Source organism: Pleuronectes platessa, chromosome 8 (assembly GCF_947347685.1).
Source record: "Pleuronectes platessa chromosome 8, fPlePla1.1, whole genome shotgun sequence".
Classification (NCBI taxonomy): domain Eukaryota; kingdom Metazoa; phylum Chordata; class Actinopteri; order Pleuronectiformes; family Pleuronectidae; genus Pleuronectes; species Pleuronectes platessa.
In genome coordinates, this window is record NC_070633.1 from 14,214,651 (window position 1) to 14,284,352 (window position 69,702).

The 69,702-nt window shown below is 42.4% G+C and overlaps 6 protein-coding genes and 1 long non-coding RNA gene across 10 annotated transcripts; all 7 read right to left on the reverse strand.

The window, feature by feature from the left end:
- Positions 1-2,564: 2,564 nt before the first annotated feature.
- On the reverse strand, positions 2,565-9,206 carry znf711 (zinc finger protein 711). Its single transcript, XM_053428804.1, has 8 exons — positions 9,032-9,206; positions 7,936-8,017; positions 7,723-7,820; positions 6,420-7,271; positions 6,146-6,292; positions 5,843-6,031; positions 5,514-5,648; positions 2,565-5,420 (listed from the first exon to the last, which is right to left on the reverse strand). Exons 3-8 carry the CDS (start codon positions 7,799-7,801, stop codon positions 4,240-4,242), a joined length of 2,583 nt encoding a protein of 860 aa, XP_053284779.1. The 5' UTR covers positions 7,802-7,820; positions 7,936-8,017; positions 9,032-9,206; the 3' UTR covers positions 2,565-4,239.
- A 410-nt stretch (positions 9,207-9,616) lies between these two features.
- Positions 9,617-20,434, reverse strand: zgc:66447 (SLAIN motif-containing protein-like). 2 transcript variants are annotated; one of them, XM_053428904.1, is made up of 9 exons: positions 20,155-20,434; positions 18,685-19,343; positions 15,939-16,075; positions 14,543-14,668; positions 12,660-12,800; positions 12,120-12,449; positions 11,840-11,983; positions 10,725-11,022; positions 9,617-10,641 (listed from the first exon to the last, which is right to left on the reverse strand). In XM_053428904.1, the coding sequence occupies exons 2-9, from the start codon at positions 19,332-19,334 to the stop codon at positions 10,587-10,589; spliced, it is 1,881 nt and encodes a 626-aa protein (XP_053284879.1). In that variant the 5' UTR covers positions 19,335-19,343; positions 20,155-20,434; the 3' UTR covers positions 9,617-10,586. The 2 variants fall into 2 exon arrangements, with proteins under 2 accessions (XP_053284879.1, XP_053284880.1); XM_053428905.1 differs by lacking the exon at positions 20,155-20,434 and adding an exon at positions 19,637-19,785.
- An 8,068-nt stretch (positions 20,435-28,502) lies between these two features.
- LOC128445976 (uncharacterized) lies at positions 28,503-30,783 on the reverse strand. Its single transcript, XR_008339532.1, has 3 exons — positions 30,623-30,783; positions 29,607-29,724; positions 28,503-28,936 (listed from the first exon to the last, which is right to left on the reverse strand). It is a non-coding gene; the product is annotated as an uncharacterized LOC128445976 (long non-coding RNA).
- A 250-nt stretch (positions 30,784-31,033) lies between these two features.
- LOC128445899 (solute carrier family 25 member 53) lies at positions 31,034-33,814 on the reverse strand. The gene is made up of 2 exons (XM_053428790.1): positions 33,692-33,814; positions 31,034-32,984 (listed from the first exon to the last, which is right to left on the reverse strand). The coding sequence occupies exon 2, from the start codon at positions 32,975-32,977 to the stop codon at positions 32,105-32,107; it is 873 nt and encodes a 290-aa protein (XP_053284765.1). The 5' UTR covers positions 32,978-32,984; positions 33,692-33,814; the 3' UTR covers positions 31,034-32,104.
- Positions 33,815-34,693: 879 nt separating this feature from the next.
- prps1b (phosphoribosyl pyrophosphate synthetase 1B) lies at positions 34,694-39,605 on the reverse strand. Of its 2 annotated transcripts, none has more exons than XM_053429308.1 (7): positions 39,315-39,605; positions 38,801-38,990; positions 37,661-37,759; positions 37,277-37,401; positions 36,900-37,073; positions 36,537-36,686; positions 34,694-35,804 (listed from the first exon to the last, which is right to left on the reverse strand). In XM_053429308.1, exons 1-7 carry the CDS (start codon positions 39,434-39,436, stop codon positions 35,669-35,671), a joined length of 996 nt encoding a protein of 331 aa, XP_053285283.1. In that variant the 5' UTR covers positions 39,437-39,605; the 3' UTR covers positions 34,694-35,668. The 2 variants fall into 2 exon arrangements, with proteins under 2 accessions (XP_053285283.1, XP_053285284.1); XM_053429309.1 differs by having other exon boundaries at positions 38,807-38,990; positions 39,315-39,604.
- A 1,119-nt stretch (positions 39,606-40,724) lies between these two features.
- frmpd3 (FERM and PDZ domain containing 3) lies at positions 40,725-55,653 on the reverse strand. 2 transcript variants are annotated; one of them, XM_053429543.1, is made up of 11 exons: positions 55,502-55,570; positions 52,881-52,988; positions 51,307-51,438; positions 50,853-50,972; positions 50,391-50,527; positions 49,713-49,839; positions 49,152-49,241; positions 48,756-48,935; positions 48,375-48,510; positions 46,835-47,722; positions 40,725-46,123 (listed from the first exon to the last, which is right to left on the reverse strand). In XM_053429543.1, exons 2-11 carry the CDS (start codon positions 52,983-52,985, stop codon positions 43,308-43,310), a joined length of 4,731 nt encoding a protein of 1,576 aa, XP_053285518.1. In that variant the 5' UTR covers positions 52,986-52,988; positions 55,502-55,570; the 3' UTR covers positions 40,725-43,307. The 2 variants fall into 2 exon arrangements, with proteins under 2 accessions (XP_053285518.1, XP_053285517.1); XM_053429542.1 differs by lacking the exon at positions 46,835-47,722 and having other exon boundaries at positions 55,502-55,653.
- Positions 55,654-56,123: 470 nt separating this feature from the next.
- LOC128445572 (FERM and PDZ domain-containing protein 4) lies at positions 56,124-57,247 on the reverse strand. Its single transcript, XM_053428327.1, has 3 exons — positions 57,100-57,247; positions 56,590-56,692; positions 56,124-56,314 (listed from the first exon to the last, which is right to left on the reverse strand). The coding sequence occupies exons 1-3, from the start codon at positions 57,245-57,247 to the stop codon at positions 56,260-56,262; spliced, it is 306 nt and encodes a 101-aa protein (XP_053284302.1). The 3' UTR covers positions 56,124-56,259.
- Between the last annotated feature and the right edge of the window lie 12,455 nt (positions 57,248-69,702).

Genomic DNA, 69,702 nt, shown 5'->3' on the forward strand with positions numbered 1-69,702 from the left:
GGCAGAGGTGTCGGCCAATGAGACGGACTGCTGACACAGTCCCAGCTCCATTTTCTGCTCCTTTGTCGGAAATATGCTGCGTAATAGCAGAATGGTGAGCAGGCCAAAGCTTAATATCCAAAATAATGTGCTCTGATGCAGAACTGTGTAAATATTTGGGGGTTTGTTGCCAGATCTCAACCCAGTGTCACTGATTCAAAATGATTGAATTATTATTTTTTTGTTTTGTTTGACTGACCCTGCCTTTCACTCACCGGTTTTAAAATCCCTGCACATCAGCAAGGTTTGAACAGGCAGCTTCATCATTCTAATCACATCCACACCAGAGACCATTGATCCTCAGAAATGTGGGCAAAACGACTGCATCTAATGAATTAGTTTGACCTTCTGCAATGGCTGGATTATCCGCGTGTGTCTGTCAATGCTCATCCCAGTGATGGCCTTTGGAGGCTGTTTGGTGTGTGTGTGTGTGTGTGTGTGAGAGAGAGAGAGAGAGAGAGAGAGAGAGAGAGAGTGAGAGAGAGAGAGAGAGAGTGAGAGAGTGTGTTTGATGTTTCTCTGATCACAAGCAGAGTCCTGCAACCCTTGGGAGAGATATAGTAGTTCAGCATAACTCTGACAGGAAGCGGGAAAATATACCTGCTGCTCCTACTGCTGCTAAAAGTGAAAGTGTTGAGGGAAAAACCAGCTGAGCCACAACTCACACTAAAGAGTTGGATTATATAGTGGGAGAAAAAAGAGGGGGTTACTTAGTGAGGATCTCATGGATATGTCTGCATATTGATCTCTGTGTCCTCTTCGGTTTGTGCTGACGGCAGCGCCATTAAGTGATTTATGAGATGAACACTGGATGGGCTCAACAGAAATGAGCAGGCTGTTGCTTCTGTTTTCTCAGGTGGCTGTGCTGGGGCCCGTGTGAGCCTGTCTGAACGGCCTCATTTCCCTCAGTATGAGTCATACATCTTTCATGACAGGTGACAAGTGGAAACTCGACCCGTCTGCAGCACGTCTCAGTGGGACTTAACAGGTATATGTTTCTACAGTGTGTTGAAGAGCTGCTTCCCAATCATTATGTGCAAAGAGGGTGAAGATGTGTCTTTTATATTATCTCGGCCCGGGAGGTTATATCTTCACCTGTATCAGTTTTTGAATCCGGGACATGAATGCTACCATCTTCCGCCTTTGGAATCTGCGCAGTAGTGATCAAAGGATGAAGCCACAGAGGGATATTCCCGCCAATACAAGTGCTGGACCAAAAGCTGTCAATCTAGAAGTTTCACGCCATTTCTATAGCATCAGAGAATCAATTAAAAGTTAAACAGAGGAGTAATTTGCACTCGAAAATTCACAAGTGTGATGACAGCGAACTGAAAAGACAGACACCATCAGAAGAAAAATGTATTTTACTTTTATTTTGAGTTTTTAGTTTGATCCATGTCCCACCCACTAACACGGAGGAGTTTAGATTTATGACCTATACTGCAGCCAGCCACCTGTTGCCAATCAGGCGTAGACAATTTGGCGTAGTTTTTAGGCAGCCATCATATCTTCCATTGTTGTAAACAGTCTGTGAGAAGAACTCATTAGATTTGGGTTTTTATTTTCCACATTTTTCATGTATTTTTCAGGGACTCGTTTGCAGATCTTGATTTCCCTGTTTAACAATTCGATCTACAATAAAATAAATCATTTAGGTTATAAGACCACTTCCTTTTTTCTTTTATGTCTCGTATAAAAATGTGGATTTTAAAGCTCTACTGAGTACAGATGAGGAACACATCACCTTCACAGTGATTTCAACTTTTTAATCAAACCAGTTGACTTTACATTCCTCCTGACTCCGTCTGTGTGTTTGCCCTCTCTCTCCAACAGAGGACACTCCCATAACCAATCACATCCTCTCTATAATATATGCTTAATGTGGACCGGTTTCATTAACATGGTTCCTTTTTCATCACTATAGCACTTACTGATATTTTGGACTGAGTGTAAAGTACTGTAAGTATATAAGAGTAACTGAGGGCTGTTGCAAAAATGCCAGACAAGTCATGTTGTCAATTTTCAACTTGGTGAAGGCTTCAGTATGTCAACATTTACACATTTGGGACCTGGACTATGAATCACATTTACTTAGAGACATCAAGATGTGATTGGGATAGACCTATTGTATGTTCAATGACATTTGCTGTTAGCACTGGGGAAAGGCTTCACGTGAACTTGAAACTGACAAAGTAACTGCTACCACAAGAACAAACACACTCATAGACAGACATTAAACCATAAACAGGCCTCTGCTATGACAAGTTGTAGTCTAGGAATGATTTAAGTTCCATTTTTATTTCAGTTAAGACCACAATGCTGCATGATGTCCTATATGAAACAGGTTTGCACCGAAGACGACTTGATATTCTTTCAGATCCCTGAATAAATTGGAATACCTGTGAAATGAAGAAGTACCAACCGAACAAGAAACAGATCTGCTACAACCAACCCTGATCTGATGACAGGCTTTTAGGATGTCATGTCAAGTTGATTGTGTTATGCAGGACAAACGACAAAAAGGGTAAAAAGATAATTGTTTATTTTGGTTCTTCCCCACCAGTAGTTTATCCACAATCAGACTGAAAGAAAATATAGACTAAGGTACACAAAATTCAGGGATTTTTTATATATACCACAATTAATTTCATGGAGACAGCATATGTGCATACTTTACGACTAATGCCAATATGATGACCACTGACTTTGAGGGAGTAAACCGATGCTTGGGACTGGGTTGGGTTATTTAGGGACTGTAGGACTAGGGTATGGAGAACTTGTTAGTGAGCACAAACAAAACACAAAATCCAATCACTTATCCATAGAACAAAACAATAACTGGTTCACCCACTGCTTTCAATGACATATCAGTTTTGATGCAGTAATGGATCGTGCCCACTTTGTTAAAGACAATACTCAAAAAACAATCTTTACCTTTACCCACTCACAAAGCTGTGTACTTTTTATCATGTGGGGTTGATACACAGTGGTGACAAGAACTCTGGGCCCCACTGTGTATGTGTATATACATATATATATGTGTAGATATATATGTATGTATAGTCCCCATACATATAATTAAATTCAGTTATTGTTAAAGTGCTTTCTACTGACTCAAAACACACAATCTCTGAGAGAATGGTATTGGTGCAGCATGTTTGAGAGTTAAAAATCACTTTTTTTTTATTAGCTGTGTTCATCAGTGCTTAAGAGATAAATACCAACAGATGTACGGCATGATTGTGATCAAATGGTTAGCTTAGAGATCACACCTGTGGCATAGGTAACGTCACAACTAACAGTGCCGGTTATACGACTACTTCAGGGTTTTTATATCTGATGCAAAGTCCATCCATCTGTGACGTTCACGTGATAATACGCCTGTTAATTATCAGCACCATAGTGGCAGATATAAGAGCATTTCTGTGTCAGAAATGTGTTGTGTACACTAAAGGGATATTATAATAAAATACCAACTGAACCTTTCTCCTTCTCAGACCAGAACATTTTCTGATTAATCTTTTAACACATTTTTAAGAGAATATAGCCTGTATCATACATTATTCCGTTATTGAAACTCCAAATGTTCAGGCTTGGGAAAAGAATCCAAAATGATTAAAAGTTCAATTGATAGTTAATAAAATTTCTGTATTCAAGGTGCATAATGTTTGTCACTGAATTTATGAATCATGAATAGCTCTGTCCATTTAAGACCATATGGCACTGAACACAAACGTCAGAGTAAAAGCTAGGTGATGAGGAAATAGACACTGTGGAGGCAAATGTCCCCTGTACTCGGTCCACATGGTCTGATGAACTGGCATGACGTTCACGAAGCACCGCTTTCTGATTTACAGGACAAAGTCCTCATCTTGCAGCATTTCAGCCGAGTGGGTATAAAAATATAGACATTTGAAACCCTGAATATATGTTCATAAGTGATTTTCTGCAACGAAACACAATTTACAGTTGTCCCCACTCAGTTTTTTAGACCTCAGCCCCCTCATCTAAAACACGTTCTTTCATCACCTCTGGAGGAAGAGGGTCACACCCATTTCAACACAAAACGGCAATAATAATGTTGTTGTCTTCATCAACAGCCTGCATCAGTCATTTCTTTGATAATACACTAAAATTATCTCTGGGTGTGTGACACAGATTTATTCGGGAAAAAGGAGTGTGTATGTGTGGGTGCTGACGTTACATCATCATGTCTTTGTGATGCCTGGCTATGTGCTGGCTCTTCTCTGAAGGCCTCCTAAAGCCTTTAGTGCAGTAGTCGCAGCGGTGGGGGTAGTCCTTGGTGTGAATGGAGATGACATGACGTTTGAAGCCAGAAGCGTCCGTACTGTTATATTCACAATACTGGCACTGATAAACCTTTCTACCACTGTGTGTCTTCATGTGCTTCTTCAGCTCGGCGGGCTGCCGGTAGGCTCGCCGGCAGCGCTTGCACTTAAAAGGGAGGTCCTTCGTATGCAAGGACAGAATATGGCGGCTTAGGGTGAAGGTATCGGAAGCGTTGAAGTTACAATGCCGGCACTGGTGCACCTTGTTGCCCTTGTGTGTCTCTGCGTGTTTCTTCAGCTCAGAGGGCCGGTGAAAGCCTTTCTCACACACATCGCACTGATGCGGAAAGTCCTTGGTGTGAACGGAGATAATGTGTCGTTTTAGGTCACTGGAGTTGGTGCTCTTGTGCTCACAGTGCGGGCACTGGTGGGTCTTGTGGCCTTGCACCATCTCTATGTGACGCTGGAGTTCCCGAGCGTCGGCATAGGCCTGTGGACAGTGGCTGCACTTGAAGGGCAGATCTGCACCATGCTTGCTCTTAATATGAGTCTTTAGATTGGACTGGTCTGCACAGCGGAAGTCGCAGTGCGGGCAGTGGTACGGCTTCTCTCCTGTGTGGGTCCGCATGTGTTTCTTCAGCTCTGATGGATGGCGGAAGCCTTTTGCGCATTCGACACAAACGTGTGCAAAGTTCTTACTGTGCACGGCAAGCAGGTGACGATTGAGTAGGCCCTGTTCAGCCGTCTCATAATCGCAGTACTTGCACTGATGCAGTTTTGGCTCCCGGTCCTTGACGATGAGCTTGTCAGAGCCCCGGGGGCTGGATTCATGGTAGCGCCTCGTGTACTCAGAGTATTCAGGAGAGCGATCACTGTTGTGACTCAGCAGCTTGTGACTCTCCAAATGGTTGTGGAAACTGACCTTCTTGTTGGTGGTAAAGTCGCAGTCTGTACACTGGTACTTCTTCTTTTGCAGGTGGTCCGGGTGATTCTTCATGTGACATTTTAAGAAGCCGCGTGAGCGAAACTTCTTTCCACATAGGTGACAGGGATAGACTGTCAAAGGCAGGCCGTCTGGTCCAATGATAACAGCTGGAAGAGGTCAAAAAACAGCATGCAGCTTAGAAAATTCTGTCACATTTTGTCATTGTGAATTATTACATCATAGTCATATGCTGTCCATACCAGTCTGACATTGTCGAATGTCTCCTTTCTTCTTTTTCTTAGCTTTGGGCTTAAGGGCACGGTTGACGCCCAGTCCCTCTCGGATTTGCAGAAATGGTGTAGCTGCCCCATTCTTTACCTGATCAATGGTATTATCTGCAGACATGAAAGGGCAACATCATTACACTAAGCAGCACCTGTCAAAATTTGTATTTTCAAATATGTATTTCTTGAAAAGAATGTCATGTTTTAAACATGATATTAATCCAAGCTGCAATCTTTGCTGCACAGGCACACATATGTTGTTGTTGTCACAAATTAACAGAAAGCTTTTTCACAAAGGAACATACTGATGTCATCATCATCATCATCCTCATCACTGTCATCATCATCATCATCATCATCTTCTTCTTTAAGATGGTTCTTGACCGCCATGTAGACCATCTTGTCGCGGCCAACCCCCAATCGGCCTGATGATGCAGCTTCAAGGTCAGGATGGCCATTCTGGTAGTCATCCTCCGTTATTACCTCTGTTCCACCTGGAAACGGGAAAAACATTTTGAATGGGAACAAATCTACAGGTAATCTCTTGTGTCATAAAATGATGTGTTGCCAGCAGACTGGAAAAATTGCTAAATTTAAAAGCGACTTGCCTAAATCGTCATCTGCTTCAGCTTTAAAAATGTAGACTTTTATGACTTCAGATTCATCTTCCTCTTTGCATTCCTTATCTTCCATTACCTCAGTGCTGATCTCAAGGGGAGTGTCTCCTATGTCCAACTTCTCTCCCACCTCATCCACTACAGTGACACAAGAATACAAACATCGCGTTAGCCCAAATAACATAATACCAATAATAATCACAACATTACAGAAGAATAGTGTTAATTAATCTAAATTGTGTTATCATGCAGAAAGTGGTCTTACAGGAGATCATGAGGTAATCCTCAGAGCTGCTTCTTGCATCATCGTCCTCATCTGTCTGCAGGGGAACAGCCTCAGTTGGCATCTGTTGGTGGATTATGGTCTCTGAACCGTCCTCTGTTACCATCAAGCCTTCTGACACAAGCTGGTGGTCCAGGGTGTTGTCCTGGTGGTCCGACAGAAGCTCTGCCACAAACACTTGGTCTGGCATGTCATCGTGGTGGTGGTTTGAGCTCCGGATGAGGCCTGAGGTAAGGACGTGGTGGTGGTGGGGGTCCATATCTTCCTCTATTGCAACCTCGGTCCCCAGGATATTCTCAGGCATGATCACACTGTGTTCTGAGGACACCATGTCTTCACTGTTCATTTCATGGGCCTCGACCCCTTGAGACTGCAAACTTTCCACATCTACCTCCAGACCCTCCACAACCTCGGCTTCTAAACCCTCCACCTCCACCTCTTCCTCGAGGCCCTCAACAACATGAGCTTCTAGGCACTCAACATCTTCGTCTGTTTCCAGGTCCTCCACTACATGTGCTTCCAGACCTTCGACTTCCACCTCTCCCTCAAGGCCGTCAACAACATGAGCCTCCAGCTCAACAACATGTGTCTGTAGGTCTTCAACCTCCAAGCCCTCTACATCTGCGTGTAAGCTCTCCACCACTTCAGTCTCCAGTCCTTCAACAACCTCTGTCTCTAGGTCTTCAACAACCTGAGTCTCCAGGCCTTCCACCTCAAGCTCATGCTCCAGGAGGATGCCCTCATCCGTCATCACATCAGAGAGAAGCATACCCTCAGGCACAGACACCACAATGTGGTCCCCGTCAATGTGAGCCAGACCTCCCATGCCTGCAACTGGAAGCACAAGAAAGAGACAGGTAAATTATAAGCTGATCCCAAGAACAAAATAATTAATAAACCACAGTTCACAGCTTTTTGAACATTCAATCTACAGTTAAAATGTCAAAGCATCTTGTAACATATCGTGTATTCGATATTGTGAATATCATCAGCTTGTTGGTATGCAATGAGTATGTCAGACTGACCATGTAATGTTATTGTAACTTTATTATGCAGCCAGTTAATGACGCTAAATCACATTTGGACTGTAGATTTAATAGGTGTGACCAAATGAAGCCAATTAGTACATGTAGGGAGGGTCTCTAATGTGGGAAATAGTTAAATAGTCCCTCTACGCATGCTTTCAACTTTAGATTTCATGGGGACATTTGTGTTGGACTGCAAGAGGAAAATAAGGGTTTCTGGTAATACAATCATTGTCACCTTATCCTACTTGACCACCTACCAAAGTCTTGCATGATCATAGCGTGGGGCATCTTTAGCTCCTGAGTGTGCAGTTCCAACACCCCTCCTCCTTGATCCATGTCTTTACTCGGAAAGAGACTGAAAATTTACAGTGTACACGTGTTACATGGTTGCTTTCACTTTTGTTAGTGTGTGTGTTACTGATAATGAAAGTTAATTCAACCTCTGACATTGTGCCCTATTGAATACATACCTTCACATTTGATGACAAAACCCTTAAAATAAAACCAATAGGATATCTGCTGTGCCTTCTTCCATCAAGGTAATCAATCCCTCTGACAAACAGACAAAACAAAGAATTAATGACAATAAAAACTAACTTTCTACATGGTTTCAGGAATATGATAGGGGAACTGCTGTCAACACAAATAATGGCCTCTGTCAGAATAAAATACAGGCGACAGAAACCCTATCTGCGGCCCCCGAGGGGGGTGGCAGTTGTGTTATTGACCACTAGCTCCATCCATTGCCTCTCTGCAGTACTGCAGGGGGGTTCAACCTGCAGACATGTAGCTTTACACCTGGAGCTGGTTGAGCCTGATGGCTGGAGACACGCTGAGACAAAGGACTGTCCCGCTCAGTGTGCGGGGGACGAGCTCAAAGGCAGCGGCTCCTGGATGATATGTCCTGCTTGTTTCAGTGGGAGGAAGTGCACTGTCGCCACATTACGGTTCATAATGAGCCAAACATGTCATGTCTGCAGTGGTCTGGTGTCATGTTGTGTCTGCCTGGTTTGCGCAGATGTGTTATTCTCGGATAAAATCTAACACTATGCCGCATTACGTCTCTTCTTAAAGAGTCTTGTTCATTCCGAACGCAAAACTACACATGCTCCGAGTTTATGGCCGCCAATGAAAGTACCGCAGTCGTTATGCAATGCAGACCAGGGCGGCTACCGCCCTCCTTCCACCGGAGCTAACTAGCAAGCAGGCTAGCACTGTTCCCCTGAGCGCCATTTTGTTTTAGCATTATGGCTAATCCATGAAAGGCGATAACCGATGTTATTTGACTGTTTTAGTCATCAAAACACGACACGTTGCCACGCTGGTGAAATCATCACAACAAGTGACCAATGCAAAATGCCTCGTGAGGCTATTTGCGCGTGTCGCTGTAACCTGCGCGACATCTGCGGACCGTCAGGCTAGCTAGCTTGCTAAGCTAGGCGGCGCAGCTTGTGCCGCATTATCTTCCATGTTGTTTTCGAGAGGGCTGAAAGAGGCCCGCTGCGGCCGACAGGGCCCTTGCGACTTATTTCACATGCCCCTCCGATCGATTCAAAATAATTTTACCTGATAACGTCGTCTTCCGACTCTATCGGCGATTGTCCCCCTCCTCAGATTTGTCTGTTATTGTTTTGGTTTATTTTAGACGGTAAGCTAAGTGCGGCCTGCAGTTTTGGATCCCCGGCCACTCTTTGCTAGGCCTCGGCCAATCAGCTTGCTTCCTGACAAGCAGAGGGAGGGCGGGGGGCAGACAATGCGTGGCCTCGTTTACCGCTGATCCTTTACTATTTGCGTCATGCATAGGAGAGCAGAGTTACATTAACGCACCCAGTCACTCAGCCGGGACATATTTATCACCCGCACAAACACAATGCTGGAACGGTGTCACATAAAGAAATAAAAAATAATGTGATGTGATTGCAGACTGCGCGCTCACACTTTGTTTGCGCAGATGAGGCCTGTAGGCCATTTTGTCACAAGGGGTGGGAGACGTCAAATTCCCATTTATGAAGCGTTTGGTCGCAGCCAGGAAATAAACAGCAGATGATGCTGCTGCCTATTCGGTGGATGCTCTGCATAATATTATCAATTAGCACTTTGCAAACAGTCATAGGCTTGGCATGCATGGATTAAAAATAAGCAGAGACGCTCTTAAAGGTTCAGGTTAGACTTTATTATTTCTTTTAATTGCAGCTCCTAATTGTCAGAGGCACTCTGCAAGAGGGTGCATAGCTGTGTAAGGCACACGGCCTTCGTGCATAAACTTCTTTGTTACAGTGGTATCCAAAAGCAGACACACCTCTAGATATGCAGTAGAAATGCCTGGAAAACAGTACGTTAACATTACCTTCAATGACTCTGTATTACTTCTGGAATTAGAAAATTTTGCAGCTGAAATGCACATTGGCACACTTTTCTTTTTTTAAATATATATTCATGAGGACAGTGTTGTTGAGGAGTTGCATTGCCGTGTTAGCAAAGAGCAAAACACTAATACAACACAAACATACGATTACTTCACTTTGAACCACTCAAACATTCAAAAAAAATCCACACAGATCATCATGGGACACGTGGAAGATTTGTCAAATAGCAGTTACATGACGATGGCAAAGGCTGGAGGTATAAGGGAAAAACAAACCAAGCATGCAACACTCAGCACCTTCATCTAGTAGGAATTCACAAAAAAATGAACAAACCAGCAATAACTTCATTTGAATTGTCTTCATAGCAATTACATCTAAAGAACAATAATTAAAACCATTTATATTCCAGCAGTTTCTCACGGTTACCATAGAAAAATAAGTAAAATTGACACAAACAAATCTTCTGGAAGCTCAGAGTTGGTCCGTATAACAAGTGGAGGAAGCATGTGTGCCTTTTTTGTCTGCCTACACGTCCTCTGTGTGTGTGTGTGTGGGTTGACAAAAATTGCATGCGAGAGAAATTGATGAGTTTCAACTATGAATCCAGTGCAGCCCAGTTCTCCAGTCCAGAATGGGGGAAGGTTGTAAGACACTGGTGCGGAATCAGTGGCTGTGTTTTTGTTATATTCTGAGAGGTAATGGGGAGAGGTTAGGTGAAGACTGCAGCAGTGAACATCCTTCATCACCGATCCGACTCAGTAGCAGCCATCTTTCCAAGATTCATCTGATAGTCTCGTCACCCCCAAAGTCCTATATATAAAAAAAGCAGTGTTAGTTTAGGTAAGAGTTATTTGCCATTTGTTTCGCTGTAGTCCTTAATATATGAAGTTCACCTTCTGGTTGGCTGTGACAGTTTACTCCTGGTGGATGCGGTTGGCCCAGCCTGTCCTTGGCCCACAGCAGACCTCCCAGTCCCGGTTGAGGCTCTCCCAGGTACGTAGGCTCTGCCATTGGCTGAGCCCGGGGACTGGACCCTGCGGCCCCCTCCCGCATGCGGTCCTTGGATGACAGGCAGACCTCGTGGAGGCTGACGGCTGGCTCCCATGGGGCCTACTGGACTGACGGCTTTAACTGGAGTCCGCAGGGAGAGTGGAGACTGGCCATTGCCACGCATTCGACTACCACCCGTACCTTAAGTGGAAGGATGGCACAAACTGTTTAATTGGCTCTCAATCCTGATTGCTACTTTAAGACAAGAAAGATAAGTGAATCATATAATTGAAATCTAAATCCGATTTATTTTTCAGTCTGGTGTTACTTGTATATCAAAAGAAAAGTGCTATATGAAAGGTTTATTATTTATTTGGACAGGTTTAGGAATATCATTGCTGGATTATCAAGGATAAATCTTGAGCAGAGACAGGTACATATAGAGGGCAGGCGTTCTGCCTGCTGAGGATGGCATTAACTTTATAGATCTTTCGATGGTCTACCAACAATGGCCCATAAACTCCATGTAATTAAAGGGAAACAATGGCCCTATAAAGTTTACTTTAAGAGGTGGCATTAGAAGAATACATTACCCTGCCAAAGCTGATAGGCCACTTTATCACCATAGTCTATACATGTAGTGAGATCAGATACAGTACACATGGAATGTAACCTTCATGGCAGGAGTACATATAAAATGCCTATATTGCCCCTAATGGCTATCAAAGCAGTATTGTAAAAAAGCAAATGTGTGACAATAATGCATATAAGATCATGTGCATCCTCATCCTTGTGTGTGTTTCAACATAAGGGAACAGGAACCTAAACATAATAATTAAATTGTTTCGTAGCACTACTTTATTCCAAATCCTACCTTTAAGAAGAATCACCTTGTCGTATCAGACAAACTTTACACCTGTGGTCATGCAGAGGTTAAGAGGAGGTAATGTGGAAGGAAAGAAGTGACACTATACAGAGGGCAAGACAAATACAGGTGCCATTAGGAGGGCAGGGTTACCTGTGGAAGGGGATTGAGTCAGGTGGGACATGCGGTTGCCAGAGCTCTGGAGGTTAGCCTCCATGCTGCGGCTGTTTCTGACTGCTTCCAGGGAACGTAGGCTGGTGCGGGGGGCCAGATTAGGCATGCTGTGTCTCAACTCCTCTGGAACCACACATATACAACACATTTAACAACAGAACACACATAGTCACACCTTTGGTACAACAACAATCTCTTGGATCGTCATTCTAATCTTCCCAGCATAGGTTGCTGTGAACTATTCCGGTTTATTCCCTACCTTCACTCTTGGCAAATTTAATCAGCTCTGCACTGGGGCCCTGGAGAGATCGTCTTGGTGTTCTGGAGCGTGGGGCGCCGAGTCGGCTGCTGTATTCCTGACCGTGGTTGGAGGTGGAGGGGGACAGGCACCGGGGGGAACCTAAGGGCGAGGGGGTGAAGTGATGCCGTCTCTGTGGAATGGAGCAGAACTCATCCTCCTCGTCTTCCAGGCTGTAAGTGTCAAATTCTTGATCGCTGTAGGTGCCGGCCCGGCGCAAGGACTGAAGAGATGCTGTGGAGCTGCGGCGTGATGCAGTCGCTGATGTGGAAGCATAATCCTGCCTGAGACCTGACAGAAGAGTTAGAAAGTCAAAAAGGGAAAACCGCATTGACATACAGATTCATGCTCGACCTCTGACCTACCGAGGTGTACGGAAATCTTTGCACTGACACCGCCTGTGCTAGTTTCTTACATCACCGATTTACAACCCTCTGCCCTCTAAAGTTTGGGAACAAGGGTGTCACATGGTCCTGCACACCATGTCACACCTCTACTCACTCTCTTCCTGTAGACGAGCCATGATCTGGACATCAGTGAGATCCTGCAGCTTGTAGCCCATAGAGATGGAGTCATCTGATGTGCTCAGCTCACTGTCTATAGAAGACTGGGAGCTCAGGGCTGACTGCATGCTTGTGACACCTGCAAGCACAGTGGGATGCCTGTTACATCAAGCTGCATCTCACTCATCATTGACAGTAACATTGAACACATGTTCCGCTACTCTGTTGGTAAGAAAGAAAGATGCCTTATATTCATTGCTGGATTTTCTTAAACTGCACATGTTTGTAATCAAGGAAAACAAGCAATAACCATGCCAGTCAGGGACATGGTAAGATAAACTGTTATTTGTGTCATATATATACACACATATATATTTATGACACAAATAACAGTTTATCTTAAGTTTCAAATAATGAAGAATCAACGCATGTCTGAGTAATCTCTGTCAACACCTCAGTCAATGTCTTCAACATCGGGCTCAGATTGGAGTCCGAGGTGCACTCTAACTCACCCTGACAGAGCACACGCAGTGCTGCCTGTATAAAACATTAGGCATTGGACGGACCCTGCTAACATTTAAGAATCTAGGATATAAATTAAGACGACAGCTCTGTTTAACAAACACATTTTTCATGTTAAACAACATCTCTCTGCAAACCAAATACCCTCCAGCCTGTTCCAGCAGCATCAGTCTGGAAAGGACTGTCTGGTGATGACTATGTTGCCCAGAAAAAGCTGTGTGCAAGCGTCCCCCGCCAGACGTGTCTGTCGGACACAGGCCCAACACTTGGAGGCAAACAGGAAGTGACAGCATCATCTGGAGGGCACTTGGTTATATAAAAAGTCTGGGATTAGATTTGGCCTCTGCCCACAAGCCAAGCATGTACACATCCATGCAAAGATTTGTTATTCACAGGGTTTTCTCAACAACATTAAGAGGTGTCAGGTGTTGTGAGGCAACGGGAGGAATAACAAGAGTGCAAAGTGACGGTAACACACAATCCCCACAACAAAGTCAAAAGCACCAACATGATACATTTTACTTCACACAGGTTAGAATCACCACAGACCTGCAGTACAACAGTGCCCCCCCCCCCCCCCCCCAAAAAAGAATAAACCACATATACTTTACATCATAACTGACCATCTTCCAAAGTAGATCAATACTTCAATTCAAGATAAGTTGACATGCTTGAGGTAAACAATCAATAACAGTGAACATTATGTCTGGTTATATTTGTTTACTTCCACCAAGGAGAATATGTTTTTATCTGCGTTGGTTTGTCTGTTTGTTAGCAGGGTTACAGCAAAAAATACTGTACAGATTATGGTCCGGAAAGAACCCATTAAAATGTGTCCAACAATTTAATGGGACTGTTGCAGAAGTAGGCGCTCTACTGAATTTTTTTTGTTGATTTGTGTACAGTAGTAGGAACGCACTACAGAGTTAACAGCAACCTTTATGCAAGAGGGAACTAAATACACATTTGCCTATTCAGAACATCTGTATTTACATATTGTTCTTTGTTGTCTGATCTAACTCCTGAATTCGCTGCTGTTCAGCAGACAGCGAATTAGTTTAATAATGTTCACTGGAATATATTGCTTTATTGGTGATTTTAGCACAATAATAACAAAATAAACAAAAAATGGCTACCTTTGGGAAATGTTTTTTTATAATGTACCGAATATGTGCTACATAATAAAACATGCGAAAATGCTTTAAATACTCCCAGTAAGATAAGCAGAGATCCCAGTGCTGATGCATTAGTGCACACGCACACGGAATCAACTGACCTACATCTTTACAATAACAGACGTCAATCCCTTTGTTGTGTGGAGCAGAAAATAAGGAGCAGTGTGTTAATATCATGCCATACCTGAGCTGCCACAGGTTAGTAGGGATTTGTTAGTTGATTTGTGGTACCCAGGAGAGATCAGGCCTGATCCTGCCGAGCCTGCCTCAGCTGCTGGGCTGCTGTACATGTTCCTCCATCGAGACGTAGCTGGGGACACGAGAGAAATGTCAGACAGTTTGGGAGAATCTACACACTTGATGACATGAGCTGCTCTGACATTTTCTGGAGGGGCTGTATGTGTGAAAGCGTATGTCAGAGGCAGCTGCATCCGACAGTCTCTAACACGACACAAAACTGAGCAAAGAAAATAAACACAAATAACTAAGGAAGACGCATACGAAGATGTCAACTTAGAAAGACAGCATCAAACACTTTTGTTAATCAGGGTGGATGCTAGTGCTAATGTGCTGTTAACAAAAACATGTGACCTCAGAGCTGAACGTATACGTTATGTTCTGCCTCCTGTATGATCTACACACATTTTCTTGTTGTTGTGAACAACTGTGAACCAATTTTCCTGACATCTTCCAGAAATATGTCTGAAACAGCTATAGAGAGACATTAAGAAAAAGAGGTATGGATAAGTGTATATGATATTAGATGAGTACAGAATAATATTATACACTTATACAATATGTAGACAGTTGGATTTTGGGTCTAAATGTCAATTTAACTTGACTCAAGAACTTTGAGAAAAACTGTTGAAACATTTCCCTGGAAACAGTAAGTAAAAAAATAATAAGTTTCAATTGAAACAAAGTATTTTTAACTTTTCATTCACCTTTTGCCAACCTTTTAGTTTCTGCAGTTAGACTGAAACCAGCTGCACGTCAACTGGCAGTTTCATGACCCAGTGCTACCGTTTTAAAAAGGAGAGCTGACCCAGAGGGAGGAGAAGGTAATTCAACCCGGCCTGTGACTTCACGTAGTCATTCAGCCCTGGTGTGAATAACTTTGCTGTTCAGCTTTTGCAGTGTGCAGGAGGTAGGAGCTGCGAGCGGGATTAATAATAAATGGCGCCTGTTGGATCAGACACAAACTTCTGTCCACACGGACACGTACACACTATGCAAACTTTCACAGTGGTGCGCGAGCATTGTCGACTTGCACGCATACGAATGCATGCACATGCACAGTGGAGGTGAACTGTAAATACAAAATCAGCACAGCCACATGAAGAGCGGAAGAATGAGATGCTGAATTAGTAACCTTAAACCGGATTTGGGTCAAAAGTCGCCAAGGAAGCAACTTGTGACTCGGATGACTTCAGTTACGAATGTATGCTAATTTAAAAAGTGGTTATCGCTCATCTAAGGGTTTCCATAGGAAATTATTTAAAACACAGATAAATAATTACTCTGTTTGGGGCATTCCATTTTCATGCAAAAAAATACACATATGTTTGGTAAACTCATACTCTGATCCAAGCGGTTGATCAGGATCCGACACGCCTTCTCTGTCTCTGGGCTGCGATGGTCGAAAGCCTGCCGACACCATTTCAATGAAGACTCTGGACACGCATCTGCTACTTGCTTTTTAGGAGACACATATAACCTGAGGTGAGAGGGCAGAAAAGAAGAAACCTTATTATTACTATTAATACAAAGATGATACAAGAAAACAAGGTGCATTAAAGGCTGAAGCAGAAAGCCTGCTTTATTTCTTTGTGAAACATGCATGTCATAGGTGTCAGTAAGTGCAGAGCTTATAACTTGGTTGAGGACAAGCGAGAGATTAGTGTGAACCACAGGAGGGCGGAGTATGTGCTTAATGGCACTGAACATGCCATGCAAAGTATGATTTGTTTTGCACAATGTGACACACACTTGACTGAGCACAGGCAGAAAGTTACGCCCAAACACTGAATGTTCTTGTGGCTACAGCACAGTAACATCTCCCACCAAACAAACAACCAGGCTGTTCTGTTAAAAGTCAGTGATGTTATGAGTGAGCAAATATTTGAAGTAAGTAATACATCTTTGAACATCCTTATCACAGCCTCCTGTCCGACCTGGTCTTATCCTCAATCTACAGCTACCAATGCTGGCATCTTATTAAAATAATGGTGGACAAGTTCAATGAAAAACTATGTGAAAATCTCAAACCCAAGGAAGTTATTGTATTAAAAAACGACTGAATATTTGAAATGCAAGTTCTTATACGTGCAGCTGTCACTGGGCATTACTTTCCGCTATCAGAGAAAATCTTCAGTCACACCTGAGAAGCGGCCCGCGTGCCATCAAACCCCATCACCATCTGAAAGCGACGCTTTGCCTGCAATCTGTCCAGTGTTTCCCCAGCAGGAGGGAACAGCCATTAAGTTCACCGCAGTGCTTTTGAAGAGTCGGTCACGTGGGCGGATCCTTTTGAGTTCCATACACGGAAAGGACCCCGAGTGACCGGTTCTGCACCATTCAACCACAAATAATATTCCCATCGGCCAAACACAAAGGGGGCCATTTCCCACAGGGAATGAGCACAAATATAGACAGCAATATTCAGGTCACAAAAACACAGCTACTCTGTGTGTGGGGGGAGAGAGCTGCCTCTTTCATACACTAATCCTGTGTTGGATGAGGAATAATGATTCATGTTCTGCACCTGGGTTTGATGCAGTCACACCACAGTTTTGATTCCAGGTTGGGACGCGGCTGATGCCATTCACATAAGTTCACATAGTTTTAACCATAGTTCCAAAAATATCACTGTTACACCTACAAATTATACCAGACCTTGTAGAAACATATGTCCTGTGAGGGGCTGAGATTATACTAGAAACAATATAGTAAACAATATAGTAATACTAACAACCTTAAACTTAACCCTATAGCTACTATAACAAATATTTACGGGAGGAGACACTGCATGTCTGATCTCATACAGTTGAGATCAAGTGTGGGAACACCACCTGATGTTTCTGATCTTAGATCCTCTAATTATACTCTTCTACCCAAATCTACGAATCCAGAAACCTGTAACTAGAAAACCAGCAGTTGCTGCCACTGTTTCGGTGCCTGCCGCGGTCTGGTCACACGGGTCATACGGGGAGGCCCTCAGATCACATGCTGTGCAATCCCACCCAAAGCCGTTTAGCCATGTGGCAGCATCCTGCCCAGAGCAGATCAGATTATGTTGTTGGAAGGGATTATTGGATGTTTGGGCTATGATAACCTCGCAAAGCACACATGGTATGGCTAATGATGTGAAATTGGAAAAAATAAGTCATGAATGGTCTGGCTGTTAAGCTTCCTGGCTGAGCTGCGTAAGTAGCCGACACAGTATGGTGCCTGTTTTAGGCAAAGCAACGCCCACAGCATAAACAAATATGGCCGGTCTGATCATAAACATGAAGATAGAACGGATATTATTAATAATTAACTTTCTGTTTGTGTTCCTTAATGTGATTACAATGGTCACGTTACAGGAACTGAGAAAAGCTCATGTTGTTTCAAAACAACAGTGTTTTTTTTTTCAAGCTTTAACCTGACCTGCATTCAGGAATGAGCTCATTCAGATTCAACTATGTTAATCTTTAGTACATTATGTAACAAGGCTTATGGTTTGCAGATCTATATCACGTCCGCTTGTAATAATTATAAATGTAACTATTATTAAGAAGAAACTTCTTTAGAGCAGATGGGTCAAACCGTCCAGGCAGGACGCAAGAGAGGAGCAGCTGATCCCTCTCGTAGTCACGACAACTCCTTCTGAAACCGCCATTTCTTTTGTCTCCTCCACATCCCCTCTTCTTCTCTCACACTCCTCCTTCACTAGCACTCTATACCACATCCTTGTTTGCCACCGTAAAGCAAAAAACACCTTGTTCCTGTGTAGAGGGAGAAAAAGCTATTTCTGTGTCAGCCCAGAGTTGCGTCTAATTTTTTATCTAAATACCCTAATGCCACAGCACATACTCACTGCGCTCCAGGGGAGTGATGCTCTTAAAAATCAGAGGTTAAAATTAAATGCTCATCCGACTCATCTGGCTAAAGGGGCTCCTGTAAGATCTTAACAGGGAACCTTAAATTAAATGTGGCATCATCAGAAATCTACTTCTATACAACGGTGTAATACATTACATTTGCTCTAACCAGGTGTTCTTTAACTATACGTTAGGTAACAAGAGTATTAAAGGGATGCATAGTGCAGCTGATGAAACGTACCAGCTGTCCTCATCCTCTACTGCTGCGCACTCATCCTCCAAATCCAGGACGTCCACCTCATCCAGTCCAGTTTGGTCCACCCCTGTTTCGCTTTCTGCAAGTGTCTCTGACTCATAGCTTTCCTTAGAGGGGCTCTCTGGTGTCTGACTTTGCCCTTGGGTATCCCCCGCTCCGTTGCTGTAGGTCAAGGTGAGAAACCCCCCACACAGACCCCGGTCCTCGTCTTCATCCTCCTCTTCTTCCAGCCTGTTGGTCACAGGTAGAGGCGACATCTCCTCGCTGCTGCTGTTGCTGTCCTGTGGGGGTGACAGCTCAAAGTCTGCGCTGCCCAATTCACCGATCTGCTCCAAGCTGAGGCACGGGTGGGTCAGCCCCTCGTTGACGTTGGTGGCCGCTGTGACGTTGCCGTTGTCGCTGGCCCCTCTGTGGATGATGGCCTTATTGCTCCCCCTGGTGCGCAGGGTCTCATTCTGGACCTCCAGCCTGCGGACGAGCTCCTGTAGCTTTCGGACCTCCTCCAGCTCCACCCCTGCCAGGTCTTGGCCCCCCTCCACTTCCTCCGTGCACCCGGTCTTGGAGCTCTCCATGAGCCCAGTGGGGCTGCCAGTGTCAGGCTGGGGGACCACACTGCCACTGTCCGGGACCACCATCCTCCTACTCTGTAAGAGGACATGGCAAAATTAATTTTATGCACAATGAGGAGCAGCTGGATCATTTACAACACAGAAAACATGCTAGACTAAGCTTGATGTGACGAAAAGAAGAAGCCTGGGTTTCAAGTTAAACGCCATCATGCTACTGAAGGGACAGCAATAAGACAACTCAACCACACACAGATACGGTAGCACAGCTGATAACAGGAGTCCATTCTCTGGACCTGGAAGTTGGTTAGTTTACAAACATCCGGACAACAGGTTGTGTTTATAAGGAGAATCACACTTCTTCTGTTTACCCTGGTTATTGTGATGACTTGAGAAAATGTCTGTTCAAAATCCAGAAATGTTGTGATGCTGACAGAATAGTATGGTTGCTGGATTTGACTGCCTCCGCTTCTACATCCTGGAAAGAAGTCGGGTGGTTTATTTGTTTAGCATCGTTGTTGATGCTGCAAAACTCTGGTTTTTCTTTTTTAATTATCTTCCTATAAAGCGGTGTCTTGTACGCCTGTGGTTCTAAGCTGGGCACAAAACAACAATAACAAAAATCCACCATGGATGTTCGGGTTCGATCACATGTGTTCGCTTGTTATCACACAGGAAACTCCAGTAGCACAGCTAAAAGGCAGCAGACTAACTCTATTATTTACATGGCGACGTGAGGCTGCTAACTCAGCATCAAGCTAGCTCCACGAAGACGCTGTGCATCGATACTTTAAGCAGCTATACTGGGAGTAACGAAACCACCCGTGTGTGTTTGGAATAGCCTGGTTGGTGTAAACTGTGCTAGCATATGCTACCAGAGGAGTCCTACCGGTGAGTGCGCCGTGTTGTCCCAGCGAGCTTGCCCGCCGTTCCGAGCTCAAACTCCCCGGAGCTCCAGCGGTCGCATGAGTGAAGCCGCTAATTACAAGCGGGCGAAAGGGCTCCAGAGCCGGGCGGTGAATGTCAGGAACACACCGGGGATGTGACCTCCCTGGTCGGCTAATCCATGCTCTCTTGTCGCTGCCGCTGCGCCGCTAATAGCGTTGATGATAGCTTGTTGGTGGACTTGAGTTACACACACACACAAACGCACGCACGTGCTCAACGCACGCTGGGGGAACAGACCTGCAGCAGCATCTCCCCCTTCTCTACAGGGGGGGGGGGGGGGGGTATTTAAATAAAATTAAATAAAACAAAACAAAAACAAAAAAATAAAAAATTACATTAAATTAAATTAATTTTAATATAAAAAAAATTAAATTAAATAAAAAAAATTTAAAAAAAAGTGGGCTTCCTGCGCAGAAGCCCACTGCGCACATTCTGCGCAGAAGCTCACTGCGCACATCCTGCAGAAGCCCATTGCGCACATCCTGTGCAGAAGCCCATTGCGCACATCCTGCCCAGAAGCTCACTGCGCACATCCTGCGCAGAAGTCCAATGCGCACATCCTGCGCGCAGATTGTTTATTTTTTACTATAATTTAAATACATTTTTTTCCTTTTTTTATATGTTATTAATTATATGAATTAATTAGATATTTTGCAATTAATATATGATTGGAGTCCTGCCAATTTTAAGAGTTTAGTACATTGCCGGCAAGAAGATGAGAGAGAGCAGGGTTTGAACTCGGGACCTTCTTATGAAGAACGGCATCTCAACCGACTAGGCCATTCCGCCTGTTGATTCACATGAGGAACTAAACAGTATAAGAAAACGGACAAATTATTGGGTGTGTGTGTCCGTTTCATTCTATATGCTGCTTTTGATACACACTTCAGAGAAAATATTTTCTACTTTTCTATATATATTTGACAGCCTTACTTAAAAGTTACTTTTATATTTTTGGATTTCCCTATTAATTCAATATAAAAACCGGAAAAAATTTAATTAAAACAAAAAAACAAAAAACAAAAAAAGCTGCGCACGCAATTCCTGCGCATTGGGCTTCTGCGCAGGAATTGCGTGCGCAGCTTTTTTTTGTTTTTTGCAGTAGACTTCTGCGCAGGATGTGCGCAGTGGCCTTCTGCGCAGGATGTGCGCAGTAGACTTCTGCGCAGGATGTGCGCAGTGGCCTTCTGCGCAGGATGTGCGCGCTGGGCTTCTGCACAGAATGTGCGAAGTGGCCTTCTGCGCAGAATGTGCGCAGTAGACTTCTGCGCAGAATGTGCACAATGGGCTTCTGCACAGAAGGTGCGAAGTGGCCTTCTGCGCAGGATGTGCGCAGTGGCCTTCTGCGCAGAATGTGCACAATGGGCTTCTGCGCAGGATGTGCGCGCGCAGTTTTTTTGTTTTTTTCCCCCCATTTAATTTAATTAAAAAAATATATATTTAATTTAATAAAAAAAAATGTATATTTCATTTTATATTTAAAATTTGTATATTACATTTCATCATAATTTCTCCGCGCTGGTTCAGGGGTAAATGATGCTGGTCTTCACAGGTGACTGACCTACGCAAGCCTGTAGCCGCCACCCCCCCCCCCCCCCCCCCCCCCCCACAGGAGATTATGTGCTTGTGTGTGTGGCTGCGGCGCTTTCTTCCCGGCACTACGCTGCCGGTGCGAACAGCGAAAGTATTTACCATGGGCGAGGAAAGGAGGCGGAGCCCTTTTCACAGCGCTTTTACCTCCGGAGCGTCCCGGGGTTAGAGGGTGATGGTGTGACGTTAATGTATTGTTTTACATTGCATGTGTCACGTCATGATAAATCAGTCTCCTATGTCGCCTGTACCAGGAGCCGCCCCTGTCACTGGTTATCTTGGCTCGCTGTCTGGCCGGTAACCAGCCGTCCGGACCGCTCCGTGAAGAAGGAGGAGGAGATGTTTCTTTACTTGGAATGCGGCCACTTTATTTCTCGGATATACAGCAGGAGCAACACTCGCATCACCTCTAGGTGCTCCGTCACTTCTCCTTATAAACACACTTTTAGCGTATTTTCCCACAATACCCTGGTGCACTACGTCACACACTACAAACTTTCCTTAAAGGGGCAGGCCATACCTGCAACACAACAGCTCTCGGTCTCATATACAGATGGCAAGAGAAAGCAGAGACGCAGACTCAGCAACTACATCCGAGATCCAATCAGTGTTGTGCATGAACGAACGCAAAATTACGCGTTCATTGAACACGTTCACTTTTGTGAGAACGGTGAACTGAACGCAACTCAATGACAAATAATGAATTTGAACGGTGAACACGTTCATATTTCAGCGTCCTCGCTTATAGACGACAGGAAACTTCTCTCTTTATGTGTAACTTTAATAAAGTCCAGCGAACACGACACACTTCTTGTTGAAACTCCGACACTCCTATCATCCACCACTGTGTTCTTCACTCCCCTTCCTCATTCACCCTTGACATGCCAACTCATCAGCCAATGAGAGCCTGTCATGCCAGGTAACTCTCCAGCCATTGGTCTAGAACTGTCACTTGCCCCACCCCGACTGGTTCACTGACCCTCTGGAAATCCCAATACTTATTGACATGGTGTCTCACACATAGCAGTCAAACAGAACATAAACCTAACTACCAGTCTTTTACAATATTATCTGAGGTCTAGCTAAAACGTTACGGAAAGTTTTCCTTCTCCTGAGGAGAGACGCTGTCTAAATCGAATGCTTGCACCATGTCGTTGCTCAGTGCCCGTGAAATGTCCGCGATGTAGCCTAACCTGAACCAAGTAACTTGACTTCGAACTACGTTACCCATGATTCATCGCACACACACATGCACACCAAACAAGCAACGTATTCAAAGTGTTTTCTTCTTTGGCCAGTGTCTCGGCTCCGAGCCGTAGTCTGGAGCTCGGCTCACGGGTTATCTTGGCTCGCTGTCTGCCCGGTAACCAGCCGTCCGGACCGCTCCGTGAAGAAGGAGGAAGCGATGTTTCTTTACTTGGAATGCGGCCACTTTATTTCTCGGATATACAGCAGGAGCAACACTCGCATCACCTCTAGGTGGTCCGTCACTTCTCGTTATAAACACACTTTTTACGTCTCTTCCCACAATACCCAGGTGCACTACGTCTCACACTACAAACTTTCCTTAAAGGGGCAGGCCATACCTGCAACACAACAGCTCTGGCCTCTTACAAAAATGGCTCACTTTCCACCTTAAACTATGAAATGAACTGAACTATGAACTATTTCAGAATTTAAATGGTGAATTATGAACGTGAACTATTCATATTTACTTGTGTGAACTGAACTTTGAACTAGTTCATGAGAGGTGTGAACTTGCACAACACTGGATCCAATGCACCTTATTATTATCTGAGGGATTTTTACACACTGTCTGATAAACATTCCGACAGTAAAGGCAAGGGGTAGTGATGGATAAGGTTTTCTTTAACAAGTTAAGTCTTTCATTCTCACTTTCCACCTTAAAACTATGAAATGAACTGAAATATGAACTAGTTCAGAATTTAAATGGTGAACTATGAACGTGAACTATTCATGTTTACTTGTATGAACTGAACTTTGAACTTGTTCATGAGAGTAGTGAACTTGCACAACACTGGTAAGCAAAGCATCTGGTTTAAATGTTACTATCAACACATCCCCTTTGATACTCTGTGTGCAACAAGCACACTGTGTCAGGGTGAACATTTAAATTAATTCCACTGCATACAGTACAAGCGACACAAATGTTTTGTACTAACAGGAGAAAACTTCCTTCAGTCATACACAACACAATATGGAAAATGGGTACACAGTTGTAGCGATGGTAGATACTTATGTGTAACAGTGTATTGTATATACGTGCATCATTGTCAGCTGTAAAGCCAGTTACAGTTTTTAAGTGGGTCGCATCAAAAAGTCATTTCGCGTAAAATTGAAAAAAAAAAAAAAAATCTAAGTATTCACACAATGTGCTTCTGTGCCAATATCAGCAAACAGCTCCAGAAGGTTTTGAGGTACGACCAGATACTCTGAAGGGACATAAAATGGAGGGATAGTCCAAAGGAAGTGGAGAAACAACACATCAAGGCATAGCATGAGAGATGGATGGAGTTGATGAGCTAATAGTCCAATAAAATCAAGTATATTTCCTGTCAGCTTCCCTCTTTAGCAATGTGCAATATTGAATTAGCTTGGACCCCTAAAGAATGTTTGTATTAAACTATGAAATGGTCTCAATCTCCTTATTCGCCTTCCCTCAATGTTTCTCCTCCCTCTCCCTCTCTCTCGCTCCCTCTCTCAGCAGCAGAATGACAGGCTGGAGGTGGGATCACATCAGATACCATGCAGTGAATCCAGCCAGAGCAGCAATCCAAGTCGCAAACAGAACCTGTCCCGTTGGGTGTCGGAGTAAGGCCATGGCGAGTTGACCGGCAAATGCCGTTCCACTCGACGCCGCTGGATGCACAAAAAGAGAATAACAAACCTTAACAACTACAACCTCACAACAGTTCCTCATAGCAGCATGATGCATACAAAGAGATGTATAAATACCTCCTCATTTCAGCAACATAGTAGGGACATTTGCTGATGTTACCACCCGTGGCCCCGTGGACAGGCAAGCCAGCATCTAACATCCTCCTGGATGGCTCCCTGTGTGAACAGTCAGGCGGCGGCTGGCACAAAATTTGCGCTTCTGCCTCAGGTGTGTCCCTGACGTACACGCTGCGGTGATAGACTGCAGTTAGAGTCAAAGATGAACCAAAAAAGATTAAATGATCAGGTGCACAATTCAGAAAGCACTGTAAAGTAGAGGAGGAGAAGAAAGAACAATATAGAGGTAAGAATCACCCCGATTGTGGACATCATTAATGTTTATTTTTGTCGACATTACATGATATCAGTACAGCTGATTTCAGACTCTTTTTATATTTTTTATTATATATTTGTATTGTTTTTTATAGCTTACAAATTTGTCTTACTGTGTGTGCATCTGTATACAGCCCAAAAGTTCTTGGGGATGCATGACAGTTTGCGTGTGTATGTTGGGGGGCGCCAATTTGAAATCTCGCCTAGGGCGCCAACATTGCCAAGACCGGCCCTGCTCCGCACATTCTCCGGAAGTTTCTCCTCCCATCCCCCAGTAAAAACTCTGCATAATGTCTGAGACCAGTGAGAGGCGCCAGACACTCTCCAGATGTGCTGCATGTGGTAACGCAGTGTAAGACTCAAGGACTTTCTTGACAGTTTATCCTGCCGGCCCACTAGAAAAACTCCACATAATGTCAGATTGAGAGGCTCCAGACAGAAACGCTTTATGCAGGAAGTAAATGTCTGAGTGAGAGCCTCCGGATCTTCTACATAGTTTCTCCTACCAGCCCTTTTGTAAAAACTCTAAATGAGCCCTGGGAGAACACAGCAGGAGATCCTCCAGAGGAATCACTAATGGCGAATTGGCATGTTGATAATGTTTCTTACATGCAGTGGATGCAAAATTTATATAAACCAAAAAGAATACAAACGTCTCAGAATTAAAAATTGATGAAGATTTCAAAAGAGCTTTGGTGATGGGGACCTATGCCATTGTTGATGTACAAAAACATGTGATCTCTGCAGCTGAATTTATATGTTACGTCCTGCCTCAGCTTGCTGCCCCCTTAAGCTTTGTGCAGCGTGTCGATAAAGTAAAGTAGTTTTTTAAACCAAGTTAAGTTATGTCAACATTTAAAGATATAGAAACTATTTGGCATCCTTTTATCTTCAAGGCCTGGATTACTGCAAAGCATTTTTTTGCTTTTAAAGAGCTAATTTAAGTTTACAGGTTGGAACACATCTGGCCTTGCAGATCTTTCATCCCCTTACAGCCCTGAAATAAGAATTCAAAGGCTCTGACGCATCCTACCTGAGAAAATACAGCAGGCTGAGTCAGTAGTTTTCTTTAAATCAAAACTTAAAACATACTATTATCGTACCGCATACCCTGATTCTAGTTTTTACTATTGTAAAGCGAGGTCATGATTCAATTTCTCCTACACGTTTAGTTTAAAAAAAAAAAATTATAACCTTTTTTATGTTATTTTGATTTGAGAAATGCTCTAAAAACTAAAATATTATTATCGTGGTTGGCTTTGTGTAACCTCCATTGTAGCCATGGAGTGTCGCTGTTAACATGTTGCTACAATCATCGCTGTTTCGAAGCCAGAAAAGAGTGAAACAAAAAATTATTACGCAATGATTAATGACAGTCGAGAATTGCAGTCATTCTACAATAGATAAATAAAAAAGAGAAACTATCGCATAGACTTTTTTTTAATGTAATTTAAAGTGCCCTATGTAAAATGGATATTTCAAACTTGTATAAGGCGATGGTTATTCAACAGCTGGATCCCAGAAACCCCAACCCTGTGGTCATCTTGTCTTCACACAAATACCAGGTCCTGCTTAGACAATTCATTCGATAATGCCAATGTTGGAGTGCTAAAGAAAAGAGAACAATAAGTTATGGTTTCAAGAAATGTGACAAAGAAGTTAAAGGTGTTATAAACTGATAAATAGACATTGAGGTCCTGCAGTTAAGTTTATGGAGTGGTTGTTTTCCTTCATTTGACTTCCTCGTCCTCTTTCAGGAAGCTGGGACAGAACTAAAATTACCTGAATAACCTGTTTTGTAAGCAACAATAATATGTTGTTGCAGGAAAAACATGCATTATGTGAAATGAGATGTGTCTACTTCCCATCATTAAGCTTTGTCCTCATCTGACCTGTCTTCTTGTTCTGCAATCTCTCCTGTCACAGAGCACAGACAAGCCTGATCCTGAACAATTTCTGGAAGAGAAAGCAACACGCCTCCCCTTCACCTCAAGCAGATTCATCAAAGCTATCATGCCTCTTGGAAAGTAATGAAGGTTTATTATCTGACAATCTCCCTTATAACTGAATTACTGTTGTATATCTCTACAACTCATCATAATCCTGTAAGTAAATTCCATCTGAATCCAGCGTGAGGATACAAAGTATGTGTATGATCTCAAGTAGTTGCATGTTGCTGTATGGGCATGTTTCAGCCGGCCTGTGGTGGAAAAACACAGCCTCCTCTACCTTGAGCAATCAACGTACATGGATGGAATAAAAGCTATTGATCTCTGAGATGCGTGGCTCTGTCTTCAGTACGGGCTCTCCAAAGCACTGCTATACTGCAGCTGTATGTGCACATGCTGCTGTTCATCTCCTTCATTCGACCAGTACACAAGGACAAGTCCCTGCATGTGGAAACTGGATTCGGACATCAAAAGTCACTTTGTCAGCATAAACCAAATTTCATGTTGTCAATCCGGAATGTGCCACTCCTGCAGCTCGCCCACTCCGTTTCCCTCAGCATGCTAGAACCTGTTGTAAATCTAGATGCAGGAGGCCTTCGGGGGTTGATTCATTCAACCATTAAAAATTAAAAATCATATATTTATAGCTCACGAGCAGCCACGGAAAACTGACTATGCATGCTCATGAAGAAGAATAACTGGACATTGCTACAACATTTTATTCAAAGGAACTTTCATTTCTATTTTATTTATTTATTTCGTACATTGAAGTGAAAGAGTGTACGTTTTCCCTTGTGTGCTGAGTAGTGGACATGAGGAAAGTGATGATGAATTCTTTCCTAAGGTTCTGTGACTTCCAATATTAAAAATCTGTAAATCATGTGCGTTGGTTAGTGGTTTGTACTTTTGCACCACATTTAGCAGGCTCGAGGTATTTCTGTGTGGAGTTTGCATGTTCTCCCCTCTCTGAGTGGGTTGTCTTCAGGCTTCCTCCCACAGTTCATGCCATGCAGAGACTTTAAATTGTTCGTCAATGTGAACGTGAGCATGAATATATACTCTCGCCTGATATACTCTCCTTTACAAATCATTATGTTAATTAATAACCCGTTTCTCACAATTTATTTTCTTGGCGGCAGTTTAATGTTGCAAACTATATTTTGTCCTTGCAAAAGGCTGACAAAAATACACCTATAAAGATGGAGCGTTGTAAAGATGATTGACAATGCTGAAATGTCAATCTCACACCATCTTACACCAGAAATAGGAAACATTTAGCAATAACTTATTATGGAAAAGTGTTAATTATAGTTATTTTCATTTTTGTTTTCCCATTAGAAACAATCTTGTCCTAATAAATATTTTATATTTTATATGATATTATATTTTCTGATAAACTCCTGAATTTAACATGACGCTGCAAAGGACAGTTTGACACAATTGCAACTCAAGCAAAACATTTTAACATTGATTTTTTTATTTGAATTTAGTTTTTTTTTCATGGCACCATTAAGCAGTATACGTGTGGTATTGATAACACAGCAGCATTTCCATTGATACAGTTGTTCATGTTGGTTGGATTTAAGCTACACCCTGTCATATCTTTATTACTCTCTTTTACGTCATTGCAAGGAAAAAAGCCCGGAAAATACATTTATTGAATTAATTTACTTTGGGATCACAGACCGATTTTCTTCCCGTAGCATCAACCCAAACACCATTTATAATCAAACACGGCATTGTGGAAAACATAGGCAGAGGCGGAGATGATGGGCAGGCTTCCTGACTGGTGTACAGGCACGTAAGATGGCAGGCGTGGAGAAGAGGAATCACGGCAGGCATGTTACTTCTTCACATGTGGTTTTTCATTTTCTCTCTTCTCATCTTCAATGTCTGTGTGATCACAAGGCAGAAACACTAATGAGTTAACAAGTATGAGTTGTCAGGACAAGAAAACAAACTTATATCTTAACACATTGCAATATTGTATTAATCTATTTTAAAACCTCAAATCTAACGCACACACCACAGAACAATCATAATCTGAAGCACCACTGTCGAATAGTGTAGCTCAAAAGCTTTTGATCTCCCAAAAAACTGGTTCCTCCATTTCTCAGAAAGCAACTCAGTGGATGCTTGCCACACCCTTCAGGTTCCACACTCTGTTTGAGCTTTCTCTTATTGTATGTTAAATTCAAAGTTAAATATTTGAGAAGCTTGCATGCACCAGCAGTGTGTTTTAATGCTGCTGCTGTTTTCCCACTGACATACCAGCTGGTTATAAAGCTCCATCTTCTCCAGAGTAGAAATAAATCTTATAACAGGTGGATGAAGTTGGGTTGTGTGATTCTTGTGAACATGCTGGCACTGAGGAAGCACACTCAGGTAGCAAGGTGTGTTGCTCCAGTTAATCAGCAATGCACTGTTTGCAGTTGAGGTTCACGACAGACAGACAGGCGCTGACTATGTAGAACAATGAGCCAAGGAGAAGGCAAAACCTGGATGGAGGCTGGATTACATGGACTTTTGTTAAGAGCACACTTCTTTACCCATAAGCACCTACCTTTCTTGGTTGGAATAAAATTTTTTTCGTTTGTTGTAGTCGGTTTTAGTTTACACTTGTCAAAATGCTCGACCTCAGCATTGACCTTAGGGGATTTTCCTTCCATGTTGAAAGAGTTCTAATGGAGAAAAGAGGGAGAGAGAGAGAGAGAGAGAGAGAGAGAGAGCAAAAATTATATTTCGGATCAAAACATGGATTTTGACTGAGAGGGAATCAGATCATGTTGCAAAGAAAGCATGAGAAAGCATGAGTCCACTATCGTTGCATTGCATGTCCATTCATGTACACCAATCAAGCCACACCTCGGTTAAAAAAGACAGGACTGGACTGAACTCTGGAATTAGGTAACCAGTCGCAAGAAACAACATGCAATTCACCACGTCCCTGCCCACAATGAGCACACAGCTCCAATGTGGTGTCATATTTCATGGCCCTGTTACTTACAGGTATTCAGTTCCTCAAGAAATACCTGGTTATTACTGACACATGTTGTATAATGATTTACATTTACATTTGATCATTGAAAACATTTGCTTAATATCAAACAAACACCTGCAGGGATAAGATAACAGCATTGAAGGAAGAAAATCTAAATTTGTATGTTTTAACGACATAACTTCTTTCCCACAGGAAAAGTCCATGTTTACTGCACAGTTTATTCTGCTCGTGGTTTTGCATAAATCCCAAAAAATCAAGTGATTGCATTTAGATGCAGCGCCAGGTAGCCTATAATATTATAACAATGTCCACACCTTCACATTGTAAATCCCAGCAAAAAGCAACGTGAAATAATAATGAGCAAGTCCTGCACACAGTGAGCGTTTGCATGCAAAGGAATGTAGCGCCTTCAGGTACCCTATACATGCCCCACAGAACAACAGAGAAATAAACACTACAGTAAGAGTATCAGCATGTAATGTTGCATAACCACTTCACATTGTAATAGATAGAAGAAAGACTTATGAGTAATAATGCTTTTTAAATGCATTATTGAAAATGTATCCAGCTCGGTTTACCTGGTGAAGGCTGCGCAGTGACAATGTCCTCTACAGGTAGGATGGGTCTGTGTAATCCGTGCAAAGCCAACGGTTTAAATAGAGACAACACGCCCTTCTGCAAGCTCATGTGGAAACCACTGCTCCATCTCCCATTGGCTAGCCCACAAGGGGAGTTCTATTTGGACACCCGCCCTGTCTGGCTACCTGGAGATATTGTGGGTTGCTCCTTTAGCACCTTTCGTCCGTCCCTGCTCCAGCGCACTGAGCTCCCATTGTTGATGGAGTAGATGATTTCATGTTGTATTTGGTTTTCAACACAGTACCATCTAGTGGACTGATTATAATATAACACAATCTGACAAAAAAAAAAAAAAATCCTCCAGAATAGTATGTGAACGGCAAAGACACAACAGAATCCACTTCAGGGAATGTTAGATAAGATTAGTTTATTAATGCACTTTCCTGGGACAGTTATTCTCTGTCGATTTACATGTATACACTGAGGTTACAGACAGACTATGGACGATTTATCTTTCACTGAGACATATTTTGTGAATAATAGACATATTTATTTCATCCATGCATGGTCCTAGTCTGATTGCAGAGGGTAATGGAGCATGTCCCACACCAGGCAAGAGGCAGGTTACACTCTGTGTGGATTGACAGGGTGCAGCAGTGATATACTGCCCGATTGGGATTCTTGCCCAGGAACTTCATGCTGTGAGGTACCAGTGCTGACCCCTGAGTCATAACGTACCTTGGCACAGCACTTTAATTAAATAAATCCTATTTTAAAAACATAAAAACTTGACGATGTCACTGTAACATTCATTCAACCGCATGATGGCAGACTGGAAGTAAATTAAGCAGCAGAATATGAGATATCCTGACTTTGGTCCCGTTTAAGACACTGGTCCTAAAAATGATGGCTCTCACTTTTATAATGCAACATTTCCTAGACCCTCCATGCATTGCAAATAACCTACCAACAAAATTCACATTTCGTATAAACAGACTTTCTGTTATAAAGTTGTCTTCAAGCTTAAAAATGACATAAATTCTCATCAAAATCTGCAGAGGACATTTTCACATGCTGTGGTGCCATACACTGACATTGAGCTTTAGCTGAATTTCCCCTTTAAGAAAAATGAAAAAAACAAGGCAATTGTGACTCCCTAGCACCATATGCTGTACTGCACAAACATCTTTGTCTAACGATAAATCCTCACCCACCGCCTCAGAGACAGGGGCTCAGGTCCTGGCAGTGGTGCGTTAACTTTGGCTTGTGGATTCAGCAGTGTTTGCTGGTTTGAAACAGATGATGGATCAGACCCGTGTGCTTGCTGGACTCCTGTTGACTGGATGAGGCACTTGCACAAGGACAAAATTAGGTCCTGGGATATTTTCAAGGGAGAATGCTACAGTAATATTATATTTGAAAATCAATTCAAAGAGACTAGTTTAACCTGGCAATTTGATATCTCTCAGAGAGTGTTCCTCTCAGCCCGAGAGTTTCTTCTGTCTGTCATAGAGAGCAGTGGTGATTCCCCATATGATGCACGATCTGAAAATAACAAGGGAGCCTCCTCGGTAAAGCAGAGCCACACTCTGCTCCCGAGACATCCACAGCATCCTCCAGGAAGCCATGACCCCTTTCACCTCTCCTCCTGGCTGTGCCTGCATGTTCGCCACCAGCACAGAGAGCGGGTAGATTGCCAAGCTGCCCACCAGGGAGGTCAGCGCCCCTGATACAAAAGAGGAAGCCATAGGATGGCACCACTCTCCCGCCACAGCAGCACATACGGGCCCCTTCAGACCAAAGTAGATGGAGCTGCCAAGAGCATTGCGGGCCGCGATGGGCAGGAAAGCTCTGTAGTACCCAAGGGTCAGCGTCTGTCCCCTCAGCCTGACAAGAACACTCTTCAGGGTGGGTAGATCACGGTAGTTCCGGCCATCCTGCAACACATTTTGCACGCGCTCAAAGGGGGTAAACACCACAGCTTCCACCAGACCTGCACCAAACCCAGCCAGAGCAGGCAGGGCAGAGGTGGAGATGACACTTTGGGATGATAGCGGGAGTTGGTGGAGGATAGCTTCCTGAAGACCGAACAGCAGGGTGCCCTTCAGTGTCTGCATTAGCAATGGTGGCCCCACGCCCCTGTAGAGCTTCCTAGGTCCCTCTCTGAAGAGCTGTCCTACTGCCTCGGGAAGAGGATGGTTGTTGATTTGCTGACGGAAAACCGTCTTATAGACAGGGAAGGCAACGAGGGTGGGGAGGAAGGTGGACATCCCTCCATTCAGGAAGCAATGTATATTAAACTTTGAGCGACCGAGGCCCTCCTCCTCCTCTTCGGGGTCAGCACTTGGTTTCATGATTAAGCTATAGGTAGGAATGAGGAGCAGAGATCATTTCAGGCATGCACTCATTTATAATGAAAGTGAAAATGGATGATGAACACATGTAGAATTTCACACCAAAATCAAAACCATTAGACTTATAAATATCAAGAATTTAAACATAAAGGGCACAATCTAGGGTAAAGTAAACTACAATTTGTGCAATTTAGATGAAATCGACTGGTGAAATAATCACTAGGATTAATTTATATAGTTTCTGCCAAAAGATCCTTCTTGCCTAGATTTGACACATCAAATCTGCCTATATGGGTATAGGGAGGACAGTCCTATTGAGACAGAGAATGAAAGATGATCGAAATAAAAATACTAAATAAATTATACTTGGTATATAATCATTAACATGTAGGAAAGAGTTGATGATTTATCTTCGACAGAGACTTATCTTGTGAATGATAAACATATTTATTTCACCCATGCATGGTCCTGGTCTGGTGGCAGGGGGTAATGGAGCATGACCTGAACTTTCAACAATTCCCATAATGTAGGATTTGAAAGTAAATAAAGCAGCAGAGGACGAGGTCTCTGGCTAAGCTATATGCAGGGAGGAAAGTAACGATGAAACAGAAAATGAAAGAGGATCACACGTTGAATTTTCAAATAAATGGCACCTAAAAAATCATCTGGTATGTAATGTTATCACAAACATATAAGAAAGAGACATTGACTCACCCCGTTCGCTATCGCAAGGTCAGGAGTACAGTCTAGTATATGTGCAGCGTCGTGTCGACTTTGATTTCCTTCCTTTCTGTTGAGACGTTAAAGCATGGCGGGTGGGGGGGGGGGGGGGGGGTGGGGGGGGGGGGGGGGGGGGGGGGGGGGGGGGGGGGGGGTGCTTACTGATTTCCGTTCATCTTCACACACGTACGATTCCGGTCTCTGTTTCCAGCCATAAAGATATCTGTCAACTCGGATGGAGGATAATTGTCTCGGTGCACTGTCTGCGATTGGCCCGCTTTTTCGACAATAGCTATTGGTCAAGAACGGCGACGTCTTCTGCTCTGGGATTGGTTGTTTCGCCCATCGCTTTAAGCCCCCCCCTGTTAAGAATAAGGGCGAGTCCGGCGAAAACACAGCTGCTCTCATGTGGTCCTCTATGAGACAGGATATAATTTATTATCACATCACTGACTATACTTACATTGTCAGACTGTCACAGTCCTTTACATTATAGAAAAATTACAGTTCTAATTGTCATCTCTCTATAAATATTTTTAAATTATATAACAAATATATGTATCATATATACTATATATTTTGCATTCAATTATTTTATGTACTCTATTTAATTTCATTGATTATATGAATCATATATTGTTTTCTAATAATTTCTCTATTTATAAGAGCTTTTATCAAATTATCACAATCATATCTGAATCGTGATTATCATTTATTACGGCATTGCTAATTCCTTGATCTAAATTCCACCTACCTTAATTGAGCATGTTTCCTGGATGCTACATTTTATCCTGTATTTGTCTTGTTGACCACACTGTTTTAATTTATTTGACTTGCACCATTATACTTGCACATGCATTTATCAAATATGGGCTCAATGCTGTTGGTGGTTTATAGTGGTATGCTCTGAAATGTGTCCTTTTCAATAATCACCTTTTACCAATGCATTTATAAAAATAGGCTATATAGTTTTAGACACAACACAAAAACCAGTGATTAAGATTTTATGCATATTCAATTTTATTAACAACACACCCTCAGATATCTGGCGCATTCATCCTACTGAAAAGTAAACACAAACACTTGGAATATGCACATTAATGACAAAACCTTCCTCCTGACATAAAAAAAACACAGAGAGAGAGAGAGAGAGAAGAAAAAAGCAGGTGAAATTTCTGAAGGAAGCTCCAGCCCGCAGAGACCCCAAGCTAAAAACCTGACAGCTTCTCTATAGAAAGGATAAATCCTGGACACTGGGCAAACCCCACTCAATGAGGGCACCTCAACAGCTGAAAGAAACATCCCCAAATGTCTCCAGCCTGTTTGGAAACGTGCACGCTCTTCATCCAGTGACAAAATAAAGATAAATCTGTGGTTGAGGGAGGGTGAAAGACAGGTGGACAACGTAATTTCATTTCAGGCTTTTGAGGCACTCTTGGTTGAGTGGAGCTTCAGTGGCACTGTAAACTAGTTCAGTACACATTCACTTCATTATATTGTAATCAGCAGAAGATATAAGAGCAACATGAAAAACTACACTCTTTCATAGGAACAAAAAAACACTGTAACAGCTTTATTTGCCAGATGCTTCTCCTGACCACTGGGACCTGTCGGTATAATGATACAAGCTCTTTGACAACAGACTGAAGGGACTCCCTGAGAGGAAGAAATGGTCAGGAGAAACTCTGACTTAGGTTATGAAGCAGACAAAGTTTGTCTTGGATAAACGTATTCATCCATGTACAATAAATAAGCTGGTGCCCCGCACACAAAGGAACACTCCTCATAGGCCAAAGGAACTCAAGGGAGAGGGGTCAGCATTAGTAACAGGCTTAACCGAACAAAATAATTCCTTTTCATTATTTTTTCTTTTTTATGGTTAGGTAGCTGAACATCTTTGATAATGGTTGTTATGGTTGGGGCAACTCCCTCTTATTTGGTGTAACAGCACAAACGTTTATATACCACTTGTTACAAGGGGACATGGCTGAACAGGTACGACACCGACTCGCCGTTGTGAGTTCTACGGATGGCCTCTGCAAGGATCATGGAGATGTCAATGACCTGGAGGCAGAGAAGATGGGAAGTTGTGAGGAAAACTGGACAACTGACAGACCATTGATGTTATATGCAGGTCTTCTATTAAAATAAAACCAGAACAAAACGTGACATGTTCCTTAATTGCTTGGAATGTGGAAAATGCAGCTATTAGCAATAGTATCGGTGTATCAAGCTCCTTGACGTTGGTTACCACCTGCCAATAAACTGAATGAAAAAGAAGATCAGTCACACATTGTCCATTTGTGCCAGATGCTCAAACGTGTTAAAGTGCTTTTAGGTCCATTGTCGAATATACGGTGCCAGCATGTGGGTCAGAGATAAACTCTGCTTTGGTTTCCCTCCCAATGACACACCCTTCTCAAACTGCATCTCAGAATAAAGTTAAGGTCACAAAGGAGAGCAGTGAAAAACCCAACCTTGAGAAGGCCTACATTAGCAGCAGCTTGTCTGACCAGCCTGGTTGAAACAAAAGACCTAACACCCCGATTATGATCACTCATAAGTCAACGTGACGTAGAAGAAGAGTGTATTGCGCTTCCTTTGGCTCCGTAACTGACTCTGCTGTTGCTTTTCAGCCATAGTTATAGAAACTGAATTAAAAAAAAAATCATATATATATCCGAGACCCTCCCCCATTCAGATGGATCCGCCTAAAAATGTTATGTAATTGGTACAGTAGTTTGTGCGATATTGCTAACAGACAGACAAATAAACAAACGTCAATGAAAGCAGAATATCGTTGATGCAAGTAATTATTAGTTGTACACTTGAATAAGACAGAAGTAAATTCATCTTCTCCTCCTGAGGGATCGTATTGGTGACAACCACTGCTTCAAAGCAGGCATTGTTGATACGTGAGATAGCTGGGCCAGAGAAGATGCCATGGGTAAGGATAGCATACACCTTGGTGGCACCGGCAGAAATTAGTCTAAGTGGATAAAAACAGAAAAGAATTACAAACCTTCTCATCCATGGATATGTCGGGGAACAGTGGTCCCTATATGAAATTCAGTTATTGATGTCTTTGTATGTTAGTTTGACACCGAGTCCACAGTATCCACAGTCCTCCACCTGAAGGTAGTCAAGTTCTCTATTATGCTGTAAAGTTCCAAATTTATTTTTTAACAGTAAAAAGGCTTACTTGTCAGCAGCATGGCAAACTGTGCCACATGTGTCTGCCATGTCATCAACTAGAATGGCTACCCGATCCGTCACATCTCCGACGAGAACCATGCGGTCTACCTCGTTGGCTTTTTTCCTCTCCTTGTGAATAAGAGCAAAGTCCACGTTCAGCCGGTCAGCTATAGAGGTGACCCTGCAAGAAGAAAGAGGTGTGTCCATGAGTTACAGCTGGTGTGGATAACAAAGGGTATAAAACAATAAATGTACAAGTCATATTTGATCCCCATCAGAGATAAGTTCAGTCAACAAAAGTTTAACCTTGAGTGAACTAGATGTGTTGAGATTAAGCTATGCACGAGGTGGGTAAACCTTTAGTCAATGGCCCAGTATGCATACCTTTTGGCTCCTCCTGCATCAGGTGAGACAATGACACAATTTTTCCATTCAAGGATGTTCTCCCTGATCCATTTCAGCACCGCTGGCTCTGCATACAAGTTATCAACTGGGATATCAAAGAAACCCTGGAACAAAGATGAATACAGATAAATAGACTGGGGTAGGAGGAGCTAAACGTCCACTAGGTGCTGGCAGGAATAGAAGGCTCTTCGCTCCCTTTGCTGAAATATAAAAGTTAGGCAAGGAGAGTCTAGTTTCAAATATTATCTCCAAAATCAGGCACAAGCAGGTTTAGAACACATACAACAAATATATAACACTAAGGACTGATTAATGGCAAGATGGTGATGCATTTCTGTTAAGGTCACATTCTTGGTCGCTCACCTGTATCTGCGAGGCGTGCAGGTCCATGGTGATGATATGGTCGGCGCCTGAGACTGACAACATGTTGGCCACCAACTTGGCAGAGATAGGAGCACGGCTCTACGATGAAAATAGATCTCTTCAGTCACATGGAATAAGTGAACTGGCAAGCATGGCTCGCTTCTAAAAATAGCACTAAACTGAGAGCGTAACAAATCAGTCAATTATATTGCAATACAGACCTCAATGTATTAATGTGACACTATTTTCTTTACATCCATTAATACCGTCACTCTATATTTAACACAGTAAAAACCTCCACTGCGTAAATGCTAAACAGATTCAGGCTTTCACTTTATATTTTCCAGCATCATGCTAAGTATATTCAAAGAGCAGAGCAAAAATATAGCAATTATTCTTAACAACATTCCTCATAATATCAAAAAATCCCTTCTACTTATAAAGCTACAGATTAAGATATGATTTTTTAAACATGCAAAGCATTTCAGTCATGCAGAATGATTCAAATGATGTGGGATCATCCAGGAGAAGCATGAGATGGGAAGTGCAGTTGATTCCTCAGAGCACACAGAACGAAGGGAACGGAAAGCAAACGATACCAATAGATCCTGCTGCAGATCTGCTTGACAATTGTTCGAAGTCATACTTATTGACATCCTGTTACTACCACCTGTTCTCTGCATGCAATGTCATTTCCAAATTCTCTGAAAGAGTTCATACAATATACTTTATCGCTCTTAAAACACGAGTTAACTTTGTACATAGACATAAGACCACAGTGACGACAAGATCATTGACAGTAAATAAGAGCAGAGCAAAAATATAGCAATTATTGTTCATAACATTCGTCATAATACCAAAAGATCACTTCTATTTATAAAGATACAGATCTTAAACGTGTAGGGCATTCCAGTCATGCAGGATGATTCAAATGAGGTGAGAGCATCCAGGAGAAGCATTAGATGAGAAGTGCAGTTGATTCCTCAGAGCACACAGAACGAAGGGAGCGGCAAACAAACAACACCAATAATATAGCAAATAAGCGTCGTTCAGACTTTGTTGATGGACATGGTTGCAAGCTTCTTGTCATGATGCTGGATGGCAAATGGCATGACAGAAGAAAGTAGACATATCCCTCACCCCCACCTTGTCCTTCTTGTCTTGCCGAGCGTAGGGGAAGCAGGGGATGACAGCGGTGACCCTGGAGGCCGAGGCGATCTTGCAGGCGTTTATCATGATCAGCAGCTCCATCAAGTTGTCGTTGATCTCGCCACAGCCGCTCTGCACGATGTAGACATCCTCCCCACGCACGCTCTCCCCGATCTCCACGCTGCCAGGGCGACAAGCAACAAACACAAATCAGCGCCATGGAGCGAACGCACCGTGGCGGGCGAGAGACGGATGAGGCGGAGTAAACAACGGCTGGTGTGCGAGTGCGGTCTGGTCTGCAAGGTGGAGGGAACTAATGGACGCTGGCTCATCACGTCGTCCCATAAGCTTCGTGCTCGGAATTAGCAGAGCGGTTGTCAGTTAGCATGACATCTCAGGCGTGCGTGGACTGCAAGTGCCCATGGCCACCGCGCCTGGCTAAATACGTGCCGCTGGTCTAACTGCGTTCACCGCCGAATAACACAACACCAGCGTAACAACTCACCACGTCTCCTGGTTGCTGAATTTCTTCGTGACAACCTTCCCCAGCTCGAGACCCAGGCGGTCTGCTATTTTCTGCGACAGGTCCGGATGTGAGCTCCCGCTGAATATTTTGATGTTCGGCATTTTGTCGCGGTCCCGGGGCGTCGTTCAGTCCGAGGTGGCGGGCGCGTCCGGCGGAGGTCGAAGAGTCGGCGACGGCGACTGGGAATTGTTCAACTGTCTCAGAGCTGGAGCGTGTTGCTCTACCTATCCACCATTATGGCCCACATGTCACGCGTGCGACAGGCTGTCCATCCTCCCCGAGCGGCGCGCACGCTTTCACTTTACGTCCATGCCGCGGTGACGTCACTCCGCGCCGAGCATAGATCAGCGGGAGCACGTGAGCGGGCTGAGTGACTTTAGCTAATGAGCACAAGTAAGCTAAAAATATATAAAATAAGTAGACAGATAAAAACCCGTTTTAGCTTACTCTTATCCTCCGGTTTTACATTTAAATGCCTCTGATAAATGGTATATTTTAATACCATGTTTATTAGCTCTTCTATATGATTAGTGTTTGTCAACTTTTGTGTTTCCTGCATGGGGGGGGCTTCCCCCTTGTTAGCTAACTCTAACTTTCTCTGTTTAGCAGAGCCGTGTGCCTGGTTCTACCTTCAGGACCCCAGAGTCTACATGGTGAGCTTATGGACTAGCTAAAATAAAGTGCAGTGTCTTCCAGAGGTAAGCATGAAACATGCAGGGACAGCATAACTGCATCGCATCTTTTCTGTGAAGACATTTCACATGTGGACATAGTAGGAAACAGGTGTTTACTAAAGACATCAACAATCGCTGAGTTTTATTCACCGGTCACAGTGAGCGAACATGCGTGATACCAGGACTCTGAATCCAAAGCAGCTAAATGATTCTGAATTCCCCTTTAATTCACATTTGACATTGTCCTACCGCGACACATGGAAATCTCTACCGTGTATAAACTAATTACAGTTACCGTGGCATATTACTGCATGCTGAGGTGGGTTCAATTGTGTGTTTTACTTTAGAGCTACATCCACAGACAGTTATATTTTCACTGGATTATCTTCTGTTTGGTTTAGGCAAAGAGGTACCCTGGCTGGTACTGGGCTTAGAGACAATCCTATTTTCAAATAGCACTCACAAAAACCACTCAGAAAATCCCATTTTAAGAAATCTTCTCTTTACTGTAAATACCCCCCAAAAAACTAAGTTGTTTCATTTTTGAGTCAACATCAGTTTTTGTCACAGGTAACGGTAAGATCCTGCTTCAGATCCGCGTAACATTTGTTTGAAGTAATTCCAATTGACAACCTGTTACTACCACCGGTTCTCTGCATGCAATGTCATTTCCAAATTCTCTGAAAGAGTTTATATAATATACTTTATTGCTCTTAAAACATGAGTTAACTTTGTACACAGACATAAGACCACAGTGATGACAAGATCATTGACAGTAAATAAAAACAGGAATGACAGGGGCACATAAAGAAACAATGGATTAAGCCATGGCGGACTCATCATGTGAATGAAACACAGACAAATCCACACAGTTTTGCAAAAACAACTGAACAATGACAACCACAGATAATTTTTACTGTAATGTTCAAATGTTCAAGTGTTGATGAGAGAACACTGACATTTTGGTTTATAAAAATAAACATGTCCCATGCTTTATACTCATAATATACTCTTTAAAATATATGATTTGCTATTAGTGTCTATGTTACATTACTACTATAAATAATTACCTTACAGACATGTTTAATCTTGTCCTTTTTACAAAATACAGATGTTGGATAAATCTGAATGTTACAAGTAATTCTTTAAAAGTATGTCTTAGTCTCTCAAATATTTTGTGTCTTATTATTTACATAACAGTATAGAATAATACATTTTCCATATTGAATATCATTTGCAAAACATTGACATGTTGCCACCAAAGCCTTTCATTCTTGTCTGGTTTTCCACTTTAAAATAGGAACATTTTCTGGACAAACCTTTGATGGTCAAAGTATATAGCCCAGAAAGTAGCGGGAAAGACATGCAGTACAGTGGAGGAGAAAACACTGCGTATGGCTATGGAAAGTGCCAAATCAATTGCAAAGGAAAAACTGTTAAAAGAAAGTGCTTTTCAACACCGAGGATGGGCACTGAAACCAAGGAGAGTGCAACAAAGCTGATATCCTAATTACCTTTTCATTTTGAAGATTAAATTGTCAGTATAAAATGAAAACTATTATAAGTGGGCTTTATTTGTTGTGACTGTTCAACTGTGAGTGGAAAAAAGAATTACAGATAAGATTTAAGAGATATTTATCATAAATTACAAACCGTGTAACTGGCGGAAAAATTGCAATAGTACTAAAAATAGAATAAAAAAAAATCAGGTACAATTAAATTAATACCATTATTGTTTTATGATGATGATTCAGGGTGGATTTTTACAAAACAATATTACAAAAAAGTTTGAACTTACATCCCAAAGGACTGACCAATAAATACATTTCATTTTCAAGATAAATATATAGTTAGTATTCTGTAGCCCTGTTGCCACTTTTCAGTTGGTTTCACAGCACTTTTTCTTAACAGTTTGTCCATTATACATGTTAGGCCAGCACAACTATAAAGCCTCTGTGATTAATATCCAGGAATAACAAGAGGATGAGACACAAAGGAGATTTCAGACAAGAAACAGATGTGTTAGTTTTATTAAAATACATAGAAAACTACTTTTGTGTGTTTCTTATATAGTTGCTAGATTGCACAATGTATTACAGCACATAGAAAGCAAATTTGTTTATATTGTATCTGAAAACCTGAATAAAAACAAGGGTCTTTTGAAACGTATAAGCTTTAACCTTGAGGAGATGAATTATGTAAAACTGGTGTTGCGCACTCAAGTGAGTTTTTCAGCAGCAGAGTGAATAAAACAATGCTGAATCCAACATTAAAATACATAAATTTCAACTTCAGAGCTAATTTCAGAGGTTGTGCAAAATCCTATAGCGATACGCTTACTCACTTGCAAGTGAATGTTTAAAACTATGATTCACAACATGTGGGATGCATGTGAGCTAGTGGTCACTGAAGGTGTAAAATACACTCTGTGCATTATCAGTGTACAGTGTGGGTATTCCTTCTCTACAGCTGAGTGAGATAACAAGACTCATTACTGTACAGTGGATAAGACTGTGACTTGGGTCTCTGCTACATTGTCTGCCCTAAATAGGTGTGTTTCATACCTGCACTGTTAAAGTGAGAGAATGGGCTTCTGTCAGTCAGTATAGTTTAATACTGTATGACTGACTTGTCTTTCATCGGTTATTTTCCAAGACTGTCACTTTCATTTGTACTCTTGTATCGGTATGCCAGACACTGTTAACATAGCCAACAGAGATCTCCATTTTGTATTACAACAGTTAGATATTTCAACAAACAAACACATCACCATCTAACCAACCAACGCTTCAGACTAAGCATTTTACAGAAGTCGCTACTTGACGAGATCTCTGATATATTTTTGTCCAGTGCATACATTTATTTCTGATGATTTGTAATAGTTCTCTTAAATCAGTACATTTCAAATATATTCTTAACCTTTTTTTCTTCACAAAACTTTATTATTTGCTAAGTAGACACAACTCAAATATACATTACATAGAAAATATTATACTTTGATGACGTATGTGTATTGTGAATATTAGTATGAGGTGATTAGCCCTGTGTCACCCAGTCAGTCATAGGGTTCTTATTCCATTGTGCATTAGTTAGTTGATCCTTATATTTCAAAACAAGATCCACGAGGCTACCTCAGGGCCTGTAAACATGGGATGGAACAGCTGCATTGGAATTTTTACTGAGGATGATTCATTGCACGTCTTGTAAAAAATGTAAACAATGAATAAATAATGAATTTGGATAGAGTAGCCAGCCACCAAACCGGACTGTTGTGTTTACATCCCAGCAAGATTTATTTTTACTGGGCAGGTAGAGTTTTAATGGGTCGAGTAAGGGAGCTCATGTTATTGGTGTTCGAGGAAACTTGAGGGGTCACTGTCTTTGTTGGCAAGCTGCTTGAATGTCCCATTGATTCTTCTGCTGCACGCAGAAGCAAAGTGTAGTTGATAGCTACTTCCTCAACTTTTCTCAAAAGCTGCAGCCTTTGGGCTTCTGAACGAACCCCCCTGACCAATTTAATGAAGGTTTGAGTTAGTTCACACAATACTTGAAAGCTAGCTGAGACAACTGCAAGCATTCGTGTTGGACTTTTTTCAACACTTGCCACACGTCGACAAGATGCTCTGAATTCTTTGAAGCGCACAGCCAGCTCTTGTTTGTACTCTGCAATTCGTGAGGGCTGAAGACGGGCCTCGCCCTCAGCTTGTGGGCCGTTAGCACACTGACGCAGGATAGCTAGTAGCTCATTAGCATCCAACTGTGCATTTAGAAAACCATCGGGTAAGCTGAACGTTTTTCCCTGTAGAGCCTGTACACGTGCCAGGCTCCCCTCTAGTGTACCACAGGCTCTTAGGTCAATCTCCTGGGTTTGTGGCTCCTCCTCTTCCTCCTCCTCCTCCTCTTCCCCACTGCAGTCCTCTGCATTAAGAACCTGTAGTGTTTTACTTACTACAGGGAAGGTACGTGAGTCTAGCTCCATGCCTGGAAGGACCTGAAGGGGTATTGAGTATGATACCTCATCCTTCTCACTACTTTCATCTGCTGCCTCACACTTCCTGTAGCAAAAACAAAATGAGCAGCATTTATCCTTGTCATCGCTGTCTTCACTGGGCATGGTCAGCAGCACCTCACTGGTCCCCTCTTTACTTTCACAGAGTAGCTCTTCTCCCTGAATAAAATAAACTCCTTTTTTCCCCTTCCCCTCTGCCTGGTGAGACTGAGTGTGGACTGGCTCTACTGGAGTGGGGAGCCTCAGCCCTGTGGCCCTCACTCTCTCCATCTCCTTCTCTAGACTCTTAGCTTTGGGCTTCACCTCAGCATACACAGGTGCAGTGGTGCTATTTTCCAGTTCTCCAATGCTGTAGCGCCTCTGGAGCTTCTTATATTGTGGAGCTCCAATGCATTCTGTCTGAGAAGTACAGGTGGGCAAGCAGGATCCCTGCTCTCCTCTTGGCTCTCTTGACTCAAGGCTGGTAGAGCGTATTCTTGTCGTCTTAATCTCCAAGGTCTGAGGTCTCCTAGTAGCACCTTGGGTGTGAGGAGCTTGGGAAACTGTCGGGGGGGTTTTCGATATAATTCTCTCTCTGCCTCTGTTTTGTGTCTCTGTTGTTGAGCCCACTGGTGTGTCAGGTAGTCGCATGCCCCTACACATTCGCTTACAGTCACAGCTGCGTCTCTGCTCCCTGGAGATACCCGGTGCCTTTAGGACAGGGCTGGTGCGAAGCTGGCAGGCACAAGGAGTGCCTGAGGGCACAGGTGAGGATCCCTGGGGCAAAAACTCTCCTTGGGATGACTTGGGTTTCAACAGCTCCTCTAAAAACTCTAACTCATACTGGCGGACTTTCTGCAATTGAGCCCTTCGCTCATCTGTTTCTTTTCGCATCCTTGCTGGGAATGTAGCTGAAAGAAGGTTTCTAAAACTTAAGAAAGGGGCACTGCGTTGAGACTTACCCTTACCATTGCCTTGCTTCTTTGAGTCTCTGGCTGGGAGAGTGGATGCCATTTCTACAGATGGGCTAGGTGTTGTTGGATCATCTAAAATAGGAAACGATATGATAGGACATTTCTGTAACTCCTGGTGGGATTTTCCCTGGGAACACTCAGTCTGGCTTTCAGCTGCTTTTTCTCTCACTGCTTTAACAGGCAGACGAGGGGAGTACTTGGTTTGTATTTGAGGGCTGGCTTTTGCCAAACTGGGATCAGCTCCTACTCTAACTGCATTTTCTTTAGTGCTAGCCAGCTGGAGGCCTTTTGCCCGAAGACGTTCATCATCTGTTTGGGAGGAAGATTGAAACACCAATACCTTCTGAACCTGTGGGTCTTTCAGTCTTAGTTGTGGCCCTGGATCCTGTTGCACTGGGCATGTGCAGAAAAGGTCATCAACTGGTAGAAGTTCTGTAGAGCTTGAAGGCTTTATGGTCTCACTAGAGGCAGTTTCGGCATCTTGGCACATATTTGATGGGGAAATCTTGTCAGAGGCAGTTCTGTCCACAGGTAAGAGGATTGGTAAGGCTTTGTTGCTAGCTTCTGTATTAAGAGGTGTTGTTTTCTTCCCCTTTTTACCCTCAGAAAGATTTTGGCAGAGTGTCGCCCCAGATAAATTTGAAAGCATCTGGTTCTTACTAACTTGAGCTGTAAGTGAAGCATCCGACACTTTCAATTCATCGAGTGACTTAGAAGGGTGATCAGGGGTGTTTGCTTTGGTGGACTCAGAGTGTGCCTTCATTTCTGCTTTCTGTTCAGTCTGAGTAATATCTTGAATCCCCCCTTGCTCTGTCACAACACTGAGTATTGCTGAGTCTTGGCTGGGACTGACTTTAAAGGGAACAGTCTTGCTGAGGATTACTTGCTTGGTTGAACAGCCGGCACGAATCTGACCCACAGAGAATGCCCCAGTACCAATAGTTTTTGCAGTGCATCCAGGGATAGCCAGAGGAAAATCACGACGGCAGAGAATACGTTCCTTGTTGATATGGTGAGCCAGCAGGTAGGCCTGGTTCTGGTTCTGCTTCATAGCTGATACCATCTCAGAAACATCTGTCAATTCTGAGGAGTTTGTCTCATGGCCTGAGTCCAATGATGATTCAGGTGTAATGGCAGCTAAAACAATCAACCCTAAGGAAGAAGACAACACACACATTGTTAGGATAATCAAGAAATAATGAATACAGATAACACAGAATTATAACGTTTTTATAAGTGTGTTAGTGTAGTTTTTAACAAGACATTTGCAGTTGAGTGGAATCATCTTAAATTCAAACAACAAAAATAATTTTTGGAACAGTCATCCAGGATTGGATTTAAATCCTGTATTGAGATTGAGCTATATGTGGGCTTGCCTCTCCCAATTGGAATTAACTTTATTTTTTTCATGCAGATGGGTGTGCTTAACAGACCATCAATCATCCTAACCCTATGTTTATGGATCAAAACATTTGCTGGTCAGTCTCAGAATATTTATTTTAACTTTTTAGAGACAACGTTGTGTCATATTTTTGTGATTCATGTTTTTTTTCATTTGATACGAGGAATAATAATTTAAGAATGACTTTCATTTTCTATTTTAGGCCATTGAGATTGTTTTCAGTAAGGCAATCTTAAAGCCTCTACCTCATAATATTACTATGTATTGCTCTAAAATTAAAAGATTACATGATTATTTAGCCATTTGAAAAATATATTCGCTACAGTAAACACAGAGATTATATACTGTAAATGTACTTTGTAATATTAATTTGTTAAAAAAGCAGATTTTTAAAAATATATTAGTGCTACATGAACTTCTTTGACTGAGATGTGGGCAGTTGCATGACTGAGGTTGTTGACCTGCAGTCTGTGTTGGCTGCTGAGGGTGATGGGGGAAGTCCTCAGAAGCTGCCAAAGCCTCTAGCGCTTGTAAGGTGGACACCAGAGCATCATCAAGCTCCTGGGCATGATCTCTGACTGTTCTCGTGGCCACATTATCGATAAGGGTCACAGGCACATCTTCCTTGGCTTGGGCTAGCTTCCCAGAGGTGACTGCTGGGCTGGCACTGATACGAGCCTTCCTCGCTCTCTTTGGGTCATCCTCATCTGAACTGTTGTCCCTGAATCCAGGTGGTGGGGCAGCAATAGCAGATGGTGGTGGTTGCAACTTCTCTCCTCCAGCATCTACCTCCTCCTCCTCGTCCTCTTCTTCATTACCTGGGGGCGGAAGGGCCATGAGATCAACAGCACCTCCATCTCGGGAGGCACAAGCACTGGAGCAGTGTTTTCCAGAGCTCCTACTACTGTTCACTGCTCCTGACAGACCCTCTGCCTTAAGCCTGGCTTTGCAGGAGTCACAGAAGTATCGTGATGTTTTCTGGGATTGACCCATTGTTTGGGCTCGGATTCTAAATCCTGCATTCTCCACTGCTGGGCTCTCTAAAACCCCAGTTATTTCCTCTGTACTCTGCTGGGTGGGGTCTGACTTGGTTCGAGGCCGACCTGGGGGCTCCTGAGAAATAAAGTTCTCATTGATGTCAAGTTCAGTGTGTGGTTGGATCTCCTGAAATTGTTGTTGCTCTCGAAGGTGGACATGACACAGCCCTAGGTGCTGAGGCTCTGCTGGAATTACGGCCCTTGAAGACCCTGACTCTCTGTGCGAGCTTTCCCTCTCGTCCCCTCGCCGACTTCCACTTGGCAAGCTGGTTGCCCCAGAACGTGGGTGGGCATGGTGGGAGCTTCTGTAATCTGAGGATAGAATTGTCAGAGCAGTGAAGAGTTTGAGGTATCAAGAACTAGTGGGTATAGAGAAGATCCAGATGGAAAGCAGAGGCGACAGCGGGTGGTCACATGGGGGTTACTTGTTATTTCAGAGATGGATGTTGGAAGTTTGTTTGAGATTTGAAAGTTAGATTCTGGTGGAATGTGATGGTATGATGATCCGTCTTTTAAGTAGACTACAGGTTGAGACAGCAGATGGTAGACGATCTGTTCATGTTTGAAAAGTAAAATGTCCATGATTAAATCTAAAAATTCTATTCATTCTCAAAATCCATAATAAAATGTTGAGGAAAAGAGAGATGAGGTATCCCATTCCAATGAGTCAAGATGGAGATGAGAGACAGCAGAGGGCGCCATGGGATGGTAGATCAAGGAAAGCCTGGTTACTATACGCAATGGTTTCAGTCAATGAAGAAGCAGATCAATATCCATGAAAATATAATGAGGAATCCAAATATTGTCTAACATGCCATGTCTAATGGGATTCTGAAATAGAAATATGTCAACCATTTTCACAATGTTATTTTCTGTAAATTATTTGCATTTAATACATATTGCCTAATCAGAGCAATCAGCATTCAACATTAACCAATTCAAGTCAAAAAGACTTCGAACATACCTGCCTTGGTCAGCTGAGACTGACCAGGTGTCCGGAAGTAGATGGTCCGTTTAGGGTCTACAAACAACTTGTAGTAGCCAGAGATGAGGCATGCGAAGTTGCTGGCATCAGGCCACTCCATGAGCAGGACCAGCGGCTGCAGGGAGTGATAGGGAGGGGAATTAGGAGACAGGAAATGAGCATCACCTGCTCGTTTTCCAATGACCTGATGAAATAGAATATATAAAAAAGCTTTGTACTCAATTTGGTCATAAATAGAGTTAAAATGGAAACTGTAGCTCTAAAGAGATGCCATACTAAATTGACATTTTCCTTGCTATGAAATGATTTTATTGTTCTTTATTGATGTTATTTTAACATGCACCTGCTCTGCTTTAATACCTTGGCTTCGTGGATTGTCACCTCCACACGTGCCACTCCTTGGCTCTCTCGGTAGAGTTGGATCTTGGCAACCCTACTGAACTCAGTCAGAACCGTTGTGAGGTTGTTTTTCAGGTCAATTACATGACTAATGCCATGTCGTGGGCCCACAAGTAGGGTTGTGGCTGACTGTTTCTCATCCTGTTAAAAGACATAGGATGTTTGCAATGATACACTTTTAATTTCTTAACTGGAATAACACACTTCACCTTTACAAATCCACAGTTTAGACAATTCCTTGGGAAATGAGTGCATTTAAAAAGCTGTATTTGAAACTACAAGCAAAGCTTCAAAGAAATCAGAGGAATTAGGTACTAGAGACACTCTGGACTGTAAAAAGATCAACATTTTTTTTACCAGTCCGGCAGTGTGGAACAAAATTCCTCCAAAAGGTGGGAGGTCATTCAGTACACGCATGTATTGCAGCTTTCCTTGGAGAGGAGGGACCTGTCAAAAGAATGATAAACAAGAAACTATCATCTTTGAATGGGGAATCCTCTTTCAGCAGTCACTATGTCATCCTCCAGAGGGCACTGTTGAGCCACATATGTTAGGAGAACAGTCTTATGCAACAGTTACATCTGAGAGAGAGAGAGAGAGAGAGAGAGAGAGAGAGAGAGAGAGAGAGAGAGAGAGAGAGAGAGAGAGAGAGAGAGAGAGAGAGAGAGAGAGAGAGAGAGAGAGAGAGAGAGAGAGAGAGAGAGAGAGAGAGAGAGAGAGAGAGAGAGAGAGCTTGTCTTTGGATAAAGTACTGGTTATTTAGCAGATTTACTGTTTGTTACCTTATAATTAAACTTTCCTCCAAACAAGAAGATACATTTAGAGAGTTAAATGTTAAAAGTAATGAAGTGCACCAAATGCAGTAAAATCATCCACAAGAATTGTCAGTTAATGTTAAAATGTTTAATTTGAGGAAACCTTGTTGCCTGATGGTGGTGGATGCTGGTAAGTCTTCAGCAACTGAGACAGGGTCTTGCACACATTCTTCTCCTTGACTGTTGGAAGCAGAGTAAGGGGTAGAAAAGGCTCGAGTCCCCACTCTTTTCTGTGACAGAATGAAGGAGGAAAGTAAGAGGGAGTACATGAAAAGAAAAGAAGAAAAACATCAGAGTTGCTTGTAGGGAACACTTAGCAACTGAAGACACAGAGGAGTTTTTTGTTCATCTCACTGGAAACAATGGTGTCCCTAGCTGTCACCCTGTATGACTTCTGCCTCGACATGGCCACCCTAAGTCAATTACCAGCAGAGTGGATCTGTTATACTTCTGAAGTTGTGATGTCAGAAGCTTATGACTTGCTAGGTTGAGGTTACGTAGAATAAATGAGCAAATTGCAGGACAGATGTTATTTCAGAAAGCAATAGATTTCTTTGTCTCATAATGACATGAGGAAAATGATCCATGAACAACTTGTGTTTTAAAAATTATTAGGATTAATTATCAATCATCTAGATATTACTGACTGAACAAACTTCACCGTGGGATCCAGTGATTTTCTCTTCAGAATTCTTTATGAGGGAAAAGAATGCAGTACATCCATTTAGTCTTCATTTCCTCATAAATTAATTTCATGGCTAATTCAGTTTTTTGGACTTACTCAACATGCTTGAGAGAGATCTTCTGATTGGGCCTTGCAGAGGACACAGTGATGTAGATATGGAGTGCAGCCAAACGTAACGTGATGTCAGATTTCCAGTCCATGCCAAAACGCTCCTTGATAACGTCATTGCGATTCTGTGAGGACATGAGGAAATGCTTTGTACACAGCTAATTATGAACAACACTGTTAAAGACCAGATGTGTAAGTCCTAATATTAGTTTAGTTGCTATAGTTACAACTTTGAGGCTTTTGGATAGTTACACATGACATCTGGCATGTCATTTTTTGTAACTCTAAAATTACCCAACAAACCCAGTCCACGATATAATCTAGAATGAAACTAGCCACCCATAGGAACTTGGAATCATTGGCTCTCCTGCTGCTCGAGGGGACAGCTCTCACACAGTGTCATGAGACTGGAGGACATCCTTATAAAACCCCTTTTAATCCATTGATTACCTGTATGTAGAGGTACTCAAATGCAGCGGGGTCCCTTCTCAACAGGTCTGCAGGGTCCTTGGGGAAGAAGCAGATGCGGAACAGACACTTCATCCCTTGGAAATAGGTTCGATGCACCACCTGGGGGAATACACCGGTAGCAGCTAGTTAACAACTACATCTTTAAAATTAGTCACAAACGCACTTTGGTCCAAAAGTTTGAGACCACTTAAATGTTGAACCATCAACCAACCAATAATGGCAACAACCTCAAGTGATTATTCTATTCAGAATATGTCAGAAACGAAACATAAAGACAGACTAAGAAATACACACCAAAGTTCAGAAATGCTTTCTAACCAACCACCAATTAATTGGGTTTCTTTAATTGCTTTTATACTGCTAAACCCATCGATATCATTAACAGTTTTAGACGCATTTTAAACTAATTTCCCAGTTTTTGGGGGTTTCTTACATGTGTTAACGGCTGGTTCTCCTGTAGCAGTTGCAACCTCTGATTCTGCTCCAGACCACCTGCCTCAAGTACTAAGGCAAAGTGCTCTATGTAGCGTAGTGAGAGGCGGTCCTGCAGTGAGGACATCACATCCTTGAAGGAGAGAGATCCTCAGGTTAGATACTGAAATACAGTTCCACAGGAACAATACATTCTACTACTGGTCAAATATACATTTCATGTATGGAGAATATTTTTACCCTGAATTCCCTCCATGTTTATAGAGAGTGATTTGTCAAACTGATATCCTTGTTTAGACTTCTGACGATGATATCATGTTTGGCATTTTGTGCGAGGAGGGCTTCTATAGATGTTCTCCATTCTGCACAGCGAGTGCATCCATTTTAAGAAAATAACATTTGTATGAACTTCTGCTCTTGTGCAGATCATTATCTATGAATCATGTTTAGGTTTTCACATATCCTTTTTCTAAAATTCAGAGAACACTGTCAAAGGGGTAATTCACAATTTTTCTGTTATTGTGGGCTATCTCCAAGGTTAAAATGTCATAATTTATATGCACTGTTAATATATCAGAGGCATTGTCATTGAACATGATTCTTTTGTAGTGATATGTTGCTGTAGTTTGGCTTGAAACCTCAGTATGGAGGCTCATTCAGACCTGGAAAATATGTACACTAATAATTTTCTCTCTACAAATGCTTAAATTTAATAAACAGGGATGTGCAGTTTTGACACTATTGACCTGTGTGGTTTGCATTAAAAGACGCCCGGGGAAGCCACATAATCTGAAGGATCCACAGAAAGCTGTATATTGTAGTGTAAAATACTGCAGGAAAGCTTCTTTAGTTGACAGGCTGTGTAATGGGCATACTACTGGGCATCCTATTATGCCAATTGTGTTATTGTTTTATTGATCTGAGCCTTCTTATTATGCTGAAAATCCATTTAATTAGGCTAATAGTGGAGAGGTTCCTCCATCTCTCCTTTAAAGAGCTGCTCTGTTTCTCTTCCCCCCCTCACTCTCTCTAACCATTAGCAGAGGAGAGATTTAGAATCTGTTTAATGCCTCTGCTCTGAGATGTCAGACTCATCTTAGAGGCTGATGTAGGGATAGAGATGACCTCACTGACTCATTTCAACTGTTTTTTTTATTACTGCAATCACATAAGATCTTAAATAAAATAAAATAAACGAGGGGGTGATGTTTTCCCAAAAATTAGAGCTGTTTAATTTTCAAAAAGGACACAAAGGAATTTTGATTATAAAAATGTATAATCACTCCATTAGGCATATTCTATTATTACATATTAAACATCAATGAATAATGAGCACTATTCAATGGAAAAGCCAATGATAGTAATTTCTCTTTAAGCCTGTTAGAGATGTTTCTATCATACATTGAAATATTTTATTTGAGTTCCAATAACTTTAGTTTTTTGCTGCTTGGGGCATGGAATAAATTGTAAACACAAATAGACATATTAAAATATACTGCAGATAGAAGGTGGCATAGTTATTCCTTTGGGGGGTATTATACTGTATTCTACTGGCCACCTGTAGTGAATACGTACCCTAACAGTGGTACGGCTGTCAAACGTAAAGGACTTAATCTGTCCATTCTCCAGGAACACCTTCAACACATTTGGTATGAGTAGCAAGGAGTCGTCCTTGAGCATTGTCTGAAAAAGATTTAGGGAGAAAACACCTACAGTTAAATGGAAAATATGTATGGTATATGTGAGAATGTGCCTAAAGGGTAATCAAGAATTGCTAAATACAAACACGATCAGTCGAGGGTTTGTACTTTGCTATTGAGATAGTAGCAGTAGAACGAAAGGGGAAAAGGAGGTGAGAGAAAATAACAATGGAGAGATACTTTAACTGAACTCTGGACTGTTAGAGAAGGAGCAAAACTCTGCCTCAGGATGAACACATCATGCATTGTATTAGGATCAAAGAAGGGTTTATTCAAGTTCTCCATTCTGTTCATTCAATATTTATTTCATGCAAATAAAATTGGATGGTGGGAATGAAAGCCCTCACAAAGAGCTGAGAGAGTAGGTGTGGCCGGATTCAAGGTCACTGGCTTTACCCAAAGCACTCAAAGTTCATTCTTGCTAAAATGTGTTGTGAGGGGTGACTCTCTCCTCCCTTTTGCTGTCTCCTTCTTTTTCATTATCCTGCTAAAATTTTACAAAAATAACTACAGAGTTCTCATCATATAGTTTGACAGGACCACAGTTGTGATCAGAGGATAAGAAAGTCCCTTAATGTTATAAGATGGACCTGAGGTTTTTCAATGTGACATTTGGATGCATACAGAGATGGAGCAGAAAACAGCCTTGCAGCCCTTCATCCTTTTTCCTGTATTATTCTATTTTTATCTGATGATCAGATTTGTCAGAACAGTAGGCAGAAATTACTCATGACAATAAGGGGATGTAAATTTATTACAACAGTATATCTAAAAAATTTGATTCAGCTGAAATAGAGATGTAGACAGCAGATGCCCAGCAGTCTGCTTTTGAAGAGCTTAAGTATTCAAAAGGCTCAACAAGCTGTTCTTCTTTCGAGACTGAAGGTGGCTAAGGCCTGCACGCGTAATAAGTCAACAGATCTTTCTCCATACTTCAACCGTCAGCATGCACCAATCGGTAAAAGTCAGCACGCAGCAGAGAAGAAAAACCTCAAACATTCTCCCCATTGCGAGCTGCTACCTTTGTCCTTGTTAGTGAGCAGGAGCAGGAGCTGATCCGTCACATGCAGGGAAAGTGTTATCGGGGACAAATCACAGCCCAGTGCCATGGCCTCATCTCTGTGAGGAGAATGTCATGCTATAAATTTGGGGTTTGGTGGCTGAAATATCTGATCATTACCAATCTTATAATCCCCCTCCCACTATCTGCATCAGCATTAATGAGATTAACAATTGTGAGATAGAAACAGAGAGGAAGATTGAGGAAGAGAACAGATCCAGCCTCCTGTTGATTGCATTTAATGAAACGGGTGGCCTTCGCTGGCTTGATTTAGGGCCACTAAAGGAAGCCTGTGGTGTTCTCCTGATCTCGCCTGCTGGTACTGCAAGGCCTGAGTGGATGGTCGACCCAGCAGCGATGAAAAGCAAGCGTGAGTCGGTTGCTTAAAACTGTGTTAAAGGTTATCAGCGACCTGGTGGTCCCTGGGATGAGCAATCCAGTTCTCCATCTTCTTCCAATGAAGTACATACTAAATGGAAAATAAAATGATGAAATGCCCTTTCCCCACTGATTCTTTATTGATTGTCTTGATGCTTGTCATCTTCATTCTCTCACTTTATTTACAGTCATAGATCTTTGATTGACCACGAGGTGCTAGGGACTGAATCCATATTTGGGATGGAGAGTGGTGTGGTGAATGTTTTCACCACACTATTGTGTAGCATTGTATTTCACAAATTTCATTTTGTGAAATACAATGCTGCTCCATATAGTCGGATTCCATTAGCTAATATACATAAAATGATATATTCAAAGGGTTTGTCAAAAACACAGTCATGGCCTTCTGACTTAAATGTAACACACCTTCCTTTTCCTCCCTATTTCGTGACTGGGATCTGAATAAGAAGTCTCTCTTCCCTCACAGCTCACCTGCAGTTGAGGAGCCTTTTGCAGGCACCGATCACTACCCACAAGTTGATAGTTTGCTTAGTATTGTGTCTTTGCAAACCCTGTCTGTCAGCTTACTTCGCTCAAAGTATGTCTCAAGGGGGAGATGTAAATATGCATACTTTCCCATAAATGATCTAGACCGTGTTGGGCTCCCATATTCCAATTTCTACTGCCACAGTTTCATATTGAACCAACACATTTTGACACATCTCATAGTGTAATAAGAGAGCGAAATCACCCGGAAAACATTTCCAAGTGATATTATGTCTTAAAATGTCCGAATGCCTTTGAAAAGAGGTTCAGGTTGTTCCTGCAAGAATTCAAATCAGTCAGGGAGGCAATTTATTCTCAGCCAAACTGCTTGACCGAAAAACATGCACGGACACACACAGACCCTTGGACACACGAAAACAACATAGAGAAGCTCAGACTCAAACAAGGGTGGAGAGAGGACGTTTGCGATCAAACAAAAGACATGCGCAGCAGGAGAGGGAGGGACAGGGTAACAGCACAAGCCACAGGGAGACGTGTCATGTAGAACTTACTGAGTCCGGGTCGCTGATGGACACTTGCTCTGAAAAGCGCACTTTAGGCGGGTTGGTTCGCAGCCGGGCCTTTTTGGCTGCGCTTATGAAGGCAGACTTAGGTGACTGAGGATGAGAAGAGAGAGAGAAGAACTCTTGAATCAGCTTGGAAGACGAGACGTCAAAATTAGAGAAAGCCCCAGTGACTGCCAGTGCTAAAGTGCGTTGGAGAGCCGACTAATGCTGCTGCAATGCGACAACTCCAAATCTTCTTTAGACGTGATGCTCACCTAAATATTTTTTAAATGTTGTGTTTACTGGCCTGAGAGCAATTACGATCTTAGCCGCTTGATCAAATAGACAAATCCCTCCAGAATAGCTGCATATATCCAAATGATTAAATAAAAAAAGATTTAAACATCAGCGTTTAATCTTCTGAAAATATCCAGGTTTGGCATCCGGCTTAATTCAGAGTACATTTCTATTTCCACTGTATGGGTGCACAGAAAATCTTTATTTAATAAAGTATCATTAAGGTGTTGATATGCCCGCATGGAGCAGTTCTGAAGGAGTTACCTGGAAAAATAAATTACTCTGATGTGTAGACGTGGCCATAAATGCTAATATAATCTATATATGTCTGTAATGGGTGAGTGTGCACTGCAGGAACAAAATACTCAGTGTTTCTGCATGATTCACAGTAAAAGTAAACGTGTTAAAACCCGATGAAGAGTAGGAGAAATCCTGTGGGAGAGGAACATGAAAGAGAGAGTGGCCCATTATACTACCTGATGGGGCTGCAGCACAGTGAGAACTATCGAGTCTTTGCAGCGTCTATGGAGAGACAACAAGAGAGTGAAGTGGGTTAGATAATGGCATGGACGGCATGGCATTTTGAGAGCTTCTCCAGTTTATATCTGCCATTTCCTCACTGTCCTTCAGCCGCCAAAGGGACTGACTCATCCACAGATTTGTGTTCATGTAACTCATCAGCAGCAGAAAGAAACAGTTTGTGTCTCACAATCTACCCTCCTCACCCGCGTCCTTTCTCCTCCCCCTTGCCCCTGACCTGTGCCCTCCCTCCCTCCTGGGACAGTAAAGGATGTTACCTTACAAGGTCTATGACTCTCTCTCTGGGCGCGTCGCTCACCGTCTCCTCGTTAATGGCCAAGATCTGGTCCCCGGGGAGAAGCTTGCCAAAGGAGGGGCCGTCTGCAAATGAGACGGGACAGACACAGCCAGGAGGCCAAGTCATGTGCGTGCGATAAAGAGACTTGATACATCACATCACAGGATTAACTTAATGGGCCATCAATCTCTTGTATTCCATGTATTCTCCACTCACATGCACACGCACACACACACACACACACACACACACACACATTTTCTCCATAACCTCAGAGGATATTACATTGAATTACTTAAATTTCCTGGAGACTCACTCTCACCTTAAGCATAGTGTCTACTTGCCTTACCCCTACCTTGACTTTGAACTAAGCTTACCTTAAAACATGTTTCCATGAAATTGAATGATTTAGGTTATGGGGACTTACTTTTCTTCCCATGGGGAAGGGTTAGGGTTACACATACACTCACACAGACGCACACACACTAACCAGCAGAGATGGAGCGTACAATGACAGGCCTCTGGCTGCCTGCAACGAAGCCGAAGCCTTGAGTCGGGTGGCGCTGGATGGTGACCTGTCGAGCTGAGACCGGACTTAGGGTACAACTGTCCATACCATCTTGGCTCTCCTCTAACATCGCAGAGCTGCAGAGTGCACACAGACACAAATGTAAAACACCCACAAACGTTTTTTTAAATCCGACATTGCGTGATGGGTCATGTCACGTGTCGCAACACGCACCTTTCACATGCATTCGTATGTCCATCCTGGACCTTGGCCATCCCCTGAGAGGAGGGAGCAGCATGGGACAGGGTTGCACTGCAAGGGCCTCACTCTGTTTTGCACTCATTCACCTGCACACAGGGAGAAAGAAGTGAAGCTGTTTGCTTACCGGTAAAAAGGATCTAAATCACTTTACACACAGCGTCTCTAAGCACACCTTGGAATGCTACAGCTACACAGAAAACTGAAAAGATAAATGTGAAGCTGAAAAATGTAATGTTCAACAAAAGAATCTCAGACATCCTCCTGTCAACAAGGCGTATCTGTCTCATATGCTTTGCAAGGAAAACATGCTCAAGATGGAAGCAAACATGTAGGCATTTCATTAAAATATGTAGCAGCTATCAACCCAACACACACAGAGTATTTAACACAGTAAGATCTCTGAATTTGCCAGTCTCTGCCAGTGTGGACCAAGCTACTGCTGTGAACCACACATGCTCTTTTACAGATGCCTGTGTGGGAGGCAGTGACAGCAAGATTACTGAAAGACTCAGCGTGAGTGTATATGTGGCACGTGGGTTTCTGTATAGCAGAAAAATTACTCAAAGAAGAAAGAAATGGATGGAAACGATTGTTTGAGGGAAAGAGAGCCAGATATTTGTACTCATGTCTGCGATCTCAGACTCGGATGATTGCTGGCTGAAGACGAGACACTGATTGTGATGTTAATGGCGTGGATGGGAGAAAACAGAAAGAGACAGACCCGCTGAATTGGATTATAATGCGGGGGTACACTGAAGAGAGCAAATACCTTTCTGAGTGCCACAAACCATCAGTAGAAGGAGTGCGACTCACATAAGTCAATATTTCAGATTCATATTCTTGTCACTTGTTATTTCTGATTAGAGTGGCTTATGGAGCACCACGGCTCATTTACAATTCCAACGATGCATTACTGATCTCTACCTTGTGTCATGGTATCAGATGGGGGTTGATGTATCGTAGATTGGCTTCATATCGAGTGCAATCCATGACTACAAATCCATTGCATTATGTGTGCTTTGAATCTCAATTACATTAATCCATTTAAAAAGACAAGATTTGAACAAAAATGTCAACATTCAATATTTAGCTGACTTACAAAGGATCATATGTCTGAATCCAAGATGCACAGTCCTGACAAGTGAAGCCCCAGCTGCTGCTTCTGCCTCTGAACAGGATTATACGTTTTTTTTATTTTTTTTGTTAAGAGTGATTATTTTCTCCTTTGATTCTCCCCCAGTGGATTTTGAAGGTGCACTTCTCCCCACAGTTATTCTCCGCCAGTCTCTCTAATGTCTTTCTCCACCATCTGTCCTCCATTGCAGTTGCTGGAAGGACACCCATTCAGTTTGATCTACAAGCCCATACATACAGTGCCTTGCATAAGTATTCACCCCCTTTGGACTTTTCTACATTTTGTCATGGTATAACCACAGATTAAAATTTATTTCATCATGAGTTTATGTAATGGACCAACACAAAATAGTGCATCATTTGGAAGTGGGGGGAAATATTACATGGATTTCACAATTATTTACAAATAAAAATCTGAAAAGTGTTGAGTGCATATGTATTCACCCCCTTTAGTGTGAAACCCCTAACAAAGATCTGGTGCGACCAATTGCATTCACAAGTCACATTTGCAAGTCACATAATTAGTAAATAGGGTCCACTTGTCTGCAATTTAATCTCAGTATAAATACACCTGTTCTGTGACGGACTCAGAGTTTGTTGGAGATCATTACTGAACAAACAGCATCATGAAGACCAAGGAGCTCACCAAACAGGTCAGGGATAAAGTTGTGGAGAAATATGAAGCAGGGTTAGGTTATAACACAATATCCAGAGCTTTGAACATCTCTCTGAGCACCATAAAATCCATCATAAGAAAATGGAAAGAATATGGCACAACCGCAAACCTACCAAGAGGAGGCCGTCCACCCAAACTGAAGAGTCGGACAAGGAGAAAATTAATCAGAGAAGCAACCAGGAGGCCCATGGTTACTCTGGAGGAGTTGCAGAGATCCACAGCTGAGGTGGGAGAATCTGTCCACAGGACAACTATTAGTCGTCTACTCCACAAATCTGGCCTTTATGGAAGAGTGGCAAGAAGAAAGCCATTGTTGAAAGGGATCCATAAAAAATCCCGTTTGGAGTTTGCCAGAAGCCATGTGGGAGACACAGCAAACATGTGGAAGAAGGTGCTCTGGTCAGATGAGACCAAAATTGAACTTTTTGGCCTCAATGCAAAACGCTATGTGTGGCGAAAACCCAACACTGCCCATCACCCTGAGCACACCATCCCAACAGTGAAACATGGTGGTGGTAGCATCATGCTGTGGGGATGCTTCTCTTCAGCAGGTACAGGGAAACTGGTCAGAATAGAGGGAAAGATGGATGGAGCCAAATACAGGGAAATCCTTGAAGAAAATCTGATGCAGTCTGCAAAAGACTTGAGACTGGGGCGGAGGTTCATCTTCCAGCAGGACAATGACCCTAAACATACAGCCAGAGCTACAAAGGAATGGTTTGGATTAAAGAATGTTAATGTCTTAAAATGGCCCAGTCAAAGCCCAGACCTCAATCCAATAGAGAATCTATGGCAAGACTTGAAGATTGCGGTTCACAGATGGTCTCCATCCAATCTGACTGAGCTTCATCTTTTTTGCCAAGAAGAATGGACAAACCTTTCCATCTCTAGATGTGCAAAGCTGGTAGAGACATACCCCAAAGACTTGCAGCTGTAATTGCAGCGAAAGGGGGTTCTACCAAGTATTGACACAGGGGGGTGAATACTTATGCACCCAACAGATGTCAACTTTTTTGTTCTCATTATTGTTTGTGTCACAATAAAATTTATTTTGCACCTCCAAAGTACTATGCATGTTTTGTTGATCAAACGGGAAAAAGTTTATTTAAGTCTATTTGAATTCCAGTTAGTAACAGTACATAATGGGAAAAAGTCCAAGGGGGGTGAATACTTATGCAAGGCACTGTATGTCTGTGTGTGTGTGTGTGTGTGTGTGTGTGTGTGTGTGTGTGTGTGTGTGTGTGTGTGTGTGTGTGTGTGTGTGTGTGTGTGTGTGTGTGTGTGTGTGTGTGTGTGTGTGTGTGTGTGTGTGTGTGTGTGTGTGTGTGTGATATTGCTGTGTGTCAGCAACTCTTATCCAGTGCACAGAAGCAAAGATTTGTGACCTCAGTGAAGATAGAATATTTTTGCTAGAAAGAGCCTGCATTTTGACCTTTGTCTGTTATTCAGTTGTGTCCGATATCGTTTTTTGCAATACGGTTGCCAAATCGATACTGAAGCAAGCATTTTTTCTTAAAAAGAAAAAAATATGTCAGTAATTGATAGGAACTTTTGCTAAGGCACATTGGAAGTTGAAAGTTTCTTAAATATACAAATGTTAATACATACAAAACATAACATAACTAAATCAAATAATAAATAAAACCTAACCCAACTACAATTATTTAATACTAAATAATAGTTTTAGTGCTTAATACAGCAAAACACTCCCTTTTACCTGGGATTGTTTTCAGACATTTTCTGCTCGTCCCAATGTCGAAATCCTACCTCATGAAATACGACCACACTTCCGACCATTTAGCTTGAGGGATTTTGGTGTCGTGGAGACTCAAGTTTGAGGTTATTAACTGCAGGCTGATATAACGTGCTGTCTGAGCCATATTGAGAGTGTGTTGCCACCAGAGTTAAGTGTGATATTAACTAGATTTGTGTGGGGATGTTTATGTTTCCTGGAATCAGAGCAACTATTTCAGTACAGAGCTCAGCCACCGAAATGAAGCATCTGTGTTGTGTGCTGGTCCGATAGTAATGGGCCATGTAAGGGCAGTACACAACTTTATCATTCACAGGGCCCTTGATGTAGTTTGAGAGTCCCTGATTCTTTTTTGTACATACAAGATCAAACAACAAGCAAAAATTGTGCACCATCGTTAAAAGAATACACAAGTGTTACTGACTCAGAAGCAGAGGAACACATCCTCCTCTCTTTGTTTTTGTCCTATTGCTTTGGACACAGCTTTAGATTCCTTGCTCAATTTAGAGAGAGAGAGTTTTGGCATTCAATGTCAGTGTTGAGAACGAACTGAACAGAAGGGAGAGTGATGAAGGTAGCCGGGGGACACTGAAGCTTACATGTCTGCAAAGATAAACAGCCATTCAGCAGAGAGCCCGGCCTTTTACTGAGCGAGGACACCTAGGAATTCTGTCAAGAAATTATCCCCAAGGGCATCGGCAGACCTGCCCGTTGCTATAGCTACCGCTCTCGGTAGCTCATCGAAGCCTGGGTGGACGGAGAGATAGTGGGTGGATGAGAATAGTGATGTGGCCACTACGAGGGTAGGAGAAGCAGCCAGATGCTCTCCGATCACCCTGCAGCCACTGTGGCCATATGCCAACGTTTCCTGAGGCGCTGGGGGTCAGGGCAGCAGATACCTGCTCTGCTGCAGCTCATCAGGCCTCAGGGTCTGGGAAGAACAACCTTTTGCCTACTATTCTCCCAGGCCTGCATTTTGACAGATTTATTATTAGCTTGAAGGGTCACTACATATCGTACTGCCGCATTGTTCAGGTCCAGATCAGATATTAGGTATAAACTACAGGTGGAATTACTCAACCGGTCAGTCACAGAATCAGTTTTTTGGTAATGTTGAACTGAATTGCAGTATGTATTACAGTAAGTCTTTTTAGAATGAAACACTTTTTGGCTTATTCATTTGATTTTACTGGATGTAACTGTAGAGTGTTTACCCCAAATTGTTGCATCTTAGTGAATAACATAATAATTCATACTAAGTTATAAGGGGCAATAAGGAACACAAAACTAGTTGGTACATATGAGCAGTATTTTATCTAAATGTCTATTGCCAGGAATGAGTTGTTGCGATTTAAGAGCAAACCGAATAAACCGGGATTGAGAGAGCTACTCTAAATGCAATCACGTTGGGTTATACTTAATTTCTTTGGAAAAATTGGCTCACAATTAAGAGAGTAAGATTAGTTCCAGAAGCTACAGAAACGTACAGACCTTAAGCAGGGCCGGGTCTAGACAGGCATGTATGAGGGGGCAGCTACAAATCTTGAGGGGGCATTGTGCCTAACCCTAACCCTATTTAGTTTGAGGGGGCACAACATTTATTTGAGGGGGCCAGGCCCCCTCTTGCCCCTGCCTAGACCCGGCCCTGACCTTAAGTGTATCCCACTAGGTGAGGATTTAGTGAGACCATATTTATGTATAAATTATTTTGTGAAAAAAAGATTCTTTTTTCTTGCTCTGTAAGATTTCTGCTAACTAGACAGATTAGAAAAAGATTAAATCTGCATTCATGCAGTTCAAGTTCAACCAATCGTGCGCAAATTTCCATAAGTTTCCGATTGTGTGACAAGAAAACAGTTGCTCGGTTGTTTCTACATTAACATCCTTCTGCTCTGCTGAAACTACAGCGGTTGTCTTAATTGATGCTATCTTAAAGAATTGTGGGACAGCATTTTCTCTTTTTCTTTTTTACAATAAAGGAGATAAGAAAGAAAGCATTGAAGCCTCTTTCAATTGAATTTAGATAATTCGAGCAGCTCTTATCATGGTTTTCAGATAATTCTGGGTCATTTCACTCAGTTTCATCCAAAGGAAAAAGACTATTCAACGACAAACTGATATGTCTCAATACCCTGTTTCTTCTGGTCCCATAGTTTAACCCCTGAAGTTGGGTTTTCTCATTGGCAAATGGCTGTTTCTTGGTTTGATCAGAGTGGAGGGCATTATAGTAGAGCAGGCAGATTGTCACATTCAATAGAGAGGAGTCTAAGATTAAACAAAGCAAAAAACAAATGGTCAAATGTTCTTTTATAAGCAGTACTTTGATGATTAAATACGTGAAACCCATTTAGAAAATCCATAACTGTTTTTGAGGGATTGCATTGCATGTGAAGAGAAAAAACAGCCCGCAGCTGCTGCAGTTTCTCTGGATACTCGAAGGACTCAGAAGGAAATTTTCAGCAAAAGAGGACAAATTTGTTTAGCCTGAGAGCAAAATCGAAGGACATCTTAGCCATCATTAATAGAAATAGTAAAATCTAAAAGCCGTCCAACATTTTCTGTGTTAAACAGCACACCCTTGCAGTTGCGGCTGCCAGACAATGCATTTGCTCAGTTTACTCCTGCATCTTATTTAATTTGTTCCGTGGATGTTGTCTCTCCTTGTTGGAACAATTACTGTCATTCTTGGCAATAAAAGATTATGCTGACGCAAACAAACTTAATTTATTGTGCAGGTCTGTCTGGGTCAAATTACATCAAGCCCAGAAAAAAATATTTTTCTCGTAACCAATAAATCCTTTTATATGAAAAGCTTCTCAAATCTCGCTAGACTTGGTTGACATGGTTAATCTGTCATTAATTAGTGTCATCTTAAGTCTGATGTTAAGATATAATTGCCTAGCTTGCTGAACTAAGCATTTGTGAACATGATTGAATGAATAAGTGGAGATTACATTACATGTCATTTAGCTGATGCTTTTGTCCAAAGCGACTTACATTTTTTGTACACTACACATTTATGAGGGGCCATTTAGGGGTTCAGTATCTTGCCAAGGACACTTCGGCATGCAGATGAGGAAGAGTGGGGATTGAACCAGCAACCTCCTTGTTGGAGAATGCCCACTTTACCCCCTAGGCCACACCGCCCCAAAGATTACTATAGAAAAATTTGGAAAAACCTACTGTGTGTAGCCAATTTAATAAACAGCTAACTTTTCGACAGTATATTGAATTAGAAAAAAAAAGCGATGTATGCATTCAGGCTAAAGGAATGCAACATTAATCATGCTTATCCTACATTATCCAGACTTAATGAATTCAGGCAATTCCCAAGTGCAGGAGTTGTGGCTTAGCCTTTCCGATGCTGAGTCTCAAATGTAGATTCTTAATTGTTAGTTTAACTGGAATTAAAGAGTCTAGTCCATTGGCAATTAGCAAAACACTTCCACTTGGCACTGGGAATTATGTGGCTCCTTACCCTGTTGATACTTGAGAGAATTTTCACAAATGTTACTGTTGCACTAATTGTAAAAAGTTAAAAGTTAAAAGCCTCAATTATATATAATAATTTTTCAATCAGAGATGGAATCAGCTGCAGGAACCTTGGGAGTTGTGCAGCACTAATTGGTTATTGTGGACAATCATTAGTGACTGTATGTTATTGGAGAGTTGCCCTGAGATGCCAAACAATAAGTGAGGACTCCTGCAGTTATTAATCATGGCTGACAGAAAGACAAACAGGGAGAACTTATATCCACCGGGCATCAGCTCTGGAACTTTGTGAATTAAATCTAATATTGTTTTCCCTTGTGAGGAGACTGCAATACACACTGCATTGTTGCACGGCTCCGTTTGTTGCTCTGTTTGTGATTGTATCATATTAAAAAAAACTACCCTTAGTGAACTTTATTGGATTGAATTTTGTGGGATGGAGCTATATGGCAGGAGTGAAAGTAAACTTTATAGAACAGTTATGGTCAACTCTGATGGGATTCTGTACTGTTAGTCAGCCAGGCTTTGGATCCACAAGTTAAATATCATCATATTATCTATATGAGCTTGTCACCTGTGTTTTTTGTTTTCGTCTTCGTCTGTTAGCAGGAATATTCAAAAACTACTCAACACACTTCCATGAAATGCTGTGAAGGGGTGGCGCCTAACCAAAGGAAGAACCTATAACATTTTGGTGCAGATCTGGATCAGGACGCTGATCCAGAATTCTATTTCACTCTCTTTAAAATAGTGTGAGTGAAGCGTGTAACATTTTTGTTAAGGGGATTGATATTTATGAGTGTGTGCAATTAGGTGTGCATCCAAGAGGTTGTTGTTTCATACTCGTTAGGTCTCTCATGCACACTAAAACTGCAGTAGACAGGATCACTCTGAGCCTTTACATAAATGTGATTAAATGTCACATCTTGAGTTATATCAGTAGTAACAGAGACTGACACGACAGACATGTTGTAATTCTGTAAAGAAATCACAAAGCACAGATAACAGATAAAAACCAACATGTCTAGATATATTTAGTCACCATTTGTCTCAGAAAGATTTGTTTTCTTCCTGAAGATGAACCAGTATAGTTGTAGGAGAAAACTGGTACGGGAGAAAAACATCTTAATGTTGCTCCGCGTCAGCACATAAAACATCTTTCTTATCCATCGCCCAAAACACTACAAACCACAAATTCAAGCAGAGATGATGCAGTGTAAAGACGCTAGATCTTATTTCAATTACTGCTATATCTAATTTTACATTTTGCATTTTTATTCAAAGTCGCGTTGCTTACTCATACGTCTCATTCAGTCGCTCACAGTTCTCTTTCAGCCCTCGAGCGCAGGCTGCCAACATTTCATATCAAATGTAGCAAATCCTTGAATCTGAAAAAATCCTGTTAGGATTATGAAACGGGCGACACAATAATCTCGGCAGTGTAGTGTGAAATGAGCCTTCATGGACTAGATACATGTCTGGCTGCATGTCTGGCCGCTGGAAAACTGCAAATATTTGAGTAATCTTTGCTCTATTGTTTCCACTGTCTTCAATCTTTCTCTTCATTATGAATACTGATCTTTGGGGGTTTGTTACTTGGAGTGATAGACAGGCCATTGCACTGAGAGAGCCAATCAAATGAGGCCATCGGCATAGGGCCTAATCCTTCCATCACTGCAGGCTGTTCGGCCCCAGTCCCACTATTCCTGCAGGGCACCACCACCAATTTGTTCTGAGGGGAAAGCAAAGGCTGAAATATGAAAGTCTGCCCCACAATTCTTCACTGATAAACTTTTCATTTTGTGTTTTATCTGCAGGACTGGATCCTTTAAAACCTCGGGCATTTCCTTTGACTTGAATGTGAAGCAGTTTGCGTTGATTTCCCATCTTTATTTAGCAAATCCCTCCTCTCCTGTTTTTCACCATTACCAGTTTCATTTAGTGTTGCTCTTAATTAAACCTGTGCAATACATTCTCTTACACCACATGCTCGGTTTTTTCTTTACATTAACAATAATGTAGGTCTTTGCTAACTCTGTCTCACACCATCTTGTTTTCTCCCCCCTGCAGGTAGATCCTCCAGCCTCCCCCTCTCATCCCTGCTGCCAGGTAAACAATATATACCCCGTCTCACTCTACCTCAATTGACATGCTGGCTGCTCGCAGAGCTCACACAATTGCCATTCCTGTCGTGTGAAATAGAGATAGAGACAAAAAGATTTGTGCAGCTGCAGGACCCATCCCTCTGTCTGTCTGTCCCTGGCTGTGTTCATTGCTGGCCTGCCTGCCAGAACGCCTGCATCCTTTCCTCTCTTTACACAAATGGCCTCCCCAGTAGGGCCAGATGGCATCCATTTAACCAGTGCTGCAGACTGGTTTCTTACTTTCTTTTTCTGAAGTTGTTGCTCACCTGTACTGTTTCTCAGGTTTGTTTCTGTTAATTTGTGTCGCCACCTCTCCCTGTTACTATCTGTCTGTCCGTCTGTCACCACCCAGCCCCTCTCCTCTAACAGCCAAAGCTGGCTGCCTATTTGGAAACAGATTGTGTCTGTGGGTGAAAGCGACAGCTTGAGGGGTGATTGATGCAGCAAGGAGTGAGTGCACCGGCTCTTCAGGCGGTAATTTGTGTGGAAAACGTCCACTGAATGTTTACAGACAGTTGACTGAGTTGTCGGCTCTTTACTGTCCTCATCCTGCCAAAGCATTAGTCCCTTGCTTTATTTGCACTATATTGTGTTGGGCCTGCAGACCTTAAAGGTTAGAAAGGCATAGATGATGACTCGGGAGAAATGTTGAAGTGTCAGATGTGCATCTGTTGTGGTTTTTGCCTTCTTACAATATGTGCTTTGTGTGCATAGTTGATCAGTTGGGTATCGTTGCGCTTCTCTTGGAACAGATGTTTTATAGCAATGACTCCATACCTGGGATTATTGTACCTCAGGGGCTACTTCTGTGAGTTTTCTTGGAAGGATTGTGGAGCAGCACAGCTAATTTTAAACCATGACATTCATGGTTTGCTTAAATATATCTAAATATGATATATATAATGTATATTTATATCTAGGAGGTAAATAAACAAATAAATAAAATTAGAAAGCAGTTAAGACGTTATCTCATAAGTTTGCAAGTAAATTAGATGAACAATATTGGATTCAACATAAAATTCCAGCTTACTATGTTTCAGTTTTTTAGTGGGCTCTGTAATTTGGAAATAAGGAACTGCTGCATCAGTATAGTCTGCCATGGTTTCTGTTTTTCACAGGTCCCACTCAACCACTCATCACACTAAACTACACATCAACCCATCTGGTCTGAAACCCCATTCAGCCCTTTGAGCACAAAGAAGAAAAACATCACGAACATCTTGAGAAAACTTTTGGATAGAAAAGTGAAGAGAAAACTCAGGGAAAGAGACTGCAGTCAGAAGAAAAGAGATCTCTGCTTTGTTCAAATATGGGCTGGTCTATTTGTGTGTCTCCACGGTGTTATTGTCTTGGAGATGGAGAGAGTAAAAGGTTAGGAAGTGTCTGAAGAAGTGAATTGAGTTTGGAGGGAATGACTTTTTTGCAATCGAGTACACAACCTCGAGGAGGATTCAGCACATCATTTCACTTTCCTTTCTAAATTCCATTAGGCAACAACTGCAAACATGGAGAGCAACACCTCCACCCTTTCCCACCATGATGCGATCGGACCCTGTTTTTCCAGCCTAATTTAGATCTGTTCCGCCAACAATCAGCCAACAAACGTGACCTGACAATTCAGCAAGGGTTTCCGAGGGGTCTTAAAAAGTCTGGAATTTAACTTGTGGAAAACCAGCAGAAAAAAAGATTCTGGCCCTGGATACAATGTTGACACGCTGTTATTCTCACTGAACATCTCATGAGGGAGAAGAAATCTATATTTGGCACAGACTGATGTTCGACTACGATGAAAAGGCAAACATCTGCCCGGCCACTTGTTTGAAGAGTAGTTGCTTCCCCTGACCAGACATGGCTGACCTGATGGTCTCTGGCTTAGCTGCTTCTCCGAATCACTCTTACATGATTAATGTGATCATTGCACCACATGACCCACACCACAACATCAAAATGAATATCCCATCTTCCAGAGTGCACAGTCTGCAGGCAAACCTAACCCCACAACCCCTGTGTTACAGAGTAGCGATGCACTGGCACCAGTCAAGAGGTTCACTCCGATTGGCAGAGGTACCCTCACCCTGCTCTGTCAGGCTTTTCTTTCACCCTCTTTTATCACTTTTACCTGCTGTGCACCTCATCTGGCTTTATAGTGTATCTTACACAACTAACACACTGTTGAATGAGTATTTTCTTACAACTTTATTGCAACCGCAGAATGATGTCTTCTCCGCTCCTGCCCCACTCTGGCCCCACACCTGTTCTGTGAGTGTATCAGTGCTTTTTGAATGTATTCAGCATATTTTAACAGTACCACAATAATACTGTTAATTGTGATAATTTTGGTCGCTATAATCCTGTTTCATTTTCAGACCGAAAGAATAATAAATAATGAAAATGCTTATTAGAAGTTATCTGTGCACACAGAGAGTCTGTCACTTGGTAATACAATGCCTAACGTTTTCACTATAGTTTTCTTAAATCTGTGTTTCCACACAAAATAAATGACCAGCCGGCACCATCAAGGCAAGTGACTTGCATCTTATTGGTGCCTTGGGTTTACATTCTGAACATAATTCAGTACAGCTGCACCATTAACACTGACACCTCGTCACAGACCTAGTATCCCTGTGTCAAAGCTGTGTCGCGCAGTGGCTTTCTCCTTCAGCCATAGTTGGTTAGATCATAGCTTTGCTGCAAAGACCTTGAGCCTGCTTCATTTAGCTGAGATCAATAACCCAGCCTCCTCTCTGGCTCACGGACAGACAGACAGACCGAGAGATGGACGGAAGGACAGATGTGATAAGGAGGCACAGCGAGGGGTGATGGATGAGCGCTGTGATTATACGAGCCGCTCTGTCAGGGTGGAGAGATGGGTGGAGGAGGTTAGCCAAACAGATGTTCAACTCTGACGGTCTCTGCTGGTCACTGAGCAGGATCTTGGTTGATAAAACGCGGATGAAGTTAAGAAATGCATCTTATCCATGTAAAAGCTTGTTACGACTTTCTCTCACTAGACGCCGGCCATAAAGAAAATATTTATAGAGGGCAGGGGGCAGACTTTAATGCTATCCAGAGACAGCCGTACCCCTGTGCAGGTCATAAATATTAAGGCAAACATGGCGGTGTTT

What these genes read in the sequence shown, in the direction of transcription:
- znf711 (XM_053428804.1), bottom strand. Translation starts at nt 7,801, where the DNA reads ATGGATCAAGGAGGAGGGGTGTTGGAACTGCACACTCAGGAGCTAAAG. An exon ending in GGATTACCTCATGATCTCCT is followed by an intron (nt 6,293 to 6,419) that starts GTAAGACCACTT and finishes GTGTCACTGTAG; the next exon opens with TGGATGAGGTGGGAGAGAAG. An exon ending in CATTCGACAATGTCAGACTG is followed by an intron (nt 5,421 to 5,513) that starts GTATGGACAGCA and finishes GACCTCTTCCAG; the next exon opens with CTGTTATCATTGGACCAGAC.
- zgc:66447 (XM_053428904.1), bottom strand. Translation starts at nt 19,334, where the DNA reads ATGGTGGTCCCGGACAGTGGCAGTGTGGTCCCCCAGCCTGACACTGGC. An exon ending in GACTCAATCCCCTTCCACAG is followed by an intron (nt 11,023 to 11,839) that starts GTAACCCTGCCC and finishes CTTCCACTTAAG; the next exon opens with GTACGGGTGGTAGTCGAATG. An exon ending in CTGTCACAGCCAACCAGAAG is followed by an intron (nt 10,642 to 10,724) that starts GTGAACTTCATA and finishes TTTTATATATAG; the next exon opens with GACTTTGGGGGTGACGAGAC.
- LOC128445899 (XM_053428790.1), bottom strand. Translation starts at nt 32,977, where the DNA reads ATGAAACCAAGTGCTGACCCCGAAGAGGAGGAGGAGGGCCTCGGTCGC.
- prps1b (XM_053429308.1), bottom strand. Translation starts at nt 39,436, where the DNA reads ATGCCGAACATCAAAATATTCAGCGGGAGCTCACATCCGGACCTGTCG. An exon ending in TTCAGCAACCAGGAGACGTG is followed by an intron (nt 38,991 to 39,314) that starts GTGAGTTGTTAC and finishes TCGCCCTGGCAG; the next exon opens with CGTGGAGATCGGGGAGAGCG. An exon ending in ACAAGAAGGACAAGGTGGGG is followed by an intron (nt 37,760 to 38,800) that starts GTGAGGGATATG and finishes TTTTCATCGTAG; the next exon opens with AGCCGTGCTCCTATCTCTGC.
- frmpd3 (XM_053429543.1), bottom strand. Translation starts at nt 52,985, where the DNA reads ATGCTCAAGGACGACTCCTTGCTACTCATACCAAATGTGTTGAAGGTG. An exon ending in CACCACCATCAGGCAACAAG is followed by an intron (nt 49,242 to 49,712) that starts GTTTCCTCAAAT and finishes TTCTTTTGACAG; the next exon opens with GTCCCTCCTCTCCAAGGAAA. An exon ending in GTCTCAGCTGACCAAGGCAG is followed by an intron (nt 47,723 to 48,374) that starts GTATGTTCGAAG and finishes TTCTATCCTCAG; the next exon opens with ATTACAGAAGCTCCCACCAT.
- LOC128445572 (XM_053428327.1), bottom strand. Translation starts at nt 57,247, where the DNA reads ATGTTAGAGGAGAGCCAAGATGGTATGGACAGTTGTACCCTAAGTCCG. An exon ending in TGTACGCTCCATCTCTGCTG is followed by an intron (nt 56,693 to 57,099) that starts GTTAGTGTGTGT and finishes TCTCATTTGCAG; the next exon opens with ACGGCCCCTCCTTTGGCAAG. An exon ending in AGAGTCATAGACCTTGTAAG is followed by an intron (nt 56,315 to 56,589) that starts GTAACATCCTTT and finishes GTCTCTCCATAG; the next exon opens with ACGCTGCAAAGACTCGATAG.